Source organism: Pinus tabuliformis, chromosome Q (assembly GCF_031772625.1).
Source record: "Pinus tabuliformis cultivar Carrire ecotype Pingquan chromosome Q, CPIR1, whole genome shotgun sequence".
Taxonomy (NCBI): Eukaryota; Viridiplantae; Streptophyta; class Pinopsida; order Pinales; family Pinaceae; genus Pinus; species Pinus tabuliformis.
In genome coordinates, this window is record NC_142296.1 from 23,173,298 (window position 1) to 23,245,386 (window position 72,089).

The following is a 72,089-nucleotide window of genomic DNA, read 5'->3' on the forward strand; positions in this document are numbered from 1 at the left end:
TAATAGTGCCTTGTTTCTTAGTCACAGGGACAATATTAGAAACCTAATCTGTGAGCAAGAGAGGGCAAATAAAGCCAACTTTAAGAAGCTTTTTGACTTCTGCTTTAATAGCTGCAGCCTTTCGTGGGTGCACGGGGCCTAGACACTGTCGAATAGGTTTGGCACTCGGATATGGAGGAATTTCATGCACCACGATGGTAGGATCAAATTTCGGGCATTTTTTGTAAGACCAAGCGAAAACTTCACGAAATTCGCAAAAAAGATTAGTATAAAGCTGAATCTCCTACGGAGTACAGGTTACTCCGACATGAATGTGCTCAACAATCCCTGGTTTGACAGAGATGTTGATCCGCTGAGTTTGCGTAATGTTACCCATGTTTCCTTCAAAACAACTTGATGAATTTGGATGGTGTTTGAAGGGGTTGAGAGGGGATATAGGGAGCAAACTACTCAAGACAAGTAAGCATTTTCCCATGGATAGGGAGAAATGAGGAACGATGGTGATGATCAGACCAAGGAGGTTCCTCCAAAGACATAGTCTCAATAATTGCTTCATCAAAAGGAAAAATTTACTGTAAAGGGTCTAAAGAAGTGTCATCTCTGAGCCAAGGGGATTGAACGTACGACTCGAGAGCCCTACTCAAAAGAGCAAGTTCAAGAGATGAAACAGATACAATTTCAACTTAGTTGAGATCGATAGGACTCAACAGCATCACATTGCCCCAGGATTCTATCTGATCAACAGGAGGAAGAACCCAAGGATCAGAACGAACAGAGATCATATTAACAGGAGCGATGTTGGGAGGTGGGAGTGAAAAAACACCCATAAGGACAGGATCTTTAAAGAGTCCAACACCCACACTCTCATATGGAACGGAGGTATGCTCCACGAAAGGCACATTGCCATCGAAGGAGGAAGAGGCGAAGAAAGACAACTGGTCTACTGTGACAATCTTCCCTTGATGAGGGAAACAAAGAACATGAAATAGAGATGAAGCCATGGCCCGCATGGCATATGTCCAGCTTCGTCCTAAAAGGAGGTTGTAAGTTAAATTGGCGTCGACAACTTCGACCTCCACTTCGACCGTCATCCCTTCCAGGGTAATAGGCAGACACGGGAGTATACAATAAGGACAAGACTCTCTCCCATCAAAGGCTTCCAAGGTAGTGGGAGACTGACTCGGAGTCGGAGAGCCGATATCCTTCCAACAAGAAACAGACATAATGCAAGTAGAAGCGCCTTCGTCAATGATCGTGCGGTGAATAGTTTTAGAATTGATGATGACTTAAATAAGGAAGGCAATTTGGTGAGGAAGTCTCAGTACATGATTGTCTAGGTCAAAAGTGATCAAATCCGAGTCGGCCAGGTCAATGCCACCAATGGCCGATAGCAACAAATTCCTCTAAGAGGGGCAGCTCTGGAGGACCTCTAATGTGGACATAACTGACGGAGCCTAGGCTAAGTCCTCAACGATGCTACAGTGTTGTGCAACACGAGCATTAGGGTTGTAAGAAGACTTCCAGAGTACCCGTTTAGGAGGAGGTCAGATGATTGACTCAGTACTAGTTTGCTCAATATGGAGCGGACCAGAGCTGGACTAAGGAGCACTAGAGGGGACTTCAATTTCCTTCCTAACAGGTGAAGGATACTCTTTTGACTGAGTACTGATATGGATGGGAATTGTCCCAACCATAAATACCTGAGAACCAAAAGGAGAGGAGGATTGAGATGGATCAGCCACCATTTGAGTCTACTACGAGGGAAAAGGCTCTTTGAGCATGGAAGGAGTCCCAGGGGCACCTTTTAACAAATGACTAACTTCAGACCACCTTGGGCAGTCTTTAGTATAGTGATCCTCATCGCAAATAATCTAGGATACTTAGGCTTGCGCTTGGCACCTTCCTTGGGTGGAGGTTTAGGGGAATATTTCTTCGGTTGATTGGCTTTATTCTTTCCTTTTCTCTTCTTCTTTCCTTTCAAAGTTTTGTCCGTCGTGGTGGACTAAATGGCGTTAACCTCGAAAGTGTTACCAGAATTGGATATGGCCTAAGAAGCATTTTCATTTGGAGCGTTCAACTTTTGCTTCCCAGGTTTCACGGAAGATTTTTTAGAGGACACATTGACATAACCGATGACACCATCAACAGATGGGGTTGACGGGGCTTTAGAAGTTCCGAGTCGCGGAGCATCAGGAAAATAATCATATAGCGTACTAGACTAGGAGTAAACCAAGTCAAGATACTAAGCATGTGCAATAGCTTGCTCTTCAGTTACACATGCCCCCATAGTAATGTCTCGATCTATCGGATCGACAAATGAGGTTGTGAACCAGTAAGTCAAAAGCTGATTGGGGATCTAGAAATTAATCAAATGGCGACGTCTCCTCCATTCATGGATGTGATCGGAGACATGCGTGGCCATGTTCTGTTTTAAGGATGTCAGGAGATGTGTGCCTGTTTCATATCAAATTGGCAACTAAAAATGAGTTAAAAATACCATAGCCAGCGAGTTAAAGTCCTGAAAAGATCTGCGAGCCAGCTCAATATACCATTTTGCGGCAGAGCCAGTCAGATTCCATTGAAAAAGGCAGAGCCAGATTGAATCATCAAGCCATGAATTTGACGAACACCATAGATGATAAATAATGACATGAGCTTGGGGATCTTCTCCAACTTTACCATCAAATTTGGGACAATCACCAGGAATTTTAGTTGGAACCGGTGGCCAATACAGATTATGAAGAATGGGATCGTTTGTCAGTTTTAACACATCCGGTAATTCCAACGTTGCTAAAAATGGTAATTGAGGGTTAAAGGACATCTGAGGCCGCGATAAGAAGTAGCACCAGAGTTCCATCCAGCGCCTTGTTTCCCCCATTGATTTTGTCTGAACGGATTCGACCCATAAGGGCTTTGTCCGTAGGGATTTTGTCCATAGGGATTATAACTGTAACTACATGGTTGACCCTGGATTTTACTCCCAGCATTCCACTGATTACCAACTTGGCCTGCAACAGCAACATATGGTTGCTGGAAATTTTGATAAGGATTAATCTGCGGTTGTTGATAATTTTTGTATGGGGCAAATTGAGCTTGCCCTTGGGAGTGTTGAAAACCATAAGGTGACTGGGCTCCAAACTAAGCCTAGGGACCAGGCTACATTTGATAAGCAGGTTGGTTTTGGGATCCAACCTGAGTTTAGAGACCGGATTGGGTCTGGAGCACAGAATGGAGCTGAAAACTGGGTGGAGCTTGAGAAGAAACGAGTGTTTGAGTGCCCGGTTGAGCAGGCCCAGATGGATGTCCTTGGGAAAACTGAGGCTGAGCCATCTGGCTAGAAGGTTGGCCTAATGAGGTTGAGGTTGGCCCATTTCCCCAGAAGTTTGAACTTGCTGGGTATTGGGTTGACCTTGTGCAACCGCAGGTTGTCCAGACTGACCAAATGGTTGAGTAGGCTAAACAACTCGTTGGCCTTGTTGATTTTGAGGTCGACCAACTTATCCAGAAGGGTGACCTTGCTGGGTACCAAGTTGGACTTTTTGGATGTAATGTTGTCCTATATTTCCAGAAGGTTGCCCGAATTATGTGAAAGAAGACCCACTGAAGGCCGAAGGTTGTCCCTAAATGAGTTGTCCTTGTGGGCCGACAGGTTGCCCTAAATAAGGTTGTTTGTAGTACAGATGTTTGTAAGACGGTTGACCTTGATAGGGTAGACCTTGAAATTTTGAAGACTGTGCTTGGCCACTGTGATAAGCAGTGGTACCCCAAGTGATAGATAATGGAACCGAAACCTCAACCGTAGGCTGAGATGCTATGGGTTGAGGGTGGTAAATATGGGCTCCTCGAGAATCATAATAATGAAACAGATTTTGCGGATCTAGATTCTAAAGAGCTTGGAGATATTGATCATATGCCCCCCTACTGGAATGGAACTAGAAGAAGGTGGGGCACTAAGGCTAGGGTCAACAACCCCAGATATGGATGCCGACGAGCCACTCTTTGGAGGACCAGTTGAAGGTCCGGAAATAGTGCTCACAACTGAAGATGTGGTGACGGCACTAACAACGGGGGTTGAGGAAGCCACACAAACGGTTGCAATAGTCGAGACAAAGATGATAGTTACATTGTGAATCTAGGGAGTAAGAGGTCCTGAAGTCGGAGTGACAGTATGAGACCACATGGAACTTGTAAGGCGAGACTTAGAACCTATGATATCCACCAAAGCTTTTGTAGGTTTTAACCCCGTACAAAAATTACCTGCATACAAATTCTAAAACACATAAAAATAAATAATCCGAGAGCAGAACACATAAAACACACATACACAGAAATTTTCCCCTGGATCCCAAAACCAGGACTACCAACTTGATTTTTCATTATGTTCCTTTCAATGTTACAATACATATTTTTACATGCCGAAGCATCCAATACCATGGACCGAAAACCATCGTGTCCAATACCATGGACCGAAAAACCATCGCGTCCAAAAAACATGTGTGAAAATCATGCACAAAACCATAGGTGGGTCCACCCAACTTAACATAGGGTCCAAAACTAAAATTTTCCAGGGCGCTGCCCCAAACCCCATAGAGCGGGGCTATGGGTGCCCTTCAAACCCCCTGTTAACTATGTGGAAAGAATATAACACAACCCAACATTCTCCCACTTGTTGTTTTCTTTCCACAGGGGGCCACAAGAGAGCTTAGTCATTTTTCCAACCCTGAAATGCCCATTGTCTCTCTACACCAAGAGAACTTCTTAGAGCTCACAGATTTTGTCAATGCATCTGCAATATTCTTCAAAGTGTCCACCTTTACTAGCAACACCTTTTTGTCTTCTATCATATCCCTCACAAAGTGATACTAAACATCAATGTGCTTTGTCTTTGAATGATATGCGGGGTTCTTTTCCAAGAAAATTGCACTTTGGCTGTCACAGTCTATCCTTATAGCTTCCTATACTAACCCCATACTTAAAAACAATCTCTGCAACCAAATTGCTTCCTTGCTTGCATGAGTGGCTGCCATGTATTCTGCCTCTGTAGCTGACAGTGCCACTACAGATTGTTTCTTACTCATCCAACTAACTGCACCTCCAAATAGGTTAAACACATACCCACTTGTAGATCTTCTCTGATCCAGATCTCTAGCCTAGTCTGCATCAACAAAGCCATGAATATCCAACACTCTTCCCAATCCTAGTCTTCCTTGGTAGCATAGACCATAATCACTAGTGCCATGCAAATACCTAAAAACCCACTTCATTGCTGTCCAGTACTCATTTCCTGGTTTTAACATAAACCTATTCAATACTCCCACTGCATGTGCAATGTCTGGCCTAGTATATACCATTACATACATCAAGCTACCGACTACACTTGCATATGGAACATGGGACATGTCCTCTTCCTCTTCTTGTGTCTTGGGACATTGTTCAACAGATAACCTCACACCTATAGGAATAGGAACCTTCACTGGTTTACTATCCTGCATATTATACCTCTACAGTATTGTCTCAACATACTTCCCCTAGTTTAACCAAAGTTCCTCTTTGCCTGATATCTTTTAATTTCCATGCCCAAAATATAGTTTGCAGCACCAATATCTTTCATGTCGAATTTGGAGGACAATTAGGTCTTCAAATCCTAGATAATTTCTTTGTAATTTCCAACCAACAACATATCATCCACATACAAGACCAGATAAATAACATGGTCACCAATTAATTTGAAATACACACAGTGATATGCTTTGCTTCTGGTGAAGCCAAGTCCCCATATAAATGTATCAAATTTCTGATACACATCCTTGGTGACTATTTTAACCTATACAGAGACTTCTTTAACTTACATACCAGTTCCTTCACTACAAAGCCTTCAGGTTGCTTCATGTAGATTTCCTCTTCTAGATCCCCGTGAAGAAATGCTATCTTCACATCCATCTGTTCTACCTCAAAATAAAAAGTAACAGCAACAGATAAAAGTAATCTAATAGAAGTTACCTTGGCAAGAGGAGAAAAAATATCACCAAAATCAATTCCCAGCACCTGGGAATAACCTTTTGCTACCAACCAAGCTTTCTATTTCTCCACTTTTCCTTTTGCATTTGTATTCTTTTTGAACACCCATTTACTGTCAATGGGTTTCCTTCTAGCCAGCAACTCCACTAGATCCCAAGCCTCATTTTTGTGCAAAGATGCCATTTCATCAACCATGGCCTCTTTCCAGAGTTTTCCATCCTCGGAATCTATTGCTTCCTTCGCAGTTTTGGGATCATCGTCAGTAATAGATAAAGCAAAATTTCAACAGAAAGCAGATGGACTATAACTTTTAGGCTACCTTCTTTCTCTAACAGTCTTCTCACAACCGGAGTTTGTGGCTCTTCATCTTCTGATTCCTCCTCTGCTGTAGAGTCTGATTCTTCCTCCTTTAGCTCAAACTCTATCTTCTCAGGTTCCTTTCGTTGGACTTCATGTTTAATAACATTTTTCACCTCTCCGAACACCACATCTCGGCTATACACAACCTTCCGTGTGAATGGGTTCCAAAGCTTATATCCCTTTAAACCATCCTTATACCCAATAAAGATGCACTTTTCAGATTTACTATCCAACTTGGTTCATTTCTCCTTTGGAACATGTACATATGCATCACATCCAAATACCCTCAGATCTGAAATAGAGGGTTTTGTACCAGTCCATACCTCTTGTGGAGTCTTATCCTCCAACACTAATGAAGGTGACCCGTTGACCAGGTAACATGCAGTATCCATCGCCTTTGCCTAGAATTCCTGTCCTAACCCAGCACCACTGAGCATTCTTCTTGCCCTTTCCATAAACGTCTTATTCATTCTTTCTGCAACTCCATTTTGCTAAGGTGTATATGGAGTAGTCTTCTGCCATGCTATACCACACTTCTTACAGAATTCTTCAAATTCCTTACTGCAAAACTCTCCACCGTTATCTGTCCTCAACACCTTTATCTTCTTCTCTGTCTAGTTTTCCACCAGAGCCTTAAATACTTTAAAGCTATCAAAGACTTCAGATTTCTTCTTAAGGAAATATATCCATGTATTCCTTGAGAAGTCATTTATAAATGATACATAGTACATAGACTTACCTAGTGATGGAACCTTCATAGGTCCAAACATGTCACTGTGCACAAGTTCTAATATTTTTTTCGCCCTCTTACTACCAGAGGGGAAACTCACCCGATTCTGCTTCCCATATACACAATTTTCATAGAAATCAAAATCTAGAGAGCTTTTACTCATACTTCTACCATACCTTTACCATGAAGTATCTAAAGGCCCTTTTCTCCAATATGTCCAAGCCTTTGATGCCAAAGCATGGTCTTCTCTCTAGAGACCACTAGATTTTCTACTCCACTTTCAGGAACCACAGAACTATTGCACCCATCAATAACAGTGCTACCTTGCATCTTATATAGAGTTCCAATCTGAAATCCCCGCATCAATACCAGTGCTCCTCAAACCGTCTTGCAGGTATCCTTCTCAAACATTGTTTTTACACCTGCATCATCCAGCTTACTAATAGAAATCAGATTTCTGGCTAATGCAGGAATATGCAGAACACCCGGAAGTGTTCTAACCCTTCCACCTTGCAGCTTCAACTTTACTTTTCCTTGACCAATGATTCTAGCCTTCCTGTCATCCCCCAAGAAGACATCACCACCATCATATTTCTCATACTCATAGAACCACTCTCTATGGGGAGTGAAGTGAAAGGATGCACCTGAGTCAATCAAACATGCCTCATGATCTACATGTGTACTTGAAGAAGCCAAGTACACATCCCCACCTTCATCTGAGGTGGTTTTCACCTTTGCAAAAGGAGCCTCATCAGATCCCTTTCCTTTGTCAGGAGCTTTAGATTTACAGTCCCTTTTGAAGTGGCCTTCCTTTCCGCATTTCCAGCACACCACCTTTACATGTTTTCCTGGAGATTTAGATCTCCCTCTAGATTTAGATCTCCCACTCGATGACTTATTTTTGTTTCTATTCTGGCTCCGCCCTCGTACAGACAAGGCATCACCATTTTGGCTCTCCATATTTTTCCATCTCATCTCCTCCGTCTGCAAGGATGAGACTATTTCATCAAAATGCAAGGCAGTTGCATTGCTACCTATTGCAATAACCATAATATCCCACGAATCTGGTAGAGAACACAACAAACTGATGCACTTATCTTCATCTAAAACTTTAATATCAACAGATGCTAACCGACTTACCACAATATTAAATGCATTCAAATTCTCTGTCACCGAGTCTCCATCTTTCATGCTCAGGTTATACAGCTTTTTCCCCAGGAACAGTTTGTTCACCAAAGAGTTAGATTAGCACAAAGTCCCTAACTTGTCCCACAAAGCCTTTGTTGTAGCTTCCCCTGATACATTCAGCAATACTGAATCTGAGACACACAATCGTATTGTGCTCTTTGCCTTCCAATCCAACTTCTTCCATTCTTCATTGGACACTCCTGTTGGTTTAGTACCTGAATCTACCGCGATGCACTGATCTTTATCCACCAACAGATCCTCTATCTTGAGTTTCTACAACTCAAAACTCTGACCATTAAATTTCTTGACCTCTATCTTTCCACTACTCACCATATTCTTTCACCACCAGAATCAATCTCGCAGATCTCCCACTGAACAGGGTCTACCACAAGCCTGAGCGAAACCCCTCAGCAACAAAGGTGTCCACTTGAAGCCAAAAATACTTTGATACCAAATGTAGGTTTTAACCTCGTAAAGAAATTACCTGCATACGAATTCTAAAACACAAAAAAAAAAATAATGCGAGAGCAGAACACATAAAACACATATACACAAAGATTTCCCCTGGATCCCAAAACCGAGACTACCAGTTTGATTTTTCATTATGTTCCTTTCAATGTTACAATACATATTTATACATGCCGAAGCATCCAATACCATGGACCAAAAACCATCACGTCCAATACCGTGGACCGTGTTAGAGTCGGTCTGGTCAGCCCTCCGTCAGAGATCAAAGCTCTTTGTGCATTTCAATTTTAGGTGTCCCGCTCCATCCACTCAGTTGCATTTCGCTAGGGACATGCCATGATTTGACAGAGATAGTCATGCTAGTCATTTCCCCTCATCTCTAGCCCCTGCTGGCTCAGGTCTTTGTCCATAATCATTGAAATTCATGATAGTCAAAGTCTGGGCATATTACAGGACAAAGTCATCTTTTATGTTTGGGTCTAAGAAATCATCAATGTGGTCTTTGAAAATCATTTCCAGAATAAGCCATGCAGGCCAGAGGGAGACCTTATACAGCTATGGTTCCGAAAGCTTCATCATCACCTGAAAGGACATCGACTCTTCTTCAAAACTCTGTTTTGAAGAAAAGTCAAACAAGGTCAACTATGACAAAATTTTCCAAAAAATCACCAGTTGACTTTTTCAGATGCAGTCATGGTTTTCATGGCCAAGTGCCCAGTCACACAGTCCCCACAAAGAAATGCTGAAAATCCCATCATGAGAGCCAAAATTTCAAAGAAAAAATGAAAAGCAGAGTGTTTTAAAGTCAATGAAAAAAGTGCAAAACACAAACATTAGAAAGTGGGTTTTCAAAGAAGAAAAAATCGAACCCAACTCTCCCAAGCCTATATATACTTGTTTTTGCCCAAAACAAAAACCATTTGTGCTTTGGCAAGCTTGGAGAGAAATTACAAAGGTGAGAGAGCAAATTCATGAGGGTTTGAGTGAAGGAGAGCCGGTTTCCAAAGGGCGCGGCGCATACACCAGGGCGCGCGGCGCACACAGAGGGCGCGACGCACTGGCAGCCAGCCCACAGTACAAAATCAACAAGGGCACGGCGCTACAGGGCGCGCGGCGTACTTGTCTTGGTGCGCGACGCACACAGCCAGGGAGCTCAAAACACTCGCAAATTTGTTTTATATCCCGGTTGAAAGCTAGCAAGCAAGAGGTAGGCTCAAAATGAAACCTCTTCTCTGTCAATTTGGTCAATGGTTTGGTGTTTCTAAGATGTTGAATGATATCCAAAGCACATTGGCCATCCATGAAAATAATCATCAAAGCAAAAATGATAAACGGGGTTGCAAATTTGTGAAGACGCCACTAAGGTTTTTCTCCCCTCCCCTTGTCCCCTCACTCCTCGTCATTCTCACCTCCATTCCACCTTGTCTCCTAAGGAAACCCCCTAGAAATCTCCACTAAGACCCTACCCCCAGTGTTCCAAGCAAATTAGTGTCATTTGACAGTGCGCGACGCACACACAAAGCGCGTGGCGCACTCAGGGTGCGCGGCGCACTGGGAGCCCGACCACAGTGTTAATATTACACTGGCATGGCGCATACCAGGCACGCGGCGCACTGGGCAAAGTGCGCGGCGTACAGACCTGTGAGCCTAAAAGAAACACCGAATCGCCTATATTTTTATAAATGGCTCACAAAATTGCAAAGGTGGCCCTAGATACCTTCACCATTGATCCTTAACTCAAAGAAAAATATGATTTTGGTGACCATGAAATCAAAGGCAAAGTTTTTGTTAAGTAAACCCAAAAATGACACAAAGAAGGTCAAAAAGCTAGGGTTTTGCTACAGTAACATGATTGCTAAAGCATGCTCCTACCCTACCCCTATCAAACTAATCCCCCTGTAGCATTTTCCCTTAATAATCACCCTAACTCCACTGTGACCATATTCATTTGGTTCCCTTGGTTCCTATGGCTAAACACCCAAACCCTACCTCAAAAAATCCAAACCCTGTCCCATCAAAACTATACCCAAAATATTCCTAAATCCCTGATAACTTTCTCCTCTTAAATCCCTATTCCCCTTTCATCATTCCCCTCCTAACACTCCCTGTTTTATTTTCCCCTTGGTGATAGATTCTCAGGGCAACCACCAGTTTCATTGGATTCAAAGGGAAGCAAAAGAAAACTCAAGGTACACACAGAAATAATGGAATCAGGAATTTCATCAAATTATGAGGGGTATACATACAGTGAGACATCTTCAGGAGAGAGGGACCATAGGAGACATCACTGGAATGGCAGACATCTCAGAGACGAGCCAAACACCCTCACAGAGCTACAGGCATGCCCACTTGCCATGTCTTGTTTCCAGCACTTGGCATGTTATGAATTTTTTCAAAGGGTGGAAAATGTCAGAGTACATCATGAGTTGGCCCGCCTTTTTGCACTACATCTACAGGGGGGTCAATCCATATTGGCTGGGGTCCCTTTCACCTTGACACCAGAGGCTATATCAGCGGCAATAGGAATACCGAACGTTGGGGAATAGTGGCATAAGAAAAGGAAGGTGGAGAGGCATCTTTATGAGCCTTACATCAAGAACAGCTATTTGAGCCAGCTCACCAGAGTTTTTTCATTTAGATTTTTGAGGGATGAGTATGCCCCACTCATGAGATTGATCATGAAGTATTTCAGTTGCAAGGGGAGGTTTTCTCGCCTTTATTCCTATCACATTCTCTTGCTCATGCACTTCACCAAGGTGCGGATGATGAGCCTCCCATTTTTCATCTACAACAACATTGAGAAGATGAAAAATTTCATGCAGTGCAAGACCCCATGACAGCAGTTAAACAGTGTCTATCATTTCGCTCTCATCCAGATTTTGGTGGACCATCAGTTGGGATTACAGGGTATTGCCTGGGAGGACTTCATATCCCATGATTTCTTCAGTGCTCCATCGGTGATATCAGAGGCAGAACATGAGGTGGGAGGTCCTTCACATCAATTTGAACCTGAGATGGGAGGTCTTTCACATCAATTTGATCCTGAGAAGGGAAGCCCTTCACATCAGTTCGAGCACCATGAGACTGCCACCATGCCAGTATATATCACATACCAAAAGGGCAGTAGACCGTTGTTTGCAGCAGCAAAGTGAGTGTTATCTCCACCCGGGGTGGAAGGGGCCTCGCTTCCACCATCAACATCACAGGAGCAAGGTAAGGGCAAGGAGCCAGTGCAAGAGGAAGGGACATCAGGTGAGAAAGAAACCGATTTTGTTCTCCTCCAGGATGATGAGACAAATGCAGAACCAACCAATGAGGAGCTTATAGAGATCATCAGGGAGCAGCAATCAGAGATTGAAGACTTGACCATTGATTTAGAAAGGGCCACGTGGAACGTGAACTACCTAGAGCAGAGAAACAAATAGCTTGAGGACCAACATATGATCATGGAGCTGCAGAACATCCACGAGCAACGCCAAGCTGCTCAAAGAAGAAGGGTTCTGCTCGCATCTTTGGAGCAAGCAATCAATGAAGACCGAGAGTCCAACCTTGAGAGGGTCAACATGCACTTGGAGAGGCTATTGGACAAAGCTGATCGGAACCTTGCTATATTGAGACACATGACTTTCCGTTACAGGGTGCGGAACATGAGTGCACAGGCCCGGATAAGGAGTTTAAAAGCAAAACTGAGGAAAGCAACAAGAAGGGTAAAACAGGCAAAAGAGAAAGATAGGCTTAGAATCTTGGCTGATGCTTCCTTGGCTCAGCATGGCACCTGATAGAGATCCTCCAGCCCAAATTTCAAAAAATTTGGGAAAATTTTGGTCACAGGCAAATTTTTTGGGCACAAAACAGGAAATTCCTTCCTGTGCGCCGCGCCACTGGCACGACGCTAAAACTCTAGGACTCTAATCCAGGAATGGCTTGCATATTTGGATTTAGAATCGAAAATTACGTCTACTAGTGTCTGGGCAAGAAATTTTGACAAGTTTTGGGTCTCCTAAAGGTAAAAAAAAACCCAAAAATGGCCTCTCTGCCACTTTTTTGACACACATAAAGCAGTCTTGGGAGAATGAAGATTTTGAGGGGAAAATGATCACCAAATTGAGAAATTACAGTGGGGTTATAAAGTAGACAGGACAGGCTTTCCAACAAGCCTACTTGGGCACATTTTGGACACCTGCAAGTGCCCCAAAACAGGCTCAAAAGTAGTGCGATGCACAGACAATTTGGCGCGGCGCATAGGGGAAAAAACTGCCAATTTGCTCCCGTTTTGCGAAATTTCGGGTCACAACTTCTCCAAGTGGACCTGGTCATCTACACTTCGGTTTTTTGGCACCAAAGGCGGAATTTAAGGATTTTTCTCTCTAGATGGGCATCTATCCAAGTGGCAAAGGAATGAAAAGGGTCACCCCATCCAAATGTCATGCTTGAGAGCGCTGCACCTGTAGCTGATGGTTGGCTCTCCATTTCCATTTCGTAATGATTGGAATAACTTCCCAACCACTGGGCATTCTATCTCTTCTCCACTCATTCTATATATTGTATGCAAGTTATTTTCAAAGGGTTAGTTGGCTTGTAACTTCTGGGAGACTATGGGAAAGAAACTTTGTTTCTGCACTGTGTATTTTTGACAGAGAATTAATGAAAGGCAACGGCTCTGTTTCATGAGATTCTTGTGGTTGTGAGTGTAGAAAATGTGTTCTTATGTTCCATATGTATCTTGTTATGTTTCATATTTCAATTCGCGTTTCATTTTAGTGAAATTTTCTAAGTGAGATTAGGTAGAATTCAATTTATATTGCTCTGCCTGTGGGAAAATTTCATGTGCAGTGTTTCTCTTCTATTGAAAAGGATTCATGCGACTATGCCCTTTTCACTTTCTTCAGTAATATTTCCATTCTGCGTTACCTTAAACCGAAATTGCTGCTCTTTCTGCCTACCTTGCCTCACGAAATAATCTGTGCCTTCATATTCAATTCTCTGTTCTTTGCTGAGCGCCAGTCCCATATACATCCCAGAAGCTCGGTCATTTTCAAAATTGTCTTCAAAATCCCTCTTCACTTACTAGCCTAAGGTAAATATTGCATTGTAAGTCATCTCAGACCATTTTTGTTTATCCATTCACTAAGCGTGACTCGGAGAGAGCCCTCTCCTGCTCTTATAGGGCTAGCTACCAGACTGAGCATGATTTGTGGTTACCCTAATTTTTGCCTTCCTTCAGCCTGAGGCAGATTTAGGTGCTAACATAGTGGCGACTCCGCTGGGGATAAAACAAGTCAGAGGTGAGTATCAAGCAAAAAATCCTAGGATGCGGGCCTATCGTAATGCAGTTTTGGACATCTTGAAGCTATTTTCCAAATACACCTTTACATGTGTGCCACGAATACAAAATAGCATTGTTGATGCTCTTGCCAAGGCAACGAGCAGCTTGAAGATTCCCATGAACTCCAGCAATAAATTTGAAATCCATGTCAAGCATCGTCCAACCATTCCGGACAATCAGCGACATTGGCAAGTGTTCCAAGATGATGAGGAGATTAAGGATTTTCTTCTCAACAAAGGCAAGTTCAAAGAAACCTCAATCGATGTGGAAAATGATGGGGGTAAAGGGAATGGTACAGATGAAGTGCAGATCAATCAAATGGACATATTACAGCTGAAGAATAACATCATTCCTAAAGGCTTGATACCCCTAGAGGAACTTTTTGATCAGGATGATGTAGCCCGCAAGCCAACATTGCAGCCGACAAAGAAGGGTGTAGAAGAGGTCAACATCGGTACAGCTGCAAATCCAAAGTTGGTAAAATTGTCCAAAGCATTACCGCCAAAAATCAAGGACAAATATATCAGTTTGATGGCTTCATTTGTAGATGTATTTGCTTGGGATTATTCTGATTTAAAGACCTATGATACAAATATCATTCAGCACACAATACCCATCAAGCCCAATCAAAAACCATTTAGACAAAAGTTGCTGCCATCTATCGAAAAGGAGGTAAATAGGTTGTACAAGTCAGGTATCATTGTGCCTATCAGATTTTCAAATTGGATATCTAAATTAGTACTCATACGCAAGAAGACCGGTGAGATCCGCCTATGCATCGATTTCAAAAATCTAAACAAGGTCTCATTGAAGGACAACTATCCGCTGCCCAAGATGGACCATATAATTCAACGAGTAGTGGGGGCATCTCGCATGTTGCTGCATGATGGTTATTTTGGATATAACCAAATTTCAGTCCATGAAGATGATAGAGACAAGACAGCATTCACCACTCCATGGGGAACCTTTCACTATGCCAAAATGCCATTCGGTTTAAAGAATGCAGGTGCCACATTTCAACGGGCAATGGACTTGGTGTTTTCAAATGAGAAGGATTTGTTTTTGGTGGTGTACTTGGATGATTTGACGATGTTTTCAAAATCTGATGAAGAACAAATGCATCACCTAAAAATTGTCTTTCAAAAATGCAGGAAATATGGCTTATCGCTGAATCCAAAGAAGAGCTTGTTTTCCATGGAGGAGGGAAAATTACTTGGGCACATCATTTCAAAAGATGGCATTCGTATAGACCCCGCGCATGTGCAAGCAATTCAGCAAATCGATCTGCCCAAGAACAAAAAGGAGATACAATCATTCAATGGTAAGATGAATTTTCTGCGTCGTTTTGTGCCTAATCTTGCAGAACACTTGAAAGAAATGACCAACATGCTTAAAAAAGACAACCAGGTGAAATGGACAGAGGAGGCTGTCAAATCTTTCAACTTGGTCAAATTGTCCCTTTCTTTAGCTCCAGTTCTAGTCAGCCCGGATTACACTCAAGATTTCATATTGTTTTCATTTGCTTCTGAGCACACTATGGTAGCGGTACTATTGTAGAAGAGGGATGATCATGAAAGACCCATTGCATTCTTCAGCATGGCTATAAGGGATGCAGCTTTGAAGTACAACATCATTGAGAAGCAGGCCCTGGCATTGGTGAAGGCATTGAAGGATTTCCGGGTGTATATCCTACATTCTCACATTCTGGCCTATGTTCCTAATACTGCTGTGAAAGATGTTCTAGTGCAGACCGATTCGGAAGGGAGAAGAGGCAAATGGATCACAGCCTTGCTAGAATACGATGTGGAGATAAAGCCTACAAAGCTGGTCAAAGGGCAGGGGTTGGCGAAGCTAATGGCTGAATCAAATTTGCATGCATTGGACATAAATTTGATCGCTGCCATGTCCGATGAGAATGAGGAAGGAACAACAATTCAGGTATCCGAAATGTTTTCTTTGTCCCCATGATATTATGATATAATATATGTGCTGGAAAATCTATCACCACCGCTCGGCATGGCTAGAAACAAAGCGAGAACACTCAAATTGAAGGCTGCCAAGTTTTGTATCTTGAATTCTACACTGTATTGGAAAGATCCTGGTGGCATTTTGTTAAATTGTCTGGTGGAAGAGGAGGCAAAGAAAGTCATGGAGGATTTCCATGGAGGAGAGTGTGGTGGACATATTTTTTGGAAATCAACAGCGAAAAAAAAATTGAGAGCAGGGTACTACTGGCCTACTTTGTTTTCTGATGTGCATAAGATGGTAAAGCGTTGTCATAAGTGTCAAATTTTCGAAGGAAAACAGAAATTACAGCCTTTGCCACTTAAACCTATCGAAGTGAGCGCTCCATTCCAGTAGTGGGGGTTGGATTTCATTGGGGAAATTCATCCCGCCTCTTTCGGATAGCATAGGTGGATCCTTACAGCGACAGTCTACTTCACAAAATGGATTGAGGCAGCCCCTACCAGACAAGCGATGGACACGGTAATCATTTCATTTCTCGAAAATAACATCTTGTCTTGCTTTGGTTGTCTAAACAAATTAATCACTGATAACGCAGCCACTTTCAAATCGAAAAGGATGGTAGAATTTTGTCATAAATATCATATAATTTTGGGTCATTCAACTGCCTATCATCTGCAAGGCAATGGATTGGCGGAATCTTTGAATAAATCTTTGGTCAACATCATCAAGAAGATGTTAGAAATAAATAAGAAGAGCTGGAACAAGAGGTTGGTCCACGCGCTTTGGGCAAACTGGATCAGTCAGAAAAAATCTATTGGTATGTCACCGTTTGAGCTGGTTTATGGAGTGGACATAGTATTTCCCGCTTCCCTTGCTGCCCCGGTGGTCAAACTTCTTTAGGAGGCCGGCAGTGAGGAAGATCCCATGTAGAGAAGGCTGAATCAAATGATCCACTTGCAGCAAACAAGAGAAGAAGTTTTCAAAAACACATCGAAGTTGCAGAAGAAGATAAAGGAAATCTATGGCAGAAAAGCAAAAGCGGATAAATTTCAGTTGGATGATGTGGTGCTAAAGTGGGATGCAAGGAATGAAGAGAGAGGCAAGCACGGAAAGTTCAAAAGTCTGTGGAAAGGTCCTTTCAAGATTGCAGCATATAGGGGGCAAGATGCCTTTCTTCTGAAGGAGATGAACGAGGAAGACTGTCCTGGAGGTCCGATCAATGGTCGGCTGCTCAAGCGGTATCATTGTTGATCTATTAACATTGCTTCCACTGTCATTGTAAATACCATTTTTATTCAGTTTGGTTTCAGTATGTAAAGTCGGTTTTTGAGTTATTCCAATTGTCAAGTTTGAGTCAATTTCTTGGTTATTCCAATTTTATAAATAATTCAGAGTCTTTTGTTGTTTATCAAAATGATGACTCCATAGCCCAATGGACAAAAGGCACTGTCTAGCTCCTCTAGAGATCTGTTGTTCTTGGCACCTCCAAGGAGCTACCATCCCCCATCGGAGCCAATGTTAGAGTCGGTCTGGTCAACCCTCCGTTAGAGATCAAAGCTCTTTGTGCATTTCAATTTTAGGTGTCCCGCTCCATCCACTCAGCTGCATTTCGCTAGGGACATGCCATGATCTGATGGAGATAGTCATGCTAGTCATTTTCCCTCATCTCTGGCCCCTGCTGGTTCAGGTCTTTGTCCATAATCACTTAAATTCATGATAGTCAAGGTCTGGGCATATTACAGGACAAAGTCATCTTTTATGTTTGGGTCTAGGAAATCATCAATGTGGTCTTTGAAAAACATGTCCAGAACAAGCCACGTAGGCTAGAGGGAGACCTTATACAGCTATGGTTCCGAAAGCTTCATCATCACCTGAAAGGACATCGACTATTCTTCAAAAATCTGTTTTGAAGAAAAGTCAAACAAGGTCAACTATGACAAAATTTTCCAAAAAATCGCCAGTTTACTTTTTCAGATGCAGTGATGGTTTTCATGGCCAAGTGCTCAGTCACACAATCCCCACAAAGAAATGCCGAAAATCCCATCATGAGAGCCAAAATTTCAAAGAAAACATGAAAAGAAGAGTGTTTTAAAGTCAATGAAAAAAGTGCAAAACACAAACATTAGAAAGTGGGTTTTCAAAGAAGAAAAAATCGAACCCAACTCTCCCAAACCTATATATAATTGTTTTTGCCCAAAACAAAAACCATTTGTGCTTTGGAAAGCTTGGAGAGAAATTACAAAGGTGTGAGAGCAAATTCATGAGGGTTTGAGTGAAGGAGAGCTGGTTTCCAAAGGGCGCGGCGCATACACAGGGCGTGTGGCGCACACAGAGGGCACGACGCACTGGCAGCCATCCCACAGTGCAAAAATCAACAAGGGTGCGGCACACTCAGGGCGCGCAGCGCACTGGTCTTGGCGCATGACGCACACAGCCAGGGAGCTCAAAACACTCACAAATTTGTTTTATATCCCGGTTGAAGGCTAGCAAGCAAGAGGTAGGCTCGAATTTAACCTCTTCTCTGCCAATTTGGTCAATGGTTTGGTGTTTCTAAGATGTTGAATGATATCCAAAGCACATTGGCCATCCATGAAAATAATCATCAAAGCAAAAATGATAAACGAGGTTGCAAATTTGTGAAGACGCCACCAAGGTTTTGCTCCCCTCCCCTTGTCCCCTCACTCCTCGTCATTTTCACCTCCATTCCACCTTGTCTCCTAAGGAAACCCCCTAGAAATCTCCACTAAGACCCTACCCCCGGTGTTCAAAGCAACTTAGTGTCATTTGATAGTGCGTGGCGCACACACAAAGCGCGCGGCACACTAGGAGCCCGACCACAGTGTTAATATTGCATTGGCGCGGCGCACTGGGCAAAGCGCCCAACGCACAGACCTGTGAGCCTAAAAAAAACTCTAAATCACCTATATTTTTATAAATGGCTTTCAAAATTGTAAAGGTGGCCCTAGATACCTTCACCATTGATCCTTAACTCAAAGAAAAATATGATTTTGGTGACCATGAAATCAAAGGCAAAATTTTTATTAAGTAAACCCAAAATTGACACAAAGAAGGTCAAAAAGCTAGGGTTTTGCTACAGTAACATGATTGCTAAAGCATGCTCCTACCCTACCCCTATCAAACTAATCCCCCTATAGCATTTTCCCTTAATAATCACCCTAACTCCACTGTGACTATATTCATTTGGTTCCCTTGGTTCCTATGGCTAAACACCCAAACCCTTCCTCAACAAAATCCAAACCCTATCCCATCAAAACTATACCCAAAATATTCCTAAATCCCTGATAAATTTCTCCTCTTAAATCCCTATTCCCCTTTCTTCATTCCCCTCCTAACACTCCCTATTTTATTTTCCCCTTGGTGACAGATTCTCAGGGCAACCACCAATTTCATTGGATTCAGAGGGCAGCAAAAGAAAACTCAAGGTACACACAGCAATAATGGCATCAGGAATTTCATCAGATTATGAGGGGGATACACACAGTGACACATCTTCAGGAGAGAGGGCCCATAGGAGACATCACTGGAGTGGCAGACATCTCAGAGACGAGCCAAACACCCTCACAGAGCTATAGGCATGCCCACTTGCCATGTCTTGTTTCCAGCACTTGGCATGTTATGAATTTTGCCAAAGGGTGGCAAATGTCAGAGTACATCATGAGTTGGCCCGCCTTTTTGCACTACATCTACAGGGGGATCAATCCATATTGGCTGGGGTCCCTTTCACCTTGACACCGAAGGCTATATTAGCGGCAACAGGAATACCAAACGTTGGGGAATAATGGCATAAGAAAAGGAAGGTGGAGAGTTATCTTTATGAGCCTTACATCAAGAACATCTGTTTGAGCCAACTCACCAGAGTTTTTCCATTTAGATTTTTGAGGGATGAGTATGCCCCACTCATGAGATTGATCATGAAGTATTTCAGTTGCGAGGGGAGGTTTTATCGCCTTTATGCCTATCACATCCGCTTGCTCATGCACTTCACCAGGGTGTGGATGATGAGCCTCCCATTTTTCATCTGCAACAACATTGAGAAGATGAAAAATTTCATGCAGTGCAAGACCCCCTGACAGCAGTTAAATAGTGTCTATCATTTCGCTTTCATCCGGATTTTGGTGGATCATCAGTTGGGATTACATGGTATTGCTTGGGAGGACTTCATATCCCATGATGTCTTCAGCGCTCCACTGGTGATATCAGAGGCAGAACATGAGGTGGGAGGTCCTTCACATCAGTTTGAGCTTGAGATGGGAGGTCCTTCACATCAGTTTGAGCCTGAGATGGGAAGCCCTTCACATCAGTTCGAGCACCATGAGACTGCCACCATGCCAGTATACATCACATACCATAAGGGCAGTAGACCGTTGTTTGCAGCAGCAAAGCGAGTGTTATCTCCACCCGGGGTGGAAGGGGCCTCGCTTCCACCATCAGCATCACAAGAGCAGGGTAACGGCAAGGAGCTAGTGTAGGAGGAAGGGCCATTAGGTGAGCAAGAAACCGAGTTTGTCCTCCTCCAGGATGATGAGACAGATGCATAACCAACCAATGCAGAGCTTATAGAGATCATCAGGGAGCAGCAATCAGAGATTGAAGACTTGACCATTTATTTATAAAGGGCCAAGTGGAACATGAACTACCTGGAGTAGAGAAACAAACATCGTGAGGACCAATAGACGATCATAGAGCTACAAAACATCCGCGAGCAGCGCCAAGCTGCTCAAAGAAGAAGGGTTCCACTCACATCTTTAGAGCAAGCAATCAATGAAGACCGGGAGTCCAACCTTGAGAGGGTCAACATGAATTTGGAGAGGCTATTGGACAAAGCTAATCGGAACCTTGCTATATTGAGACACATGACTTTCCGTTACAGGGTGCGGAACATGAGTGCACATGCCCGAATAAGGAGTTTAAAAGCAAAACTGAGGAAAGCAACAAGAAGGGTAAAACAGGAAAAAGAGAAAGATAAGCTTAGAATCTTGGCTGATGCTTCCTTGGCTCAGCATGGCACCCCATAGAGATCCTCCAGCCCAAATTTCAAAAACTTTGGGTAAATTTTGGTCACAGGCAAATTTTTTGGGCACAAAACAGGAAATTCCTCCCTGTGCATCGCGCCACTAGCGTGACGCTAAAAATCTATGACTCTAATTGAGGAACGGCTTGTATATTTGGATTCAGCATCAAAAATTACGTCTATTGGTGTCTGGGCAAGAAATTTGGACAAGTTTTGGGTCTCCTAAAGGTCAAAAAACACCCAAAAATGGCCTCTCTGCCACTTTTTTGACACACAGAAAGAAATCTTGGAAGAATGAAGATTTTGAGGGGCAAATGAGCACCAAATTGAGAAATTCTAGTGGGGTTAGAAAGTATACAGGACAGGCTTTCCAACAAGCCCATTTGGGCACATTTTGAACACGTGCAAGTGCCCCAAAACAGGCTCCAAAGTAGCATGACACAAAGAGAATTTGGCGCGACGCACAGGGGAAAAAACTGCCAATTTGCTCCCAACCCCTGGGCATTCTATCTCTTCTCCACTCATTCTATATATTGTATGCAAGTTATTTGCAAAGGGTTGGTTGGCTTGTAACTTCTGGGAGACTGTGGGAAAGAAACTTTGTTTCTGCACTGTGTATTTTTGACAGAGAATTAATGAAAGGCAGCGGCTCTGTTTCATGAGATTCTTGTGGTTGTGAGTGTAGCAAATGTGTTCTTATGTTCCATATGTATCTTGTTATGTTTCATATTTCAATTCACGTTTCATTTCAGTGAAATTTTCTAAGTGATATTAGGTAGAATTCAATTTATATTGCTCTGCCTATGGGAAAATTTCATGTGCAGTGTTTTTCTTCTGTTGAAAAGGTTTCATGCGACTATGCCCTTTTCACTTTCTTTAACAATCTTTCCATTCCGCATTACCTTAAACCGAAATTGCTGCTCTTTCCGCCTACCTTGCCTCACGGAATAATCTGTGCCTTCATATTCAATTCTCTGTTCTCTGCTGAGCGCCAGTCCCATATACATCCCAGAAGCTCGGTCATTTTCAAAATTATCTTCAAAATCCCTCTTCACTTACTAGCCTAAGGTAAATATTGCATTGTAAGTCATCTCAGACCATTTTTTTGTATCCATTCACTGAGCGTGACTTGGAGAGAGACCTCTCCTGCTTTGGTAGGGCTAGCTACCAGACTGAGCGTGGTTTGTGGTTACCCTAATTTTTGCCTTCCTTCATCCTGAGGTAGATTTAGGTGCTAACAGACCGAAAAACCATCGCATCCAAAAACTATGTGCGAAGATCATGCACAAAACCATAGGTGGGTCTGCCCAACCTAACATAGGGTCCAAAACCAAAATTTTCTGGGGCGCTACCCCGAACCCCATAGAGTGGGGTTACAGGTGCCCTTCAAACCCCTTGTTAACTATGTGGAAAGAATATAACACAACCCAATAGCATTATAGCATAGAGGCAACATAATACCAAGAGGAGTGACACAGAAGGGTGAAGTTTCCATAGGTATAGGGATTTCACCACTTGCCATAAAGGTCTCTTCACTCGTGACGGGGTTTGTTTCATCCATGTCAAAAGAAGACATTAGGACCAAAACACTAGGAGGAGTAAGGTGGAAGTCTTCTTCGGAAGGCTCCCAGATGGGGTTCCAATGAATGTCGTAAGACTCGTCTTCCGGAGCGTGAGAGTTAAGTGGTTGGATACTTGAAATGACAGGAAGAGTATCACTAGAAACCATAGGAGTGACAGAAGATGGAGATCCTTGGTCGCTTGGAACGGAAGACGGGACCGGTGATTCTGCCAGGATGATTTAACTCAATAACCCTAGGGAAAACTAATCGAGTAAGGAAAATAACCCTACGCAAACTAAAACGCAACAAGATCTAACAGGGTAAGTGTGAACATGGCCAAATAAATTTTAAGACACAGGAACAAAACTTGACCTTTTCATTTTTAAAGAGTCAAGAAAAGGATGAAAAGGTGACTCTAGTCACCTTCGAATATTTAATGATCTTGAAAGGACAATTGCTTAGATGGACCTTTTCTTTTAAGGAGTCTGAAAAGGAACGGAAGTGACTACTCTGGAGAAACTAGGAAAAAGGCTTACCAAACAACCCGTAAAACTGCATATACACCTTAGCGATCATATGAAAACCAAGGACTTCCTGTACGGCAGTCAATGTTCCCGAATTCTGCATTTGGTGCGTTATAGTTTGCAAGGCGACAGACATGGCTTCCTAAGGATATAGGATGATAACCTAGTGGGGTCTCCCAACATATACTTGACGGTACTGGGAGCACAAGTCCGTACTAGACTTCTATTGAGTCACATAAGGAGGAATCACCTAACCTTAAGTGAAAACAACGGTGACTAGGTTTAACGACGCCGGAGCACATCTCTAGCCTAGACCTCTAAATAATGTGTGTTATGTTCCAATGCATTGTTAAGTTCATTTAGTTCATTTTACAGTTGATCTTGAATTATGTTTTAGTTTACAGGCCTTACCGTATGTATATCAAAAAACCTAGGATGCAGCTAAAATGAGTAAAGCATATTTTATTTCAATAAACACCTACCTACATGAGGGTAGAGAGATCATTCCCAAACCAAGATTAGCTAAGAGACACAATGCATAAACACAACAGTGCTACAGTGCACGTATACTACTGATGATAGATTTTAATATCTACTTTCCAACTTTTCAAACATGAAAACTCGAGATGCAAATACACTTTCACTTTGGTATACTAAATGAATGCAATCTTTTGATTTCAATTGCTTTGAAAATAAAGAGACAAACAAGCAAGTGTGAAAACCGGTCGATCCAAACAATTATGATCTATGTTTGGTAGTGAAAAGAAATCGAATCAATGTCGAAAAATTGGTTCAATAATTGTCACTAAAAATCAACCAGCAAGAAATAAGCAATGAAGAAGCCTCAAACAAATCAACTAGAAGGTTGCAGATGAACCTTGGGCAAACAAGTAACCAAGTCAAGTAATTCAAACAAATTTGAAAAACTAGGTCACAAAGCCAAAAATATAAGATCCACAATGAAACCAAAGAAAGAGTATCTTAACCAGAAGCAATCTAAAACAAACTAATGGGCAAGAGAAAGATAACATGGGATCAACAAGACTGGTGAATTCAGGAGGTAGAATTGAAAAAAAAACTCTACAAGAATTTTCGCGGGCATAACACCAGCAACTAGGGATGATCAACCACTAGCCGTAGCAACAGGGCGACGTTGTTGCGAGAGTACATGTCTCTTCCGCGACGGGCCGATTTCAGGAACCGTCGCGACTGTACGACGCGATTCAGAAATGCACAGAACTTTAAAACAGAGATAGGGCGATGCTAGTGCTACTGTTACGATTTTTTCAGCAACGATCTTAAAAACAATGAAAGATGAACAAAAACCCCGAAACAAAACCCAGCCTATCCTTAGAGATAATCAGGGGACTTCCCAAATCGACCCAGGTAACCCAAAATATTGATAGTTAAACCACAAAAATCAAGAGACACTAAATCAAAACCAAAACAAGAGCAATCAAGAGAAAAAAAGCATGTGAAGGACTCCCCAGCGGAGTCGCCAACTTGTGAAGTAGGAAAGCGTTCCCTCTACAGACAAAGGCAACACCTCTAGCCCTAGAGTGGGTCTAGTCACAGCAAGGACAAAACAACAATTAATTCCCTTAAATAGTCATCGTTGGAGGCCTACCTCAAATCGGTGGTTGATGAAGTTATGTTGCGCTGCTCTAGCTTCTGTTTCCTTCTCCTTAATGAGCAATCAACCTGAAACACCACAAGAAAACAATAGAGAACATAACCGAGAAACAACAATGATCTATTTACTCATAAAGTCAAGAAATCATGAGCTATCCAGTAAATTACTTACAAGATATAGGAAATCATCATTGATTGTATTAATGATAAATCAAGAGAAAATCTTACAACCAAGTCTTGACATCGCAAGCCTTGTCAGAGTGTCCAAATAGCATGTTTCTTTAAGCATTCACTCTCAATTATGGGTCTCCCAAACAGCAATATCTCTCTCTCACTCACAAGCTTTAATATAATGTTAAGAGCACTCCAAAACCTCTTGCAAACTATTTAGCAATCCCACACTTGTCACACTCACACCAAGGCTATCTACTAAACTCAAAAGCAATAGCAGCACTATACAACCAAAAGAACTAGCAGATGATAGCAATGGTGAGTGATTTTATAGGAGAAGGAGTCTCCATAAAATGAGGGAGAGGGAGCTTATCCTCAAGGAAGGCAGTACAAAAGACGGAACTAGCATCCCAGAGGGGGAAGGGTGACCCAAACTGACCCAACAACCAGGTCTAGAGACATCCAGAAGGCCGATTGTTGGAAGAAATTCACCCAATATGGATCGTCACTGGTTGTGAACTAAGCGTCAACGACGACATTGCTAGGAAGCAATGTATGTAGACCGACCGTCGCTAAAGATGGTTAATAGCCTCACGCCGGGTCTTGAAATCCGACTGTCACAGGAAACAGGTGTACTCCCATGATGGGGCACGATAGGACCGTTTATGAAAGGGGCCCGTCGCATATATTAAGTGTATTCTCGCGACGAGGCAGAAAACTTAGGAAATGAGGGTCAATTGGAAACATTAGAGAGAATTTGCTTAATATGAGCATGTTTATTTGACACATGACACAGTAGAGGGACTGGGATTAAGGCAGTGACAAATTACTGTGTAACACACACCACCTCAATCCTCACCTCCACCACTTACCCCATCACCCACATCGCCACCACCTCCATCACTTACCCCATCACCCACATCGCCACCACCTCCACCACTATTCAACATGGCGAACTCTGTAAAGCTACCTGTATTCAAGGGTGTAGGAAATGAAGATCTGGAATAGTTTTAGTTCTTTGCGAAGGCTGTGTGGGAATCTTAGGGTATCATGAATGATCAAATGAAGAAAGCAACGTTGGTTAGTGCTTTGTAGGACCGTGCACTAATGTGGTACATTAAGTATAGTACTGACAACCCGACATCCACATTGGCAGATATCCAGACTATGCTGAATATGGAATTTAGTAGACCTAAGTCTCAAGTGCAATCCATTATGGGATTCAAGGAGATCATGATGAAGCCTAGGGATATGCCTTGGGATTTGGACCAAAGATTGAAGTGTATGATCCATGAAGCCAACATGAACCTAACTTATGGACAGCACCATGAATGCTTTATGGCCTCGCTCCTGCCCCACCTAAGGGTTGTGCTATCACAACAAAAGATTGGGACCTAGGAAAAAGCTCTAGAAATTACGAAGAGACTGCATGAAACACTAATGGAGGATGCTAATCTACGGGTTCAGTAGACTCACACGTAGTTGCAAAACCTTTGCCTCGAAATGAAAAGTCTGAAGAAAGATAGAACAGCTTAGCCAAAGACGCGCGAAGAAGTCTAGTGCCTGAAATGCAAAGGTCAGGGGCATGACAAGGATCACTATCCAGTCTTTGTGAACTATGTTGCAGCAGGGGGACCAATTCCTCTAAGTCCAGAGGCTACAGTAGGGCCAAGTACAAGGCCCGTGCTATGGTGTGTTATATGTTAGGTATCTAGGAAACATGCAACCTACAATTGCCATTTGCTGCAGAAATTCGTACAGACACCACAACATCTCTTCTGCAATTTCTATCAATCAGTAGGTCATGATGAGTGTAATTTTCATAGTTACAAATTAATGATGGACAGGAAACCTGGATACAGGTTGCAGGCAGAGTCGCAGCCTCCAAACCAAGGCGGTCGGGGAGTTCAAGGTGAGTATCATGGGTGCAGTTGAGGCTAAGGTGGAGGGACACATGGTAAAGGACGAAGGCAACGTATTTGTTAGAATTGTGGAGGACCAGGACACTACATGAGAGACAAACCGAATCCGATGCGACTGTCATGCCGCTACTGTACTCAGTTTGACCATGCGACTAAGGATTGCCTTATATTATTGGCTAAGATTCATGAGAAGGGCGCATAGCCTCCATAACCAACTCAAAACCTACAGATGATGAGGGTTGAGCCTCGCGAGGAAGACCCCAAGGTAAACATTATGCTATGGAGTGGAACAACGAATCATGAGGATAAGGGGAAGCAACCTATTGGGTTTGATCTAGAACGTGCAAAATAAAAAATTATGGAAGCAAAGAAAAGTTTCACTGAGGCCTCTACCTTAGGAAGTCAGGAGAAGTCGGTTGAAGAAATGGACCCATCCATGATTACCACGTTCTTGGAGACCTTCATGAAACTACTCTGCGATAGTAAGGCTATGAAGGGATCGTAGGAATTGATCAATCGGTGCGCTGGCAAGGACAACGCTACTGGAGAACTGCACATAATTAGAAATCTTGGTAAGCATAAGGCGAGGATTAGACATGAGATTAGACTCACCACGTAGATAGGGGAATATGAAATGGACTAAGTTATCTTAGATATGGCGTCCGACGCAAATTTTTTGCCAAAACAAACATGGGAAAGAATGGGTAGACTTGTGCTCCAGTGGTCTTTGATCCAGTTAAGGATGGTGAATCAACAGAAAATCATCCCAATAGGGAGGCTACAAGGGGTAATAGTTGACATTGAAGGCGCGAGCACACTGGCGGATTTTGAAGTAATAGAGATTGTGGATGATAGCAATCCCTACCCCACGCTCTTTGGGATTGATTGGGCCACTGAAATGAATGGGGTAATTAACCTGAAGAAGCGAAAGATGATATTTGAAAATAAATCGCTCTACGTATTGGTGCCATTAGAACCTGCAGAAGGATAGTGCTATACACAACCGTTCCATGATTATGAAAGTGATGACGATTTGGACCAGATTTACAAGATAACGGTGTGAGACCAGGATTGGGTGAATCCGACAGTAGACGGGCATATTGCATGGGACCGCAAGAGCTCCTGCACATTAGATTCAGATGAAGAACTAGAGCACTAGTAGAACTAGTTGCATGAAGTATCTATGCTCCGATGTAATATGATGACCAAGTCGTTGCACTGTGTATCATTAGAGGTAAGAAATCTGCCTCACTATGATGGGCTAACTGACATTGATCACTTTTTGGATGCATTCGAAAGGGAAGTGCCTGAGAAGCATCGCTTCCAGGCATTATATTGGGCACTACGTGCTACACCTGCAAGATGGTGGGGTACACACAAGGACAGTTTCGAGGATTGGCGTGAATATAGAAGGATGATGAGGATATGATTTGGCCACCTAAAGGTACGAATAACATAAAAGTATGACGGGAGGAATGATTTGTGTGATCATTTGGCCAAATGGACAAAAGCATATGTAGCAAAGCCTCAGCCAGAGTGGGTCCATCTATTTTGTCATACCTTGGAGGTTATACCAATGAATTGGTACTTGGAGACAAAAATATATCATGGCACTAAAGAATGGGATGTTTTACGCTAAGGATTTATGATGACGTTCAGTTTTGAGGATGGATTTGAGTCCATCGATGAAGTGTTGCAGGAGGTTAAGAAAGCCATCTTTAGGAGACTGTAGGATCCTCTAAACCTAACTCAACCTAATTGGACTACCTAGCTGAGCCATGCACTGGAGTGTTACAATGTAACAATGGAAAGATATGTTAGGGGGAAAGATATGTAGGTGGCTATTGTTGTTCTAGGAGTATGATTTTGAGGTTATTGTGAAACCAAGATGTTTGAATGCTGGACCAGATCATTTGTCGCACATCGAAACAGGAGAGGAACCTACTAATTTGGAGGAACGGCTACCTGACGCACAACCCTTTGCAGTACGCATTGCAAATAGTCACTTTGAAGATATTATACAATTCCTAATGACGGGCACGAATCCGGAAGGATATACAAGCCAACTGAAGAAGCAACTTGTGGTGCGTGTGGCAAACTTTTCTGTCATTGCAGGGGACTTGTACAAAATGGGGTCAGATGAAATATTGTGATGTTATGTGACAGAGTTTGAACGAAAGTGCATCCTCGCTAAGGCTGATGATGAAGCCACAGGAGGTTATTACGCAAGAAAAGCAACAACGTAGAAGATTCTACGCATTGGGTTATGGTGTCCATTCTTGAATAAGGATTCAAAAGCATATTGTAGGGCATGCGATGCATGCCAATGGATGGGCAGGCCCTTGTGCAGGGATGACCTGCCACTGAATCTGCAAGTATCACTACATCCCTTTGAAAAGTGGGTGATTGACTTTGTAGGGCCAATTCAACCGCCAGGAAAGAAGATGGGTGTGTAGTACATCATCACCGTGACTGAATATTTAACTAGAAGGGTGGAGGCACAGCCTGTGAAAGACTGTACAAGTGCTACAACAGAAAAATTTATCTCTGAGTACGTACTAACAAGGCTTGGTTGTCCAAAAATTATAATGAGTGAACACGGTACACACTTTCTCAATGAGACAATCAGTGCGATGATAGAGGAATGTCATCAAGGGGATTACCGATGGTGGAGGAGTTCAACTAGTCAAATTGAATGGAGAACCATTCCTAGGATGGGTGAATGGAAGTCGATTGAAGCCATACACTGGTGATCTAGCTCGATGACTAGATGATGGAAGCACAGTCTTAGCACTCCAGGTAGCTGAAAGGAGGCGCATGACTATAAACTACACTGCCAAGGTTGGGGAGTTGCATGCCTGGGGAACTACGCGGAATGAAGGAATATCACAGTGTTAGCAGACATGCGCAGGGAGCTATGCTACCTGAGAAAGGACCATGTAGGGCAGCTAGAAAGTGACCGTTACGTCACTGTTCATGACATCACAGTCAAAAAATGACCAAATGGAGCAGGGGGCGGCACTTAAGTCAGAATTTAAGGATAATATCTGTGAAAATATGCCGCCAATCTAGCATTTATGAATGAGTTATGGGGGGGATGGTTGAATTTGAATTTGAAAATGCCTATAAATTACAGGTGGCTACCCAGCGAAAAATACTTGGCATTTTGAGAATTGAGGTATTAAGCTCTCAGGCGCGTATGAACCCTGAGCACTTTGAAGCCATGATAATGAATTCCATCTTTGAGAAGTTTCCCACAGAGACACAGGTGTTGTTGTCTAGCATAATGTTGGCGCCCATAGAAACCCTGAGTGCAAGAGAAGCAATGGCAGCCGAAGGAACTACCCTAGAGGTCGTAATGGCAGCTGAGGGAGTTGCCCCAGAGGTTGGAAGTGTAGAAGTACTGGCAGAAGTGCCTAAATCCCCCAGGACACCCAAGTCGAGGCCTACGCTAACCCAGGAGGGTCCAAAATCGAAGAAGGATAAGCAGAAAGCGCAACAGCTAGTGCACACATCACCCAGAAAGCACCCATAGACAGGAAAGCCCACTACGTAGGAAAAGGGTAAGGTGATTGACCTAGAGCCTGAAGCTGAGGTTGAAGAACTCCATGTGGGTGCGAACGATATTGATATGGAGGAGGCGGAGGACATTGATGTGGAGGGGTCTGACCCCATTTCTAAACTTCCTGAGTACATTCCTCCACGCAGAGGCAAGGTGAAGGTTTCAAAGGATATTGATGAAAGTAAGGTCACACTGCACACACCCTTACTTCTAGATCAAATTGTATTTGAAGGACCATGCCTAGGGCACATCCCCCTATTAAAATTGGAGGACTAGGATTTGGATGATGTAGAATGCTTTCCCCATTTAGCGACGGGCGAGCTCATACATTGCATATTCCACAAAGACTCTAATGTGACCACGCTAGAGCCAAGGAAGTGGGTAAAAGGGGTGGATAAGGCAGGTCTACTAAATATGATGTGGGTACCGCATTATAACTACACACCCATAAACATGGTTGTGATCAAGCAGCTGCTGTGCTTGGTGCATGATGGGTATCTGTGGCTAAAAGAGTCGATACCCATCACTAACATGCTGATCCATAAGATCACTTGGCTACCGTACTCAGGAGAAAATCTGGCTATGGAGTTTGGCGGAAATCCAGGCGAACGCGACCTCACTAAAGAAATGAAGGAAAAATTCAAACTCGCCAAGAATCCGCGAAGCTATGCCATCACAAGTATAGCTGACCCTGTGGTCATAGTCACAATGCAAATCTTGGTAGGAAAGATTATGTGAAAGTGTCGCGTAGATGAAGTGCTAGCACCAGTAGTAACCTTAGCGGCCCAGTACGTGGAGGGCATATAGTTTACTAGGTGCACTACCTCTACGGAGAGTTTCTCGTGAACTACAAAGAGGCCCAAGATCACAAAAAACCATTCCTTTATGCTTGGCTATTGCTGTCCATAGTGCTAGTCGCGTGGGAGTTACGAGAGGATAGCCAGTTTCCTCCGGTTGCACCCAACCTACCAAAGGCAGCGAAGTTCGCTTCCTTGTGGGCTACGAAGGACCCTCAAAGGGTCAAGGACAAAAAGATATTTTGGATCTTGATGGATATGAGCATCCATATGGCCATCAACCACAAACCACAACTTTTTCCAATGGTGTACGAGAAGCTGCAAGAGTATGTGGAATTCAAGGCCGACTTCCACCGGGTCTCGATACGTGCACACAAGAACCCTGAGAAAAAATGGTATGACTTGCCATACCTGGCCATAGATGACGCAATTACAACAGTCCTCGACCACTAGCCAGAAGATTGGCGCACTGCCTCAGACTTGACAGTTGTGTCTAGCAAGCCCGCAACACAGTGGAAAAAGGAGGAGGCCAAGCTGAAGATGAAGCAGTTCGCCACAAAAAGAAAAAAGGAGGTTGAGGACAAGGCCAAGGCAGAGCATGCCACCATGAAGTAGAAAAGAGGATAGGCGGAAGAAGAGGAGTGTGACTCTGACAGGAGTTAGAAGTCAACTTCTCCGGAGATAGAGGAGGAGGAGTAGTCGGACCAGGGAGGAGTGGACCTAGAGACCACTCCGTTCCATGTTAAGCGCAACAAATATCCACAGAAGGTAGGGCCACACAAGAAGTTTAAGGCCAACAATACTTCTCTCGATCCGATCACCTTAACAGAAGGTGATTTAAATGATAACGACGATACGGTCAGAGATATCACTGTGGAATTGCTACAACAGTTCAAGTTACAACAAAAGCAGGCCTTGGGGGCCATTCAAATGGGACTTCACGAGCTACAGATCCAAGCATCGCAGGTCTAGACTAGCGTGGGACAAAGTAGGGTGGCATCAACTAGTTTGGCGCCTGCCACATTGGAAGTAGCAGGGATGGTGCGCACCATGGATCCCTGGGAAATACTTCTATCGGAGGGAGCATTAACTATAGAGGCTAGAGTTGACAGGCCAACTGTCAGTGTCCTCAAAGGAATTCGGCTAAATTTGGTCGCGCTTCAAGTGAGGTGCTTCACAATTTGCAAGATGGTGTGCTCACAAAACTTCAGGCCCGCGAACAGTGCACGTTACAGGTAATCAGTGAGCAGAAAGCCAACAACATTCAGATGACGGTACAAATAGATTCTGTTGTCAACCTCGTCAAAGTCATCACAGAAAAAATGAGCGAACGACCAAGGTGGTGGCTGAGGCATGTAGGTCTGTCCCAGAGCTGGCCATTCCGGATGATGAGCCCATAGATGTGCGGATTTAGAAGCTCACTGCTGGAGTGCGCGATGCCAGAATAGAGTTGGTGAAGGTTTAGTTTGACCTGAACCTTAAGATTGTAGAACTACAGTTGAAGGCCCAACCTTCAACTCCACCAGAAGTCAGACAGCAACGTGAGATAGTTGTGAAGGACATCGTGGCAGCAGTAAATACTGCCATAACAAATTGTACCATGCTCTTCGAGCAGGCGCTCGAAGTGGTTACAATTCTACAGGAAGATCCCACCTTGCAAAGATTGGAAATGGAGGCTCGAGAGCTGCAACAATGATATGAAGTCAAAGCGATGACGTGCACCATTTCCCTTACATAGAGGCTACCCAAACTATAGGAGACAAAGGTACTAAACGAGTAGGTGGATGCAGCACAGCGCAAAGAGAGCGTCCTCAAGGCCAGAATAGGGCCTTGGCTTGATGAAGCCTATGCTCTCACCGCCACCATCGATGGAAATTTGGTTGGTCTATAAGCTACTCAATAGAAGATATAGTCAGATAGTACAGGGCCAATGATGGAGCAGCTGGTTGAGGAGATTGATGAGCCCCAATTTTTGGTACAATTTGGGCTCATTTGGCCTACTTGCTCTGCTCAAACCTTTCATTTTTTATTGCTTATGCATTCATTTCTTGGTTTATTCGTGTTGTTTGTAGGAAGAAGGGTAGACATTCTATCTACGTGACTAATGCATGATGCTTTCAGGTTTTTGGCATTAAAAGGGAGAAAAGACCACGAGAAAGGAGACAAGGAGACAATGAGGTGGCACTGCTGGTTTTTAGGAGAGGATGTCCACGGTCTTGGGGACCTTCCTCGTGACTCCCACCATAGCTCCGAGCTCCAATCCATCTCCCCACCGAGCTTAGAAGCAGCCAGCTGTTCTACAGGAACAGCAGTTATAACTGTTCTACAGGAACAACAATTATGACTGTCCTACAGGATCAGCAGTTTAAACTTCAGTTGGACAGCCGAGCTCCTAAAATCAAGGACACCTGTTGGATGATCATTTTGCATAAATACTGAGGCCGTAGCCTTGGATAGAATCTTTTTGAACCTTGGTATTACTCTTGTAATTTGGAAGTACGAGCTACAGCTCGGTTTTTGTTCCTTTTGTAAGCCAATTTTGGCATGTCATCAGACTTTCGTTTATGAATAAAGGCAGGCAGATTTTGATCTTATTCTGAGTTTCTAAGGGAGCTATAGCTCTCAGGTTAGGGCCCAACCTGAGAGCAATAGATCTCCTCGGTGTTGTAATGTGTTTGCATTTCGTTCCAGCACTTTGAGTTTTTACTTTCACATGCAATTTGAATTTACAGTTTGTTAGTTAGTCTTTTTCATGAGCTTAGATAGGATTAGTTTATGGTGAATTTGTTTCAGTTGCTTAGATTCAATAGGAGGATAGTTATAAGTTATTGGAGCTCCAGCAAAAGGTTGTTAAGGCTCACTGCCATCTCTGTTAGGGATTGGGGTGCAGTCCATAACCAACCACCAAAAAGAAAAGCAGTTCTTCTCATTTCCATGCAAGCTGCAACATAGACATTTTCGTTGAAGATCCATCCATGCATTTTTGACATTGAACCATACTTCTACATTTCACTTCCATGCACGAGTTTCATTTCTTGGTTTTCCATTACTGTTCATAGGTTTCATGGCACAATTATCATATGTTAATGAATTTCTCGTTTTTGGTGCATAAGTCATTTGTTTCATTTACGCTGCTCCACACCATTCCACTTCCTTCTTCTTCTTCTTGATCTCTCCTCACTCCACCTACTCAGCCTCTGTCCAACTCATCCATTATTCACTTAGCTCCATTTAATTCAACTTTCGTTGATCCCATCCTTCCAACCATCAAACCACTGCATGCACTCTTCCTCCATCTGATTTCTCTGCTCCTGAGCCATCACCAGCTCCATCTCCACCTCACCTATCCTCCCGCACCACTCCAACACTTCACCATCTCCCAAAACCTCCATGGCCAAACATCCTGTAGAATTGCACAGACTTCCTGTAGAAACCCCTGAGTTTCCTGTAGGATCCCTTGCAGACTTCCTGTAGAAACCTACAAACTCGGTTGCTGAGCATCCGAACGTGGTAGGCTTCTGTGGACTGATGCTGGAGACCCTCTGGGACCTCCCTTAGCCATCCTGACCTTGCCCATGCTTTCCTTCCATTCCAACCGCTCCTGCACAACCAAACCCTAATCAAAAGCATCATCACAATAAATCCAACCACTTAATGAAAAAATACAAAAACATGTCTTTTCAGATGCAAGTAGCTTAGATGCATGTATTTCAGTTCACTGCAAGTGATGGCATTATTGGTAGTTGTTTCATTCACAGTTTTGCATAGTTAGGGTCTAGCTAGTTAAATTAGGGTTTACTAGGGTTTTCATGCTTTATTGGCTTTCAGTTACTTTTTGCAATTAGACTAGTCTCCTTTGAGTTAGCTTTCGTCCATCATTCATAAAGCTTCTTTTGTGAGCCTATAGAAGTTGGCTTGAGCCCTAGCGGACTTGTGCCAGCTGACCAAGTGACAGCTGCGACAAGAGCTAGTACTTGTGCATACAGCACCGTCGCTTCCAAGTTTGTACGAACTACCGGGTTGATAAAATTAGAGATAGGAAGCTCCAGGAGTTGTAGCATTATTGCTACAATACTGGAGCCCACCAGAGATGATGCAAGCGGCAACACAGTGTGCTGTCAAAGTTGCAGTAGTCCAAGTAGAGCTGGGAGGTCTTCATGACAAGATCTCTACACCGGCCGAGTGACTCGAGGGAAAGTCCCCATGTTTTTGTTGGAGGCCTATTGGGAACAGGTCCCCTGGGGTCAATTTTGGGGTTAAAAACCCAATTTTTGGGGTAGAAGGCCCAAATTTTGTATAAAGAAATGTAAAGTCTCCGCATTTTGTGGTCGCGGAGTGCGAAGATGTCAAGAGTCAAAAAGGGTTTCCATCCTTAGTCTAGATAGGTTCTTTCAGCTTGATGAGATCTGCCCTTCGTCCACGTGGCATGGGATTGTATAAAAAGGAGGTCTTAAGAGGAGTCTAAGTAAGTTTTGGTAAGTTAAGTTAAGTTGAGTAATTGATGAGTCCGTAAAGGGGCTAAGAGTGAGAGTCTTAACGTAGGAAGAAGGCTTTGCAGCTGAGTGCGCAGAGACCTAGGGAAAAATTCTGCATCTGAGTGCACGGACCCCTGCAACTGTGTGCGCAGGGTAGTCAGAGTCTGTACTGAACATCTGGATCATCAATAAAGAAGGGTATTCCAAAATTGCTGTGGATTTTACTTCTATCAACTGCATGTGATTATGTTATGTTAAGCACTGCGTTTATGTTTTATTGCTAAATTGATATGTGAATCTATATGTTTTCATTTGTTATATGAACACAAGTAGAGATATATGTTTACACAAAGATAATCTAAATTGCATGATAGAATTGGAAAACACTTAAGATAATTTGGAGAACTATACAACAAAGTAATTGCAGAGGCATGTAAGTTCCAAGATCACTTGTTAGAGTTACGAAAAGAACGATCACATACCTTCGTTGAGGTTCTAAAAACTAATAGAGAAGTACATCGATAAGACCTAAAGGCTTATTGATCTGTGCGAAGGCAGGGTTAAGGTATAAAACCGACATCACAACCATCTGAGTGTGTGGAAACTTGGTTCCTACATCCCCCCATACTGCTTCAAGTGAGACTTCAGTCTGAGCACCATGGATTGATGTCGAAAGGGCCAGTAGTGTAGGTATTTTCTTGGCTAACTAAATGCTAAACCTAGGTCAGGGCCCATCAAGCCAATAGATAGTTGCATATATACACCAGATTATGTGGCTGCAGGAGCGTATATGCTTTTCTCATAGAAAAACAGTGGGTCAGACTCTTTCATGGGTGCTCAGTTTGATATTGATGATTATAGTCTACTGATATGCTTTGTTCATTGTGTAGGTTTTAATCCCATACAGAAATTACCTACATACGAATTCTTAAAACACAGAAAATAAACAATGAGAGAGCATAATACATAAAACACATATACACAGAGATTTTCCCCTGGATCCTAAAACTGGGACTACTAGCTTGATTTTTTCATTATATTCCTTTCATATGTTACAATGCATATTTATACATGCTGAAGCATCCAATACCATGGACCGAAAACCATCGCACCCAAAACCATGCGCAAAAACCATGTACAAAACCATAGGTAGGCTCGCCCACCTAATATAGGGTCCAAAACAATTTTCGCCGGGGCGCTGCCCTAGACCCGAAAGAGGGGATCTACCCACCCCCCTCAAACACCCTGTGACCCCCATGCTGCGCAATCGGTGTAAAAAAGGGGGGGCTCTGCGCCCCCCCCCCCCCCCCCCCCCCTAACCCCTCAATTAACTAGGGACTCTAATCTTGGAAATAATATAACACAACCCAACATTCTCCCATTTGTTGTTTTCTTTCCACAGGGGGCCACAGGAGAACCTAGTCATTTATCCAGCCTTGCAATGCCCATTCTTTCTCTACACCAAGAGAACTTCTCAGAGATCACAAATTTTGTCAATGCATCTGCAGTATTCTTCAAAGTGTCCACCTTTACCAGAAACACCTTTTTGTCTTCTATCATATCCCTCACAAAGTGATACTGAACATCAATGTGCTTTGCCTTTGAATGATAAGCAGGGTTCTTTGCCAAGAAAATTGCACTTTGGTTGTCATAGTCTATCCTTATAGCTCCCTGTACTAACCCCATACTTGAACACAATCTCTACAACCAGACTGCTTCCTTGCTTGCTTGAGTGGCTGCCATGTATTCTACCTCTGTAGTCCACTACAGATTGTTTCTTACTCATCCAACTGACTGCCCCTCCAAATAGGTTAAACACATACCCACTTGTAGATATTCTCTAATCCAAATCTCCAACCCAGTTTGCATCAACAAAGCCACGAATATCCAGCACTCTGTCCAATCCTGGTCTTCCTTGGTAGCACAAATAATAATCACTAGTGCCACGCAAATGCCTGAAAACCCACTTCACTACTATCCAATGCTCCTTCCTTGGTTTTGACATAAACCTGCTCAATACTTCCACTGCATGTGTAATGTCTGGTCTAATACAGACCATTTCATACATCAGGCTACCAACTGCACTTGCATATGGAACATGGGACATGTCCTCTTCCTCTTCTTGTGTCTTGGGACACTGTTCAACAGATAACTTCACACCTACAGAATAGCAACCTTCACAGGTTTACTATCCTGCATATTAAACCTTTGCAGTATTGTCTCGACATACTTCCTCTGGTTTAACCAGAGCTTCCTTTTTGCCTCATCTCTTTTAATTTCCATGCCCAAAATATAGTTTGCAGCACCAAGATCTTTCATGTCGAATTTGGAGGACAATTGGATCTTCAAATCCTGGATAATTTCTTTGTCATTTCCAACTAGCAACATATCATCCACATACAAGACCAAATAAATAACACGGTCACCAATTAATTTAAAATACACACACAATGATCTACTTTACTTCTAATGAAGCCAAATCCCCGTATAAATGTATCAAAATTTTTATACCACATCCTCGATGACACTTTTAACCCATACAGAGACTTCTTTAATTTGCATACTAGTTCTTTCTTACCCTTCACCGCAAAGCCTTCAGGTTGCTTCATGTAGATCTCCTCTTCCAATTCCCCATGAAGAAATGTTGTCTTCACATCCATTTGTTATACCTCAAAATCAAAAGTAGCAACAACAGATAAAAGTAATCTAATAGGAGCTACCTTCACAACAGGAGAAAAAATATCTCCAAAATCAATTCTCGGCACCTGGGAATAACCTTTTGCTACCAACCAAGCTTTGTATTTCTCCACCTTTCCTTCTACATTTGTCTTCTTCTTGAACACCCATTTTCTGCCAATGGGTTTCCTTCTAGCCGGCAACTCTGCTAGATCCCAAGCCTCATTTTTGTGCAAAGATGCCATTTCATCAACCATGGCCTCTTTCAAGAGTTTTCCATCCTCTGAATTTACTAATTCCTTCATAGTTCTGGGATCATCATCAGTAATAGATAAAGAAAAATTTGAACAAAAAGTAGATGAACTATACCTTTCTGGCTACCTTCTTTCTTGAACTGATCTTCTCACAACCAGAGTTTATGGCTCTTCATCTTCTGATTCCTCTTCTATTTAGAGTCTGATTCCTCCTCCTTTAGCTCAAACTCTATCTTCTTAGGTTCCTTTGATGGGACTTCATTTTTAAAAACATATTTCACCTCTTTGAACACAACATCTCAGTTGTACACAACCTTCCTTGTTACTGAGTTCCAGAGCTTATAACCCTTTAAACCATCCTTATACCTAATAAAGATGCACTTCTCAAATTTACTATCCAACTTTGTTCTTTTCTCCTTTGTAACATGTACATATGCATCACATCCAAATATCCTCAGATGTGAAAGAGAGGGTTTCTTACGAGTCCATACCTCTTGTGTAGTCTTATCCTCCAACGCTGATGAAGGTGATCTATTGACCAGGTATCATGCTGTCTCCACCGCCTCTACCCAGAATTCATGTCCTAACCCTGCACCACTGAGCATGCTTCTTGCCCTTTCCATCAACATCTTATTCATTACTTCTGCAACTCCATTTCACTCAGGTGTGTATGGAGTAGTCTTTTTATTTGCTATACCACACTTCTTACAAAATTCTTCAAAATCCTTATTAAAAAACTCTCCACCATCATCTGTCCTCAACACCTTTATCTTCTTCTCTATCTGGTTTTCCACCAGATCCTTAAATTCTTTAAACCTGTCAAAGACTTCAGATTTCTTCTTAAGGAAATATATCCATGTTTTCCTTGAGAAGTCATCTATAAATGATACATAGTACACAGACTTACCCAGTGAGGGAACCTTCATAGGTCCAAACACATCACTATGCACAAGTTCTAATATATGTTTTGCTATCTTACCACGAGAGGCAAAACTCACCCAATTCTGCTTCCCATATACACAGTTTTCACAGAAATCAAAATCCAGAGAGCTATTAGTCATACCTTCTACCATACCTTTACCATGAAGTATTTGAAGGCCCTTCTCTCCAATATGTCCAAGCCTTTGATCTCCAGAGACCACTAGATTTTCTGCTCCACTTTCAAGAACCATAGAACTGTTGCACCCATCAATAACAATGCTACCTTTCAGCTTGTACAGAGTTCCAATTCGAACTCCCCGCATCAATACCAGTGCTCCTCAAACCATATTTCATGTATATTTCTCGAACATTGTTTTTACACCTACATCATCCAGCTTGCTTATAGAAATCAGATTTCTGGCCAATGCAGGAATATGTAAAACACCCATAAGTGTTCTAACCCTTCCACCTTGCAACTTCAACTTTACTTTTCTATGACCAACGATTCTAGCCTTCCTATCATCCCCTAAGAATAAATCACCACCATCATATTTCTGATACTCACAAAACCACTCTCTATGGGGAGTGAAGTGAAAGGATGCACCTGAGTCAATCAACCATGCCTCATGATCTACATGTGTACTTGAAGAAGCCAAGTATACATCCCCACCTTCATCTGATGTGGTTTTTGCCTCTGGAAACGGAGCATCATTAGATCCCTTTCCTTTGTCACGAACTTTAGATTTACAGTCCCTTTTGTAGTGCCCTTCCTTTCTGCATTTCCAGCACACCACCTTTACAGGTTTTCCTGGAGATTTAGATCTCCCTCTAGATTTAGATCTCCCACTTGATGACTTATTTTTGTTTTTGTTCTGAGACCGTCCTCGTACAGATAATGCATCACCATTCTGACTCTCCATATTTTTTTGTCTCAACTCCTCTGTCAACAAGGATGAGACTATTTCATCAAACTGCAAAGTAGTTGCATTGCTACCTATTGCAATAAACAGACTACCCCATGAATATGGCAGAGAACACAACAAACTGATGCAATTATATTCATCAAAATTTTAATATCAACATATAATAATTGACTTAACACAGTGTTAAATACGTTCATATGCTCTATCACCGAGGCTCCATCTTTCATCCTTATGTTATACAGTTTTTTCCGTAGGAACAATTTATTCACTAAAGACTTAGATTGGCACACAGTCCCTAACTTGACCCACAAATCCTTAGCCGTAGCTTCCCCTAATACATTCAACAATACTAAATCTAAGACACACAATCATATTATTCTCTTTGCCTTCCGATCCAACTTCTTCCATTCTTCATCGGACACCCCCGTTGGTTTAGTACCCGGATCTACCATGATCCACTAATCTTTGTCAACCAACAGATCCTCCATCTTGATTTTCCACAACTCAAAACTCTAACCATTAAATTTCTCGACCTATATCTTTCCACTGCTCACCATATTCTTTCACCACCAGAATCGATCCCACAAATCTCCCACTGAACAGGGTCTACCATAGGCCCAAGAAAAACCCCTCAGCAGCAAAGGCATCCCCTTGAAGCCAAAACGACTCTGACACCAAACGTAGGTTTTAACCCTGTGATGTAGGTAAAGTTCCCTCTACAGACAGAGGAACCCATTATAGCCCTAGAGTGGGTCTATTCATAGCAAGATAGATACAACAACTAATTCGTTAAATAGTCTTTGTTGAAAGAGCCTACCTTATGACGGTGTTCGATGAAGTCTTCATTATGCTGCTCCAGCTATCACTTCCTTCTCCTTGATGAGTAATTCACCTGAAACAATATAAGAGAAAAAGGAAACACGTAATAGAGCAAAACAATGAACTATTTACTTACAGAGTCAAAGAACCATAAGCTATCAATATATTTCATACAAGATATAGGAAAGAACTATTGATTGTATTAATATGAGCAAAAGTAAAGCTTACAACCATGCGTTGATGTCATAAGCTTCCTTGAAGGGTCCAGCCAGTATGTTTCCTCAAGCATTCACTCTCAAAAGGTCTCCCAAAAAGGGTGATAACTCTCTATCTCACCCAAAAGCACTAGTATAAGGCTAAGGCAATCCACAACCAATTGCTATACTATCAGCAATTCATACTACAAACTATCAATCCAACACCAAGAACTAGCTAATTTTCTCACTACCAAAAAAATCGCTGATCATAACAATGGGGAATGATTTTATAAGAGGAGGAGCCTCCATAAATGAGGGAGAGGGAGCTTATCTTCAAGGGAGGTTTCTCAAAAGGTGGAACCACCATCTCAAATGAGGAAAGGCGAACTTCCTTGACCCAACAACTAGTTCCAGAACCACCCAGAAGCATTATGTTTGAACTAATTCACCATATCTGGGTCATCGCGAGTCAAACACTAGGGCTCAGAGACGATGCCGCAAAGCCAAAGTGTATTCAAAGCTATCGTCGCAAGTAGGATGCTGATGACTTGCGACGATCTCTAAAATCTGACCATCGTAGAGAACAGATGTACTCTTGCAACGGTGTCGCGAGGTTCTGGTTCACATTCGTCCATCGTCGTAGACAGAATACTGGTGTCTTGCAACGATATTGAAACATAGGAAAAAAGGGTCAACTTCAAGATTAAAGAGAATTGTTAATCTTCTTGAATTATTAGGAAGGTGTGGACACATTTGTTTGAGGTATGACACATAGAATATGTCATTCAGGGACCGACTCTACTCGGGATTAGGGGATGTGTGGTCGGTGACAAAATACTATGTAACAGATGCCCCCTAAGGCATGAAGGCTGAGAGAGTGGGAGGGGTGAAATTCTTTACAAAACCATAACTGACCCAGAACACCATCATGGAGAACCTGCAGACGCAAGTACAACTGATATCTCTAATAGTGAAAGAAATACATGTAGTCTAGGTATGGTCACAGCCATCTAAAAGAAAAATAGAATTGGTCTGTGGTATGGACGCAACCACCTAGTCAATAAGACCATATGACAATATAGGTATGGTCGCAGCCATCCAAAAGGACTTAGGTATGGTCATAGCCATCCAATCAAAGAGTCGTATATAATCACCAACTAATCCACGCAACATGAACTTATGTAATCTCAGTCCAGGGTCTTGAATCCAACCTTTCCATCGTACAATTTCTAATATGCAAATAAATGTGTTAAAGTCGAGCATACTAGAAAATCACTTGATTACTAGCCAATGATGTGAACCGTTAACAAGTGCGAGAGATACCACCAATGATGTCAATGGTCCTCAGGGTACTGCTAGTACAATCCACAAAGTGTGAAATGATCTAGAGTCGAACACTTGTGGAATCACCCGATCAAAGACCAATGATGCAAGTCTATCATCGAATGTGAAGAACTTGCCAGCGAGGCATGCAAGCTCCAAGGTACCCGAAAGGAGTCTCTAGTTCAACTTCCTGGATAATGAGCTGATGTTGACATGAAGGGATCCGTCGCAGGAGGGCCATAATTTTTTCCACATCAATGATGTGAGACAAAGGAATAAGATGTAGATGGATGAAATAGAGAATCAGAGGAGGATGTAAGGGTGCAAACTACAGAAGGATTAAGCTCTTGAACATATCAGCGACACGACTTTGGAACATGGTATCATTTTGGTACCAAGGGATCAAAGGTCATGCAGAGACAGCATGGATCGAATGGAATGAGGCAAAATGAAGATCCCAAACCCGGAAGGCCAATGATGAAGTGAGGATGTCCAAAACCCGGCGAGAAGCAACAAAGGTGTCGATGTTCAAGAGCGACAAGCTACCCTGGTAATCAACAGAATATTTCCAAATCTTTTCCCAGACCATTGCTGGCGAGTACCCCAATTATTTTTGAAACACAAGCTGGAAGGGGATAGCATATGCTTGCAATATAAGTTTGTCCTTCGGACAAATCCAACCTAGTGAAGTTTCAACGAGCCCTAGGGAGGAGAAGCTCGAGTCTCATCATGGCGATGAGTCCAATGTCATCAAGGTTTAATGAGTCCGATATAGGTAAAACTCAGAGTCTTTTTCATGTTTAGAGAGTTTGAAAAAGACACAGAAAATAAAACTCCAAAGGGGCCCTTTTCGTATGTTTGTGTCTCTCAAGATTGAAAAGGTAGAAAATGATACTCGAGAGAACCGCTTGACCGTTTTAGTCAAGGAGTACTTTTCGTAAATAGTGCCTCCAGCCCAAAAAAGTAAAAAAATTATTGGGGACAGGACGTTTTGTAACCATTAATGAACTCGAAAAAACAAGGGCTCGACAATATTTTCACATTTCAAGAGTCAGAAAAGAGCTTAAAGTTGACTCAGGACAAACTTTTGCAGTATTTACCTAATCTCTATCCATCTTGCACTGCTTGGTTTTGAACCTTTGAGTCCAATTCTCAGGTACTCAACATCCCCTCTGCACACAGTTCTCACCTTCCTATCCAGAACTGTGTCTTCCTACAACTCATTGAGATATTCAGGCAACAAATCATCAATAGAAGGCATCTGACTTTGCTCTTTGGGATCTTCAACCAATGAAGGTTCATATAGTCTTAATTTCTATGCACTAATGACTGAATAGATATGCATATAAGCTGGCAAATCAAGGCGAAAATCATTTTCACCAATTTTCTCAAGTATCTTAAAAGGCGCATACCTTATTGGTTTTAGCTTCTTACCTTCACCTTGCATTCTATCATTGCTGATGTAAACCCAGACTTGATCACCAACTTGGAAGCTATGCTCAATTCGATGCTTGTCATGCCTTGCCTTATACATGGCCTAGCTTCTTTCCAGTTGTTCCTACATTGCCTAGTGAATTTCTTGGATCTGTTCAATGAACTTGGTTGCTTTGTCCACATCATTGTGTCCATCAACTAATATGTCTTTACTAAAGACAAAATCCAAGGGAGACTTTGGTATAAAACCAAAACAAGTCTCAAAAGGAGATCTCTGAGAAGAAGAGTGGTTGGCACGGTTGTAAGCATGTTGCACATAACACAAATGTTCATCCCAAAGCTTGGGATGCTTGCTGCAATAGCCTCTGAGAAACTGGATCACTGTACTATTGACCACCTCTGTTTGAACATCTGTTTGTGGATGAAATGATGTGCTCCTCTTTAATCTGGTGTCCATCAACTCCCATAGACTTGACCACAACTTCCCAATAAATTGGGAATCTCAATCAGACATAATAGAAGTGCGTAACCCATAATGAAACCATACATGTTGAAAGAACAACTTCCCTGTTTGTTTAGCTGTAACCTATTTGTTATAAGGTATCAAAATACACATTTTGCTAACCCTTTAATATATCTAGAAACTGTTTCATGCATTCTTGGCCAATAACAGAACCTTTGCAACTGTGCAACTGTTTTACTTACACCAAAATGACCTGATATTAGAGAAGTATGTGCTTCGTAGATTGTGTTAACTCTTTCAGTTTGAGGAATGCATAACTTTCCCAAATGATATAAGAGTTGGTACTTAACATGATAATCCAATTCTTCTACATTTTTTCCATGACTTAAAGTTGCATATACATCTTTAAAATCTACATCTTGAGCATATTTTTCAATGTAGCTTTCATGCATTACTGAGTTATGTTTAAGTATAGTAAAAGCATTTATGATTGGTCTAGATAACATATCTGCAACCTTATTGTGTATGCCCTTCTTATATTTGATGACAAGATGAATTTGCTGTAGAAAACCCATCCACCTATAGTGTCTTGATTGCTGCAATTTAGTTTGTGAGTGCAAATATTGAAGTGGTCGATGATCTGTATGTATAATTGTTTCTTTTCCCATTAGGTAATGTTTCCACTTTTTCAAACTCTGTACTAATGCATACAATTCTTTATCATATGTGGGATAATTAACTACGGCAGAAGTAAATGTCTCAGAATGATAACATATGGGTTTACCATGTTGCATCAACATTGCTCCCATGGCATAGTCACTGGCATCTGTTTCAATCTCAATTGGACGTTGAAGATCTGGTAGTGCTAGTACTAGTGTTGTACTAATTTTTTCTTTTAAGGTGTTGAAGGCTTTCTGCTGATGCCTCCCCATTGAAACACCTTGTTCAATCCTGTTAAAGTATGTAAGGGAGCTGCAATCAAGGAAAAATTATCAATAAACTTTCTCCAATATTGTGTTGCTCTTAGGAAACTCCTAAATTTTGTAGCAGATTTGGGTTTAGGCTAGTTCACAATGACTTCAACCTTAGAGGGATCTATCTTCAATTCAGCACCCCTTACAATATGACCCAAATAATTTAAATATGTTTTTCCAAATTCACATTTTGATAACTTCACATAGAGATTTTCTCTTTTCAAAACATCTAAAATCTGCTTTAGATGCTTCAAATGTTTTTCCCATGTTTTACTGAAAACAAGAATGTCATCTAAATATACAATTACAAAATCATCAATAAAAGGTCTGAGTACATCATTCATAACTCTCACGAAAGTGGAAAGAGCATTAGTTAAGCCAAAAGGCATAAACAACCATTCATACAGCCCTTGCTTTGTCTTGAAAGCAGTCTTCCATGCATCTTGTTTTTCAACTCTGACCTGATGATAGCCACTACACAAGTTTAACTTGGAAAAGTAAACAACTTCTTTCAACTGATCTAATAGATCATCAATGCGAAGAAGAGGATAACATTTCTTGATTGTTATTTTATTCAGTGCTCTATAATCAATGCACATTCTCCACAAACCATCTTTCTTTCTTACAAACACAATTGGAGATCCACATGGTGATGTGCTTGGTCTTATGAACCCTTTATCGAGTAGCTCCTATAATTGCTTCTTGATCTCTGCATTCTTTAAAGCGGATAACCTATACATTCCGATGTTAGGAAATGGAGCATCTTGTTGCAAATGCATATCATGTACTATTTCGCTTTTGGGTGGCAGACCTTTAGGTTATTGAAATAGGATATCATATTTTGAAACAACTTGATCTAAATCAACTTTCTGTTTAGCATCATAGCCTTCAAATACATTGGTTTTATCAGGGTTCTTTTCCTTTACAACCATTAGTAAAAATTGCTTGCATGAATTTACAATTCTTTTCATCTGCCCTAAGTTTATGAGAGAGTAGTTATTTTTGAGTTTATGAGCTCTTACAATATATTCTATTCCATCTTTAGTGAGTTGATACTTATTTTCAGCTTTATAGAAAATGGCTTTTCTATCATACAACTAAGGACTTCCTAAAACATTGATACCACATATATCTAAGGGAACTATATCTAACTCAACCTCATCTATAAATGTTGACCCAATAGCAAACCTAAGTTTACATTGTCTAATCACTTGCAGCTTTGCTTTATCACATACCAAACCTAATGGACATGGCTTCTTGTGAGGTGTTGTTAGTAAGCCCGACTTCTTTACAATTGTTTCACAAATCAAGTTTACTTGTGATCCACTATCAAATAAAGTATCAATCTTTTGGTGCTTGGAAATAACTCTAATATGAAAAAGCTCATGCCTTTTCCTCTCATTATCTTCATTATCAATAGATTGTGTAGAATTACTTGTAGATGCTTCAAAATTTTTACCTTTTATACCTATGGCTGTGACTGTTGTTTCATCACCTGAGTCTGACCCCAAGTCTTTCTGAATAGCAGCAGCATTCTTCTTCTTCTTACAACCGAACTTATTAGGTTTCAACTCCAGATGCAAAGACTAGCAGTGCTCATCATTGTGTCCATCCTTCTTGCAGTGAGTCCATGAAGGTTTTTCTTTCTGTACAGTGTTTTTCTTCCTCTCCTTCCATTTCTTCTTCTTCTTTTCTTTGTTCTTGCTTGCAGAGGGTTTTGATGATCCTCCAATCTCTGGATTCACATTCTTGCCTTTAACCTCTAGATGTTTAGCCTGAACTGATACATCATCTAGGCTAGTGGGGTTAAACATGAGAATGGTGTGCTTCAAATAGCTATGCAGACCACCTATATACTTCAACAAAGTTTCAGGTGAGTCTAGAGATATGCCTAGAGTTAAAGCTCTTTTTCTAAATTCTGGGTATAACTTTGTACACTTTGGCACTTTAATTAGTGACGAGATTGCCAACTCATCATTGCTTGCTGCATATAAGCTAGAGGATAGAACTGTTTTTTAATGGCGGAAACAAATTCATTCCAGGTAGAAGAATTTTACCATGTCTCTTCACATCAGCTTGTGTCTTGCCTTCCCACCACACTAGTGTAGTTCCTCCAAGGTGAAGTCTAGCCAACTGAATCTTTCTCCTTTCTGAATCAATTTTCCACACCCTGCAATATACATCAATCTGTCTAATCCAGTTATCTAGCTTTTCTGCATTTAATTCTCCATCATAGATTGGCAAATCAAACTTTACATCTAATTTAATCAAAGATGTTTTCTTCTTTTTCTTTTCAAGGCTAGGAGATGAGGATGATAGAGGTGATGGTGGAGGAGATGAGGGAGGAGGCTTTTCCCCTTTCCCTTTGCCCTCTGGGGGGGAATCTAGAGAAGGTTCCTCGGCTCCTTTGTCTTGTTTGGGTGTTGAAGTGCTTTCACCTCGACCCTTCTTAAATTCTCGATACATTTCTTCCACCATGGTTCGCATGGCCATAAAACTGTCCATGAATTGAGATTTTAATTCCAATGGGACTTCTCCGGCCATTCTCCTCTAAGAGTAGACTCTTCCAATCTCTGGATTAGCCTCAACAAGTTCTCCTTCTCCTTGTTTGAGATTTGACCTAGTTAGCATTCAAGAATCCAACACAAGCTTGTATAACCTTAGCAAACCTAAAGCTCTAATACCACTTGATCTGAAAATGAGATCTTAGACTAATATTAAGGTATTACAAACTCATGTGAAGGATTAGCCTATATTAATTAGTGCAATGGATCGAAAAGATTGCGAATAATATAAACAATGAAGAAGTTAGAGAAACATAATAGACACACACATAACACAACAAATAATCAAGGATTTCACCCAAAATTCTTGGGCTACGTCTCCTGGTCCAGCCTTCAGTGGTGACCTCTCTATTATGTCTTCAAGAGCAGAGTTTTTACAAGTGTGAGCTCAAATTGAGTCTCAACATAACAGGAATAAAACAACAGGGCTCTACTTGGATCCCCCAAGTCTTTTTGAATAGCACAGACTCTCCCTCTCGCTCTCTGACTCTGCTTTCTCTCTGTCTCGGCATTGCCTGCCCCTGTCTCTATTATTCGATGGCTTCTAAGCCAATTGGCACTTGTCTGTTCATTTTCCCTTTTAGGCTCTCTGGCTTCCAGCCTTTGCCTGTTCAAGTCCCCTCTGAGCGTTAACTAATCATGGTGTAACGTCTTCAGGGATGGTGGCCACCTATTTTGTAATGGAAGGGACCATCAGCGCATTAGAAATTCCAAAACAGTCGTTCTATGTTTACACAGAGAAATACATAGAAACACTATCAAATCTGCACAAACACCTTTTATCGAACTTGAAATATTATTAATTCCGCCCTATAATCCTTTCGGATCCATCTTTGGGCGCTATCGCAAGTCCACCGTCGATCTATATGATCGTGGATCCAATGGTTGCTATTGATTTCGAGTAGCTGATGCGCATGGAGATTACTCACCCAAAAAGGCGGTTTTCTCTCTTTGGCACCGAGCCACGTGGCAGCTAGTGTATGGCCTCGGGCAGAGCCCATCCAATACTGCTTACCGCCTGAGGCCCGCCCAAAATCCCGCTTGTTACAGAACTCAAAATATATTTCGTTGCATGTATAAACCCTTTCGGGTCTGTTTTATCGCTCCATTCGCATTTCCTTTGATTTTCGTTTATTTAATGAAATTGTGCCTTTACATAGAAAAACTCCTTTTTACCAAACTCAATATATATATATATATATATATATATATATATATATATATATATATATATATATATATATATATATATATATTTGTACCCAAAAGACCCATCGGGTCCGGCTTTATCGCAAGTCGCATATGTATTGGCCTCGCTCCTCTGTATTATCATGATGCAATTTTGCAATGTGATATATCACAATCGCATATCGCATAGTCCTCGGGTCCTTGATAAGTCCTTGTGTGTATATTAGCGATGCGATGGCACGAGTAGATCTAGACCATTGATTTGCCCACATAGATCAACGACTCTCATTTAATCGCGCTGATCGCTATCATGTTTTCCCATAAGGTTGCTTCCGATGGACTCCACTTGCCACCTCCGACTGCGATACGCTGATTATATCTGGACCGTTGATCGGCCAGATCCGAGGGCTCCTATGCGAAGTTGCTTAAGCCTCCTATAGACTCTATTTTCACCATTTCTTCTTGTTTTTCCTTTGCGATAGTGTAATCTTCCTTTTGTAAAGGTTTTTCTCATGCGATAGTTTTTTATTTTTGAAGACTTAGAGGGTATCTAGGATCCATCTTGGATCAATAAAACCCGTCAGGTTCGACTATCGCAATTCGCATATGTTTCAGCCTCGCTCTTTTGTATTGTCGTGATGCGATATATTGCAATCACATATCGCATATTGCATAGTCCTTGGGCCCTCAGTAAGCCCTTCCATGTGTGTATTAGCGATGTGATAGCATGAGTAGATCTGGACCGTTGATCTGCGTGCTTGATCAATGGTCCTCATTTAATCACGCTGATCACTATCGCAATTTCCCATATGGCCACCTCCGATGGACTCCGCTTGCCACCTCCGATTGCGATATGAAGATTAGATCTGGACCATTGATTGGCCAGATCCAATGGCTCCTGTGCGATGTTGCTTAAGCCTCCGTTTAACTCTGTTTTTTCCATTCTTCATGTTTTTCTCTTGCGATAGTGTTTTCTGCCATTCTTGAAGGTTTGTTCTTTGCGATAGTTTTTAAGTATCGAAAGACTTAGAGGGTTTTAGGATCCATTTTGGATCATGCCTTCCCATTGAAAAAGCTTTTGGACCACCAAAAGTTGGTTTTTAAGCATCGATCAAGTGAGGATACAGCTTCCTCACTTATCCAATCTCTATCCATCATGCACTGCTTTGTTTTGAGCCTTTGAGTCCGATTCCAAGGTACTCAACATCCCCTCTGCGCGTAGTTCTCACCTTCCTATCTAGAACTGTGTCTTCCTACAACTCATTAAGATATTCAAGAAATAGATCATCAATAGAAAGCAACTGAATTTACTCTTTGGGATCTTCAATCAATGAAGGTTCATACAGTCTCAAGTTCTCTACGTTAATGACTGAATAGATATGCATATAAGCTGGCAAATCAAGGCGAAAAGTGTTTTCACCAATTTTCTCAAGTATCTTGAAAGACCCATACCTTATTGGTTTCAGCTTCTTACCTTCACCTTGCATTCTGTCCTTTCTAATGTACAACTAGACTTGATCACCAACTTGGAAGCTATGCTCAATTTGATGCTTGTCATGCCTTGCCTTGTACTTGGCCTGGCTTCTTTCCAGCTGTTCCTACACTACCTGGTGAATTTCTTGGATTTCTTCAATGAACTTGGTTGCTTTGTCCATATCACTGTGTCCATCAATTGCTATGTCTTTACTATAGACAAAATACAGGGGAGACTTTGGTATAAAACCAGAACAAGTCTCAAAAGGAGATCTCTGAGTAGAAGAGTGCTTGGCACGGTTGTAAGCATGTTGCACATAACACAAATGTTCACTCCAAAGCTTGGGATGCTTGCTGCAATAGCCTCTGAGCAACTGGATCACTGTCCTGTTGACCACCTCTGTTTGAACATCTATTTGTGGATGAAATGTTGTGCTCTTCTTCAATCTGGTGTCCATCAACTCCCATAGACTTGACCAAAACTTCCCAACAAATTGAGAATCTCGATCAGATACAATAGAAGTAGGTAACCCAAAATGAACCAATACATGCTGAAAGAACAACTTCGCTATTTGTTTAGCTGTAACCTACTTGTTACAAGGTATCAAAATACACATTTTGTTGAACCTATCCACAATAACATACAAATAATCATGAACTTTTCTAGATTTTGGCAATCCCCCAACAAAGTCCATGGAAACACTTTACCAAGGACGAGAAGGAACTGGAAGTGGGGTGTACAAGCCTAATTTTCTTTTACTAGGCTTGCTTTTAGCACACATAGTACACCCTTTAATATATATAGAAAATTTTTCATGCATTCTTGGCTAATAACAGAACCTTTGCAACTGTGCAACTGTTTTACTTACACCAAAATGACTTGATATGAGAGAAGTATATGCTTCTCGGATTATGTTAACTCTTTCAGTTTGTGGAATGCATAACTTTCCCAAATGATATAAAAGTTGGTCCTTAACATAATAATCCAATTCTTCTACTTGCTTGCCATGACTTAAATTTGCATATACCTCTTTAAAATCTACATCTTGAGCATATTTTTCAATATAGCTTTCATGCATTATTGAGTTATTCTTAAGTATAGTAGATGCATCTAGGATTGGTCTTGATAGAATATATGCAACCTTATCGTGTATGCCTTTCTTATATCTGATGACAAAATGAAATTGTTGTAGAATACACATCCACCTATAATGTCTTGATTGCTACAATTTAGTTTGTGAGAGAAAACATTGAAGTGGTTGATGATCGGTATGTATAGTTGTTTCTTTTCCCAATAGGTAATGTTTCCACTTTTTCACACTTTGTACTAATGCATACGAGTCTTTATCATATGTGGGATAATTAACTACTGCAGAATTAAATGTCTCAGAACGATAGCATATGGGTTTACCGTGTTGCATCATCATTGCTCCCATGGCATAGTCACTGGCATTTGTTTCAATCTCAAATGGTCGTTGAAGATATGGCAATGTTAGTATTGGTGTTGTACTATTTTTTTCTTTTAAGGTGTCGAAGGCTTTCTGTTGTTTGCCTCCCCACTGAAACACCTTGTTCAATCTTGTTAAAGCATGTAAGGGAGCTGAAATCAAGGAAAAGTTAGCAATAAACTTTCTCCAATATTGTGTTGCTCCTAGGAAACTCCTAACTTCTACAACAGATTTAGGTTTAGGCCAGTTCACAATGACTTCAACATTAGAAGGATCTATCTTCAATTCAGCACCCCCTACAATATGACCCAAATAATTTAAATATGTTTTGCCAAATTCACATTTTGATAACTTCACATAGAGATTTTCTCTTGTCAAAACATCCAAAGTCTTCTTTACATGCTTCAAATGTTCTTCCCATGTTTTACTGAAAACAAGAATGTCATCTAAATATACAATTACAAAATCATCAATAAAAGGTCTAAGTACATCATTCATAACTCTCATGAAAGTGGCAGGAGCATTAGTTAAGCCAAAAGGCATAACCAACCATTCATACAGCCCTTGCTTTGTTTTGAAAGCAGTCTTCCATGCATCTTGTTCTGCAACTCTGACCTGATGATAGCCACTATGCAAGTCTAACTTGGAAAGTAAACTGCTTCTTTCAACTGATCGAATAGATCATCAATGCGAGGAAGAGGATAATGATTCTTGATCATTATCTTATTCAATGCTTTGTAATCAATGCACAACCTCCACGAACCATCTTTCTTTCTCACCAGTACGATTGGAGATCCACATGGTGATGTGCTTGGTCTTATAAACCCTTTATCGAGTAGCTCATGTACCTGTTTCTTGATCTCTTCATTTTCTAAAGAAAATAACCTGTACATTCCGATGTTAGGTAATGGAGCATCTTGCTGCAAATGAATATCATGTGCTATTTCCCTTTTGGGTGGCAAACATTTAGGTTCTTGAAATAGGGTATCATATTCTGAAACAACTTTAACTAAATCAACTTTCTGTTTAGCATCACAGCCTTCAAATACATTGGTTTTATCAGGGTTCTTTTCCTTTACAACCATTAGTAAAAATTGCTTGCATGAATTTACAATTATTTTCATCTGCCCTGAGTTTATAAGAGAATAGTTGTTTTTGAGTTTATGAGCTCTTACAATATATTCTATTCCATCTTTAGTGAGTTGATACTTATTTTCAACTCTATAGAAAATGGCTTTTCTATTATACAAGTAAGGACTTCCTAAAACAATACCACATATATCCAAGGGAACTATATCTCACTCAACCTCATCTACAAATGTTGACCCAATAGCAAACCTAAGTTTACATTGTCTGGTCACTTGTAGCTTTTCTTTATCACATACCCAACCTAATGGATATGGCTTCTTGTGATATGTTGTTAGTAATCCCAACTTCTTTACAATTGTTTCAGAAATCAAGTTTACTTGTGATCCACTATCAAATAAAGTATCAATCTTTTGGTGCTTGGAAATAACTCTAATATGAAAAGGCTCATGCCTTTTCCTCTCATTATCTTCATTTTCAATAGATTGTGCAGAATTACTTGTAGATGCTTCAGAATTTTTACCTTTTATACCTGTGGTTGTGACTATTGTTTCATCACCTGATTCTGACCCCAAGTCTTTCTGAATAGCAGCAACAATCTTCTTCTTCTTACCATCGAACTTCTTAGGTTTCAGTTCTGGATGCAAAGACCAGCAGTTTTCATCATCGTGTCCATCCTTCTTGCAGTGAGTGCATGAAGGTTTATCCTTTTGTACAGAATTTGTCTTCCTCTCCTTCCATTTCAACTTCTTCTTTTCCTTGTTTTTGCTTGCAGAGGGTTTTGATGATCCCCCAACCTTTGGGTTCACATTCTTGCCTCTAGCTTCTAGATGTGTAGCCTGAACTAATACATCATCTAGGCTAGTTGGATTAAACATGAGAATGGTGTGCTTCAAATAGCTATGCAGACCACCTATATACTTCAACAATGTTTCAGGTGAGTCTAGAGATATGCCTAGAGTTAAAGCTCTTTTTCTAAATTCCTGGGTATAACTTTGTACACTTTGGCCTTTTAATTGGCGAAGAGTTTGCCAACTCATCATTGCTTGCTGCATATAAGCTAGAGGATAGAATTTTTTTTTGATGGCAAAAACATTGTCATTCCAGGTAGAAAGAATTTTACCATGTCTCTTCAGATGAGCTTGTGTCTTGCCTTCCCACCACACTAGTGCAGTTCCTCCAAGGCGAAGGCTAGCTAGCTGAATCTTTCTCCTTTCTGAATCAATGTTGTGCACCTTGCAATATACATCAATCTCTCTAATCTAGTTATCTAGCTTTTTTGCATTTAATTCTCCATCATAAATTGGCAAATCAAACTTTATATCTAATTTAATCAAAGATGTTTTCTTCTTTTTCTTTTCAGGGCTAGGAGATGAGGATGATGGAGGTGATGGTGGAGGAGGATTTTCCCCTTTCCCTTTTCCCTCTGGGGGGGAATCTAGAGAAGGTTCATCTGCTCCTTTGTCTTGTTTGGGTGTTGAAGTGCTTTCACCTCGACCCTTCTTAAATTCTCAATACATCTCTTCCACCATGGCTCGCATGGCCACAAAATTGTCCATGAATTGAGATTCTGATTCCAGTGGGACTTCTCGAGTCATTCTCCTCTAAGAATAGACTCTTCCAATCTCTGGATTAGCCTCACCAAGTTCTCCTTCTCCTAATATGAGCTTTGACCTAGTTAGCATTCAAAAATCTAGCACAAGCTTGTCTAACCTTAGAAATCCTAAAGCTCTGATACCACTTGATCTGAAAATGAGATCTTAGATTAATATTAAGGTATTACAGACTCATGTGCAAGAATTTCCTATATTAATTAGTGCAATGGATCGAAAAGATTGCGAATAATATAGACAATGAGCAGTTAGAGAAACATGACAGACACACACACATAACATACTAAATAATCAAGGAGTTCACCCAAAACTCTTAGGCTACGTCTCCTGGTCCAACTTTCAGTGGTGACCTCTCTATTATGTCTTCAAGAGCAGATTTTTTACAAATATGAACTCAAATTGAGTCTCAACACAATAGGAACAAACAACAGGGGTTTGCTTGAATCCCTCAATTCTTTTATGAGTACCAATACTCTCCCTCTCACTCTCTGTCTCTGTTTTCTCTCTATCTCAACACTGCCTGCTCTTGTCTCTATCATTCAGTGGCTTTTAAGCCAATCAGTGCTTGTCTGTATGTTTTCCCTTTTGGCTCTCTCGCTTCCGGCCTCTGTCCGTTCAAATCCACTCTGAGCGTTAAACAATCATTGTGAAATGCCTTCAGGTGTGGTGGGCACCTGCTTTTAAACGGAAAGAACCTTTGGTGCAGTTGAAATCCCCAGGAACACGTTTCCCTGTTTGCACAGAGAAATACACTAAAAACACGCAAAAAATCTTTCTATCAGACTTCAAAAGTCATTGAATCCACCCTGTAATCCCTTTGGATATGCCTTTGGTTGCTATCGCAAGTCCACCGTTGATCTGTGTGATCATTGATCCAATGGTTGATATACATTTCGGGCGGCTTATGCACATGGAGATTACCCCCTCGAAAAGGTTGTTTTCTCTCTCCGGTGCCAAGCCATGTGTCGGCCAGTGCAGGGGCTCAGGCGGAGCCCATCCAATACCGCTTGCTACCTGAGGCCCGCCCGAAATCCCGCTCATTACGGAACTCAAAATATATATAGTTGCATGTATAAAGCCTTTCGGGTCCGTTTTATCACTCCAGGTGCATTTCCTTTATATTTCGTTTATTTAACGAAAATGCAAATTTACATAGAAAAACCCTTTTTTCGGAACTCAAACTATATATATTTGCACCCATAAAACTCGTCGGGTCCGGCTATCGCAAGTCGCATATGTATTGGCCCTGCTCCTTTGTATTGTCACGATGTGATTTTACGATGCGAAAATCGCAATCGCATATCTCATAGTCCTTGGGCCCCCGGTAAGTCCTTCCATGTGTGTATTAGCGATGTGATAGCACGAGTAGATCTGGACCGTTGACCTGCACGCTTGATCAACGACCCTCATTTAATCACGCTGATCGCTATCGTGATTTCCCATAAGGCCACCTCCGATGGACTCTACTTGCCACCTCCGATTGCGATATGCTGACTAGATCTCGACCGTTGATCGACTAGATTCGACGGCTACTGTGTGATGTTGCTTAAGCCTCCGCTTAACTCTGTTTTTGCCATTTCTTCATGTTTTTCTCTTGCAATAGTGTTTTCCGCCATTCTTGAAGGTTTATTCTTTGCGATAGTTTTTAATTATTGAAAGACTTAGAGGGTTTTAGGATCCATTTTGGATCATTCCTTATCCCTTGATGTCTCATGTTAAGGCTCTTCTAGATGCAAGGGTTGTCAAAACTCCTGACCACCTCCTTATCGAAGAATTCAAATGGAGGAAAAGAGGTCAGTAACAACCTTCATGAAAACACTCGAACGTGAGATTCATAGATAAATCAATCAGGAAAAAGAGGAAGAAATGGTGTAATGTAGATTTATTTTGGAGGCTAAAGTAAATGAAGATATTGGGAATTGGATTTGAAAATAGGGGAAAATGATCCCAAATAGACTAGATATGTTTAGACTATAGACCTCTATTGATAGATAGAAACTATCAAGGGTAAGGTGCTTATCGAATGCTCATAAACTTAATAGGAAATATTGTTTAATGTTGATGATGTGTAGCTACAACTATGAAAACTCAATGACATGGTCTCCATGATGGAAAAGAAAGTAGTTGACTTGCAATTTTCTAACTCTGAGGAAGACACAAGGTCACTTGAAACCATATCTAGGTGGACTCTCCATCAAGCTAAATGTTTATTTTGTTCATTTTTGTTTTATAAATTAAAAGCAACAAAGTTGTCAAGTTACTAGGATACAATTTTATAATAAATTTTCCAAGCACAATCAAACCTCTTTTTGTATATGAATGTGAGACATTGTATGCTTTGTTTATATAGTCAAAAGCAACCATTTTGTGTTACTCTTCTAAAGTTTCCTAGTGACCACCAACTATAAAGAAATGAATACTCTATATTCTTGTTATCAATTGATATAAGTTTTTACCTGGTATTATTAAGAAAAACAATTTTCTTAAAAAAAACAATTTGTTTTAGGTTAATTAACATTAAAAATTAAAGTAACAATAATTTTTTAAAAGAAAATATAATAATGTATTTTAATTAGGAGTAGTTTAACCCGTAGATATTTATTCTATATTTTTGTTATCAATCCATATAAGTTTATGCTTAATATTATTAACAAAAACATTTTTATTTTTAATAAAAATCAATTTGTTTTAGATTAATTAACATTAAAAATTAAATTAATAATATAGTTTTAAAAGAAAATATAATCATGTATTTTAATTAGGAGTAGTTTACATAGTAGTTGTTTTTATCTTTTTGATTGAAATTTGGTGATAAAATTTTAAAAAATTGTGAATTTTTACTATTTAAATATATAAATAAATTCAATTAACTCAAAAATCCAATTTACAAAACTCAAATTTATCTTTTCAAAAAATCTCTAAAAAATTAACTAAATAATATATCTAAACAAATAAAAAACATATAATATTAGATTTAAGGATGAACTATATTAGCTGATTAGTCCACCAAATCCTATCAATGTGATTAATCTTAAAAACTTTCTTCTTAACATATAATAGTTAGACTAACATTTTAATTATAATATTATAATCAACATTTTGATTTTAATTTATACCTTAACTAGTCTATCATCTTAACTTTCATTTTACAAACCCAAACATTTATTATGTGTAAGACATTCATATAATTATAAAAAAAAAATTAATATTACCTGCATCCATCCATATGCACTACTCTTCTGCTCTGACACTCCCTTAACTAGTCTATCATCTTAACTTTCATTTTACAAACCCAAAAATTTATGGAGTTGTCTATAATGCGACTTTTTGGAGATTCCGGTGACAGAATCCGGTGGAAGAAATTGAGGTTAAATCTTGATTTGTTGCAGTTAAAATGGTTTTTTAACTGCATATTTGGATTCAGCACCCTGAAAAACCCCTGGGACGCTTTCATTGTGCAGAAACTAGCTATCAAACTTGCGATTCCAATAAATTCCTGCCGGATTTTGACCGGAAAAACCCGTCAGAAAGACTTTCAAAAAATCGCTTTATAGACAACTGCAAAATGTATTATGTGTAAGACATTCATATTATTATAAAAAAAATTAATATTACCTGCATCCATCCATATGCACTACTCTTCTGCTCTGACACTCGTGTACAAACACCAGAGTTTAGAAATTGATGTTAATATTATAGTTTAAACGATACTTCGACTGCGACTCTCATTGCAGAGAATTTGGGAATTGTCAGGCTATGGGATTGGTGTATAAAATATTTGAATTTTGGAAGACTAATCAATTTATCAAAAACATATGATTTAAGGAAGACTAATCAATTTTTCAATTTGGTTCATTCATTTTTTTATTCAAAACAGCAATTTATTTGTCGGCTGCATTGCGGCTACAAATACACTTTTTATACGTCTGTCTGCTTCTTTAAAAATTCAGAAAAGAGATTCATTTACTTTTGCAGATCTTTTGAAAAGAGAACCGAATAGAACAAATCCTTGATAAAAATTAAGTGGATAAACGAACCCGACAGGACCTCGTCAATTTCCGCAAGTCTTGCATGTAAAATTTGAGGAAAGGTTTATTTCCAGTCAATTTTTTTTGGAGTGTAAAATTTGAAAAAAAGTTTATTTTTCTCACTACTTGATTAATCAGGGGTTAAATCATGGGTAGTCACACAAAATGTGTTGAGCATCTAATTAATCTGACTATTTTAAATTTGCTACATGTGTCCAAAACTAATCTAGTCATTTTACTTTTAAATCTAGTTAGTGACCTAGTTTGTTGAGAAGATAAAGAGTTTTAATAAATTGAGTGCAAAAGGAATCCATTTCATCTTGACATATGTTTTGCACTCAAGTGGGTACAATAGGGAGTGCTAATAATTTGTGTAACCTTCAGTAAGATTTGTTACATATGTCTAAAATTAATCTAGTCATTTTACTTTTAAATCTACTTAGTGACCTAGTTTGTTGAGAAGATAAAAGATCTTAATAAATTGAATGCAAAAGGAATCCATTTCATCTTGACACATGTTTTGCACTCAAGTGAGTACAATAAGGAGTGCTAATAATTTGTGTAACCCTCAGTACCATATTTTCTCTTGATACCCTTCCATTGTAGTTTGTTATGCCATTCTTTGTCATATTGATATTTTTTTCATATGCTCTTAGTAATTCAATTTTTTTTTCATTTATTTTTTTTCTTTTTCAGTTTTCATTTGTGTGATTGTCTTTGTTGATATCTTATTTTCCTCTCCCATGTTTAATGGTAGCTTCTACTAATCAATTGAAAATTGTTTTTAGAACTCCATGGGGAACATTTGCCTACATAAATATTCCTTTTGTTATGATTAATGTTACTTTTGCTATGTGTTGTTGTACTTACTCACCACAACAAGACCCATCAACATATAACAGTAATGGTTTGCAGATTTATGTGGTGTGGTATTTGAGGTTCTTAATTCGGATATTCCACACTCTTCATTTTTATGTTGTCTAAGTTTCAAGTGTAGAACAAGACTCATCATGGGAATTGATTTACAAAGAAGAGAAACTAGAGCTATAAATATGATTAGATGAGTTGTAGAGTTGGGAAGAACACGAGTTCAAGATTGATATCTATTTTAATTCTTTATTATTATATTGTTATTAATAAATTATTTAATTTTATAAATTTTCCTATAATTCTTATTTTGTTATAATAATACTTTAATGGAATTATTATTAACCTATTTTTATTAATATATGTTATAAAGTACTTAATAAATTAGTTCATGATGTTATTAATTATAATCCTACCTATATGTTTATTGTAATAAGACTATTATAATAAGATTAGATTCTCTAATTTTTATTTTTAATTATATTCCAATGAAATTAGAATAGTTTTGGTTATATGTAAAGTGTTAATATATTACTTTAATATATTTAGAATTTGGATATTTAAGTTTATGCTAATGGCTTATTTCTAAGGTATTTAGTAAATATAATCTTAATTTTGTTTAATATAAAGTCAATTTATTGTAATAAGATTTGATTTTAAAAATTGTGATTTTTTGTTTTATTTTATTATATTCTAATTAAATTACAATTTAATAGTTTATGTTTGTAGAGAAGTGTTAATATATTATTATACTAATATTTTTGCTTCTTGATTTTTATGCTTATGTTATTGGCTTATTGTTAATCTATTCTAAATTTAATCTTTATTATACTTAATATAAAGTCATGATGCTATGATATAAACTAATTATTTCTTCCTATTGCTTGATATTATTTTTATGGTTAGGATAGGGGTGGAGTTGGTTTATCATACCATAGGGTCAAAGAGGGGAGGGGGTTTCAAAAAAGGGGGGTAAGTGGGTTGAAATTCACGGTAAGGGATGGGGCGATAGGGGGAGCGGGGAGGGGGTAAGTTGCATGAGAGGGTGATAGGGAAATTTAAGAGGTGAGAGGAATGTGATAAGGGGGGAAATTGTGAGCGTTAGGGTATAGAGAACGGGCTTGATGAAGAATGGTAAGGGTGATGTGAAAGGGAGAGCCTTCTATTCAATGGGGTTGAGAAGGGAAATCCAATTTTTGCTAAGTTCCAAGCCTCCATCCCTATTGAGGTTATGCTGGTGTTTGATGATTTCAAGTGCTTCACCCACTTTACATTTAAAAAGATGTTTTTCATTGGCAATGACCTTAGTGTCTTCAAGGGAGATGTGGTGGTTTGTCTTGCCTACATGCTTAGCGAAAGATCAAGAACGAGTTCTCTCATTATGGATATTTGCACCATGCTCTTTGAACCTTATTTTGACCAACCTACATGTTTCCCCAATATAGTGTTCCCACAAGAACAATTGATCATATAAACACCTTTCTGTTGTAGGTGCTCTAGATTGTCTTTGACAAACCTCATTCTTTGTTTAATAGTCGTCATGGGTTTGAATAAAGTTTTGATATCTTTCTTCGTGAGAACTTTAGCTAGCTTGTCATTGACTCAACTAATATATGGAAAGTAAGCATTAGTAGTTGTGGGGTTGTTTGATTTTTTTTATTTTTTTATTTTGTTTCGTGATCTAGCTTTCTGGATTGTTGTACCCTAAGTTTGTAAATGTTTCTCTTAAGTAATAATCTCTTCTTTGGTGTAGATCTCTGAAATTCTACAAGCTCTAGTAAAGAGGGTTTTAAGGACACCCATTTCTTGAGGTCGATGGTGGTGAAAATCAACATGTAGGTAATTATCAGTGTGTGCCTTCTTTCTAAACACTTTGTGTCCTAGGGAACCATCATTGTTTCATATGAAGAGTATATCAAGGAATGGGATGCAATCATTCTCCTCAACCTCCATTGTAAACTTGATTTCATTTGACATGCTATTGAGATGGTTTAAAAAGTTTTTAAACTCATCATCCCCATGAGGCCAATCAACACTCGTGTTGTCCACAATCGTGATCCAAAACAATGGGTAGGTATCAAGAGCCTTCTTTTCAAAATTTTCCATAAAGAGGTTGGTTACAATAGGCTAAAAAGGTGATCCCATAAATAGTGTTCATGAAATCCAACAAATTTCAAACAAAGAATTGTTTATTGAGAGAATCTCTCAACAAAACTCAACAACCAACCAATTAATCTTACCTATTTATTAATATGTAAGTATTATTTCAAATAAATTACCTAAAAATATATAATAATTATAATTAAACTAAACATTTTATTTTTAATATTTATAAATTATTCCACCACCCTTAACTAATCTGGAATCTTAACTTTTATACATAAAACATTCATATTACATTATTTAATATCCATAAATTATTCAACCATCATAATTTATGCCTAAAATTTATTATTCCTAAAACATTCATATTACATTGCTAGACCAAATTTATTATTATAAGAAAAACTTAATATTACTTCCATCCATCCATATGCACTACTCTTCCCCTCTGACACTTCTGTATAAACACCAGAATTTAGAATTTATTGCAGAGAATTTGGGAATTGTCAGGGTTAGGTCAAGTTATGGGATTGGTGTGAAGAACCTTTACATTCATATAATTATAATTAGGGGTGTTGTGCCACTTTAACAATGAAATATTAAATTTAAATAAATATTACACAGACATGCACTTCTCACTTGCAGAGGTTAAGCAATATTGGAGACCACCTCCCAAATAAAATATTTGAATTGTGCAACTTAGAAGCACATACTTGTGGACGGGCGTACTTAATTTCACCTCAGTAATTTGAAATTGGGAAGTTCAATCTTTTTAAATTTTGGTTACATCTACCATAGAAAATTTATCACGCTTAAGAGAACTAATGAATCCATAACATATGATTTAAGGAAGGCTAATCAATCCTTTTTTGATTTGCAGGAGATGAGTAGCAGTTCAGAAAAGATAGGTTCATTCACTTGTGCGGATCTTTCAAAAAGAGTACCGAATATGAGCAAATGCGTGTATACAAATTAAGTGGATGAACCAACCCCGACAGGATGCCCTCAATTTCCACAACTCAGCAACCGCATCTGCACGATGGATTTACCCTTGCTCCCTCTTTCTTCTTCGGCACCTACCTTTTCTTTCTTTTTTCTTTGCCATTTTTCTGTTTCTTTTTATCTTTCTCAGCGCTTGATAGATCTGGGATTAACATGGGTCTAGACTAATTTCAGTGATGTCCAGTCCCACAAAATGTGTTGGAACAACAAAAATTATCTTTTGAGTGTAAAATTTGAGGAAAAGTTTGTATTTCTGGGATTAACATGGGTCTAGACTAATTTCAGTGATGCCCAGTCAAACAAAATGTGTGGAACATCTAATTAATCTGATGATCTATATTTGTTAAATATGTCTAAAATTAATCTGGTCATTTTAATTTTAAATCTACCAAGTGATCCCACTTTATTGAGAAGATAAAGAGTTTTAATAAATTGACTGCAAAAGGGATCCATTTCATCTTGATACATGTTTTTTCACTCAAGGATACTAATAATTTGAGTAACCCTAGGTACAATATTTATTTTCTCTTGTTACTCTTCAGTTGTGGTTTGTTATGCCCTTCTTCATCAATATGCTCCTTGATAATCTTTTCATATGCTCTGTTGTTTTTCATTTATTCTTCTTCTTGTTCAATTTTCATTTGTTGTGATTGTCATTGTTGATTTGCTATTTGCTTCTCCCATTTTTGTTGACATTCTTTAGTCATCGTTTCTTCTGCCTTTCTTTATCCATTTGCTCTTTGTTATTTATTTTTATGTATCATTTAGTTTTTATGCTCTTCCATTGTTATTTGTTTTTTCTTTATTTATCAATATGCTCTTTGTCATTCATTTTTTTCTTTTCATAATTTTTATACATACACTAAAATCAATGCATATTATTAATCTAATTACTTTGAAATCAATGCACACAATCCATCTAGTTAAGTCATATCATAAATTAGCATTTAAATTAAAATAGTTGCATGTAGGCAATCAATAAACTAGGATTAGAATTCAACATCTATACTCAAATCAATGCATGTGGTGTAATCTATACTAAAATCAATATATTTTGTGTAATCAATGAGATGTAATTCGAAATTAACATTTATACTTAAATCAATGTTTCTACTTCAATTTTAAAAACCCAAAATATTGATGTTAAAGTAATGGAAACTCAACTTAGGATCTTACATATGAGTTTACCCATTGAATTTGGGAAATTTTCATTAATTTTTGGTATCTTATTTATCTTATTTTTCAGACTTTCTAAAGCCAACTTCTTTACCTTTTATAAAAAAAATCTTACTTCATCTTTCTCTATAGTTAATAATGTTCAAAATTATATAGTAATATATAATATTATATAATATTATGTTAATTATTACATAATAATTTATTTTTATGCATTATAATATTATGTTTGATATTATAATATTATATTGTATTAAACTTAATATTATAAGACTATATATCCCTAATTAGGGTGTCAAATTCACGAAATTCTAGGGGAGCGGCTTGCCGCTATCCTACTACGCCACACCAATGGGACTTCACAACACATTCTCATACTGATGTTATAAATTACATAGGACACACATGGGGGGAGAGGTTGGATGGGCTTAGACTTGTTGCCTAGAGTTCTACATGGAATTCACCCATGGTCGTTGCAATCACAATTCAACATGAAGCAGTAACATCATGTATAAATTCATATCTAATATTGATCTCAACTTTCCCAAGATGTCTATCATTTCACTCAATCTAATTAATTTTACATTTTCTTAGCAAAATGCGTAGAGGCTCAATGTTGGGTCCCTATAATACTAGTGATTACCCCATTACTATTGTAGTTATACCCCTTATTTATATTGTTGTGCCCCTATTACCCCCATGTTGTTATTTTTGTGCCCCATAGAATCCCTCTATTGTTATTTTTGTGGCTTTATATTATTATTGTTAGGTCGGTTGGATTATATTGTGACTCCTTAGACTCCTATATATAGAAAGGAGGTTTTGTCATTTGTATCATCGAAGAATTGTTCATTTGTGTAATGTAAAGGAGGTTGCCCCCTCGAAGAGGCTGAATTCTAAGGCATTGATCTATCTTTTCTATCTTTTCTTGAGCTGGTTTCATAACATTTGGTATCAGAGCTTTGGATTCTAGGGTTTCGTTGCTCCAAAGAGGTCATCGTGGCATTTTCGCTATAACTTTTTTCTGTGACGTTTCAGAAGTCGCAAAAAAAACCCATTTGAGAAGAAATCGCACTGAACCTTGGGTCCGAATTCCAGAGCTTTTTGCGTGATATTTGCGGAGATATGATCTGAGGAAGTTGGTCTTTTTGCAGACTCCTGAATTACATTCAAAACAGGTGACTTGGAGAAAATCGTCATAACTTTCTCTCTGCGGATCGGATTGAAATTTCATAAGAAGGTACAGAAAGAGGACGGATTGTAGTTTCTTGTATGCGTGTTTTAGATTCAAAGGTTGAAACAGTGACTCGTGGCACGTCGTACAAGTTTGCTCTACTGAACTAGTCTAAAAGAAAGTCATTGTGGGAGATTTCACATAACTCTTCCTTGGAGAATCCAATTTTGGTCAGACTTGTGGCATTGGAAAGCGGACACAGAAGGCTACTATAGTTCGCAATTTCAGAACTGGATGATTTGAAATTACAGAGATACATCAGATTCAATATCAGGCTTCTATAAAGTGAAAAAAGGTGTGTAGTTTTTTTTTTAATTTTTCTGTAAGATTGGTTTAACGGAATTCAAAGGGCATAGTAAAGCATTATTATCAGTAACTAATGCCCCGAGGAAAGAAAATGCAAACATCTAGTAAGGAACCTGAAAGCTCTAGTATGACTCATGAAGAAGAGGAAGAAATGCTACATGATATATCAAAATTACAAGAACAAGTACAACAAATGTCACACTCACAAAAGCTAAAAGAAGCTAAGATAAGTGGCGTGGAATCTAAGATAAATGGCGTGGAATCTAAGATAAAGGGCATGCAAGCCAAGATGGATGATTTGAAGACAGATTTGAAGACAAACATGGCAGATTTGAAGACAGATTTGACAAATTTTCTACAAGAAATACTTACTAATAGTGAAAAGGTTGTAAAGGAAACTCATGATGTGAACAAAAGTAATGTTAATCATGATTCCGTAGATGCTAATGTTGGATCGAAGACCCACCATATTCCAAAAATCGATATGAGGAATTTTGATGGCAAGGATCCCACCACATGGATATTACAGATGGAGCAGTTCTTCGATCTCAATAATGTGCAAAACACACAAAAGGTACGTATGGCAACTGTATATTTGGAACCAAATCAGTTTGTATGGTATCAATGGCTTTTCTCTCGTAAAATATTTATCACTTGGGAAATTTTTACGGAAGAATTGATAGCACATTATGAAGATACAAAAAGCAACACTTTTTTTAGCCAATTGATAAGTCTCAAACAAAAGGGTTCAGTAATGGAGCACATTGAGGAGTTCCAAAAATTGAACATAAGGGTAAAAGATATTCCAGAGGAGCATAGGATTGATGTGTTCATAGGGTCTTTAAAGGATAATATCCAACATGATGTTCGCCTTTGGGAACCTGATTCATTAGAGAAGGCATTCAGGTTAGCAAGAAAAATGGAAAGCAAAATTATGGCAACCACGAAGCATACCACTCACAACTATAAATACGGAAGTGTTGTTTCCCCTAGTCTTCCACAACCTATAACGTTGACACCACAACAATTGGAAGAAAAAAGAGCAAAAGGGATTTGTTACAGTTGTGATAGCAAATACACTAAAGGTCATAAGTGTGCTGAGAAGAAATTATTCTACATAGATTGTGAAGAGGAAGAAGAAAAGGAGAAAGAAAGGTCAAAAGAAGAAGATATACTCCAGGAACAAAACCTAGATGAAGAACAAATAAATCTGACTATATCTTGTAATGCATTGGCGGGAATTACCACTCCTCAAACCATCAAGATAGAAGGACAAATCAAGAAGAAAAAGGTAATAGTGTTGATTGATTCAGGAAGCACCCACAATTTTATTCATTGTAGGGTAGCAAAAGAATTGAATTGCTTCCTATATCCAGCACCAGAGTGTCAAGTGATGATTGCAAATGGAGGAACAATTAATTGCTCTGGAAGGTGCCATAATATCAAGCTATCCATGGGAGAATATGTATTGACTAGCCCAATGCTTTCCATTCCAATGGGAGGTGCTGATGTTGTACTAGGAGTCCAATGGCTACAATCCTTGGGTACAATAGCTTTTAATTTTCAAGAACTTTTCATCAAATTTTCTACGGAAGGAAAGGAAGTTGAATTAAGGGGTATTGTAGGGAAACTAGGAAAGATAATCAGCTCTAATGGTATGACAAAGCTTCTAAAAAAGGAGAAAAGAGGTGTAATTGCACAATTATGTTTGCTAGATGTTTCCACATCGGAATCATCTATTTCTCCAGATCTCCAAAAAGTCCTGGACAATCATTCCAAGGTATTTGAGACTCCCAAAGGTCTCCCACCTAGGCGTGATCATGATCATGCTATTCATCAGATTCCAGGAAGTGTTCCTCCAAACATCAGGCCATACAGATATCCCTATGTCCAAAAAAGTGAAATTGAATGTATGGTTGCAGAAATGCTAGAGGCTGGTATAATTCAACCAAGTCAAAGTTCTTTCTCTACTCCAGTAGTATTGGTGCACAAGAAGGATGGATCATGGCGCATGTGTTCGGATTATAGGGAGTTCAACAAGCTCACTATTAAAGATAAGTTCCCCATTCCTGTCATTAATGAATTACTGGATGAATTGCATGGATCAATTTACTTCACCAAGTTGGATCTTCATTCGGGATATCATCAAATCAGAATGAAGATTGAAGACATTTCGAAAACGGCATTTAGAACTCATGAGGGTCATTATGAATTTTTGGTCATGCCTTTTGGCCTTACTAATGCACCTTAAACATTTCAAGGTTTGATGAATTCAATTTTCAAACCATTCCTTAGAAAATTTGTGTTAGTATTTTTTGATGATATACTAATCTACAGCAAGTCTTGGAAGGATCATGTTGAACATGTTGACAGGGTGCTACAACTATTGGAGGAGAAACAATTATATGCAAAAAGATCCAAATGTTTCTTTGGAGTCCAGGAGGTGGAATATTTGGGTCATATTGTATCTCATGAAGGAGTTAAGGTAGACCCTAGCAAAATTAAAGCCATTAAGGAATGGAAAATACTCACATCCATAAAGCATCTGCGAGGATTTCTTGGGTTGACAGGGTATTATTGCAAGTTTGTCAAGAATTATGGGAGAATAGCAACACTTCTAACAACATTATTGAAGAAAGATGCATTTTCATGGACTCCGGAAGCAACAAAGGCCTTTGAACATCTTAAAGAGGCAATGTGCCAAGCACCGGTCTTAGCTACACCGGACTTCACAAAAGCCTTTATTGTGGAATGTGATGCTTTAGGAAATGGAATTAGTGTTGTTCTAATGCAAGAAGAAAGACCCATTGCTTTTGAAAGTCATCCAATCAAGGAAATGTTTTTAAGCAAAGCTATTTATGAGAAGGAAATGTTGGCACTACTCCATGCACTTAAGAAATGGCGACCCTACCTAATGGGAAGACACTTCAAGGTAAAAACGGATCATGATAGCCTTAAATACTCTTTAGAACAAAGATTATCCTTTGAAGAGCAACAAAAGTGGGTCACAAAGATGTTGGGTTATGACTTTGAAATCATCTAAAAAAAGGGAAGCAAAATGTGGTGGCAGATGCACTCTCAAGAAAGGATGAGGATGTGGAAGCATTGTTGTGCGCCATTTCTATTATCCAACCAGATTGGATAAACGAAGAAAGGGAGGAATGGAAGAATGATGAAGAAGTGTGGGCACTTATTCGAAAGCTACAACAATATTCCAGCACGTCTGATACATTTAGCTGGCAAAATGATTCATTATGGTACAAAGATCGCTTATACCTCTGTAAGAATTCCCAGCTAAAACAAAAGATTCTTATGGAATTGTACACTTCTCCCTTAGGAGGGCACTCGAGATTTTTAAAAACTTACCACAGGGTTAAGAAGGAATTTTTTTGGGATGGCCTTAAATCAGATATTCAAAAGTTTGTGGCGGAATGTTTGGTTTGCCAACAAAATAAAGTTGAAACAATTAAGACACCGGGTCTATTACAACCTTTATCCATTCCAAGCCAACGTTGGGAGGAGGTTTCAATGGATTTTATCACAGGTTTACCCAAGTCTGAGGGAAAGAGTGTCATCATGGTGGTATTTGACAGACTTACCAAGTATGCACATTTTTGTGCATTATCACATCCATCTAAAGCGAGTACAATTTCTACTACATTTATGGAAACAATTCAAAAGCTACATGGAAACCCAAAGATTATTGTAAGTGACAGAGATCCCATTTTCACTGGAAATTTTTGGACAGAATTATTTTCTTGTCTTGGTACTCAGTTAGCTCATAGCTCATCTTATCATCCTCAATCTGATGGGCAAACTGAGATAATAAACAAATGTTTGGAAGGATATCTTCGTTGCTTTGTATCTGATAAACAGACACAATGGGTCAAATGGTTGCCTCTGGCTGAATGGTGGTATAACACTTCCTTCCATACAGCAACAAAATGACCCCATTTATGGCACTTTATGGGTATCAACCACCATCCATCACATCATATTTAAGAGAAAATTCTAAGGTTCAGGCAGTGGAACATCACATCGAACATCAACAACAAGTCCTCCAACTCTTAAAGGATAACCTCGTGTTGGCACAAAATATAATGAAACAACAGGCAGATCAACATCGCAGTGAAAGAAGTTTTGATGTAGGTGATTGGGTATTCCTACGGCTACAACCATATAAGCAAATGTCCCTAAAGCAAGCTAAGAAGGATAATAAATTATCACCAAAGTATTATGGTCCGTACAAGGTGTTGCAAAAGATTGGTACTATGGCATACAAATTGGAGCTTCCTACAGCTTCTCGATTGCACCCAGTTTTCCATGTTTCATGTTTAAAGAAGGTTATAGGTGACAAGCTCCCAGTGCAAACAATATTTCCAGAACTTGATGAGGAAGGAAAAATTATATTCGAACCGGAAGCAGTCACGGAAACAAGAACTCGACAGCTATGAAATCGATCAATTTCAAAGTATCTTATCAAGTGGAAGAACTTATCCGCTGAAGATTCCACATGGGAGGATGAGAATTTTATGCAGAAGTATCCAGAACTACTCAAGCGTTGAGGACAACACTTTTTTGAAGGAGAGGGGCATGTTGGGTCCCTATAATACTAGTGATTACCCCATTACTATTGTAGTTATACCCCTTATTTATATTGTTGTGCCCCTATTACCCCTATGTTGTTATTTCTGTGCCCCATAGAATCTCTCTATTGTTATTTTTGTGGCTTTATATTATTATTGTTAGGTCAGCTGGATTATATTGTGACTCCTTAGACTCCTATATATAGAAAGGAGGTTTTGCCATTTGTATCATCGAAGAATTTTTCATTTATGTAATGTAAAGGAGGTTTCCCCCTCGAAGAGGCTGAATTCTAAGGCATTGATCTATCTTTTCTTGACTTGGTTTCATAACACTCAATTCAGGTATACAATTCCAGGTTTTCACTATGTATTGTTTCATGGGGGGCTTTGGACAAAATTTAAGTTTCAAGGCAGTTACCTGGGGAGAAATCCTCCTCAAAGCACCAACCTATGTGTCATTTCTATCCATTGAAGTGGAGGTTCAAGATTATGTTCATTTTGTCATTCTTCAAGTGGTTATTTTGGGTCTAAGAACAAACTAGTTCCTCTGGTTAGTTCGAGTCTTTGTCTTTGAGGTCATCTACTAGTTCCTCGACTACCATAACATCAAGACGACAGGCTCAAATTTACAAAAATTGAAAAGTGAAAGGTAAAAGGATAGAATTACATATAAAATAATAAAAGGTAAAAGCCTCATATTGAAACAAGGGGAGTTGCAGGGTAGCAAATCCTCGCCTTGAGCATCGACCAAGATAGTTTTTTTTTGGAGCAAGATGGCTGATGTGTGCTAAACAATAACAAGTTTTAACCAGGTGAAATTAGCACGGCAAGAAAGGCAAGAAAGAAAGGCAAGCAAGAAAGGCTAAATATGGAATGTCTTAAAGGAAGCAAGACACTATATTTCGTATTTTTTATGATTTTTTTGGATTATTTGAATTTAAGTTATATTTTGCAGTGAATTTTGTGTTTCAAAGCATTTTCTTCAATATAGTAAATTTGTAGATAAATATTTGTATGGATCTTTTCATGAATTATTTATTAACTTGTCAGAGTTTAAGTTTCACTATTAAGTTTGATTGAACATTAGATTAACATAAAGGGAAGAAGAAAACAACACAGATAAGTTATAAGTTATCAAAGGGATGGAAATAACATACTGTGCCACCATAGATCTTTGGTGTTTTCAAAAAGTTTTCCTCCATATGATTCTACTTTTTTAAATGCATTTTTTGCTAAAATTCAAAGCATAAATCATAAAGGCAAATCTCTCGCAAGCTTTTCAATCAAATTATATTAGCAATTACACAATTTTAGCATGAAGGGCCCCGCAAAGTTTAGTAAAATCATTTTCATTTGTTGAATAATTGAAATAAGAAATTAACAGTCAAAACATCACGCTAGTTTTTCAATGTTGGAGAAAGAAAGTCCCTTCCTTGAGTAGGGGCTTCCCTAAAGCATACCCACCTTTTCAAGCATGCTTTCAATTCTCCTAGAAATAATGATCCAAATGGATCCTAGAAAAACCTCTAAGTCTTCAAACACTCGAAACTATCGCATGAGAAGAACTTTTCAAAAAGTCGGATTACATTATCGGGAGGCAAAAATATGAAGAATATAGTGAAAACAGGCTTATTGGCAGTCAAAGCAACTTTGAATTGAAGCCGTCAGACCTGGCCGATCAACGGTCCAGATCTGA